Below are 72,089 nucleotides of genomic sequence, written 5' to 3' on the forward strand. Positions count from 1 at the left end.
GGAGGTGGGTGGAGTTAGATATAAAAGAAGGGGAAAGATAGGATTTAGAGTTCAGAGAGTTTCAGGAGGGGAGACAAGGAAGACAGTCAGTCAGGAGAGTCTGAGGACTGGTCTGAGGAGAAGGAGTGCTGCAGCTGCCTCAGTGATCTGAGCCAGCTGGCACGGGAAAGAAGGAGAGAGAAAGAGAGAGAGACATAGAACTGTAACCTGCACTTCCATAAGTAAGAGAAAGACAAGTACGGAACGAAGGAGAAGAGAACAGAGAGGAGTTGTGGGTTGGAAGAGGAACCCTGCCTATAAGTTCTCAGCGCAAGGCTGGGGCCCGGTCCCCAAGGCTGTGTGGACACTTATGGTTCTGCAGCAGACACCGGTGGAGTAGTTGGCTGTAAATGCACTACTCCCATCTAAGACTTGGGACACAACAGCAAACTGCTAGAGAGCCGGGATCCAGGAGGTCCCCGAGCAGGCTACAGCTGTCTGTCATACAAGTGAGGTTCTAGGAACATCTGTAGGAGGCATTCCAGGGTAACTAAGTACTGGAGTGCTTCACCATTACAAGCGCATTGGAGGAGTCGTTCAGAGAGGCACATGTTGGCGGAGTGTTGGCAGGGAGAGTCCTATCTTGCCTGGAGGTTGGCTGGGCCTCTACCCCGGAGGACACAGTACTGAGGAAGGCACCTGTGTGCACTACGAACTGTGAGTAAAGCTTTGAAACTGCAAGCCCTGGTGTCCTCCATTCATTCTTGCATCAGTACCGCTACATCTGAGTACCGACATCCACACTGCTCGTGCCTCTCCTCTAACATCGCATCTACACTGCCCTGGGACTACAGCTCCACCTGTGGGGAGCTACACCATCTTTGCTGCACCATGCCATCAGTCCCAGCGGATCTGCACGCAGCGTTGGCTTAACATCACACTTGCCAAACACCACAGGTGGCGTCACAAACTATTTCATTAACCACTACCACCATTTTATTTGGGCGCCCAGGGCCACGGACCGGGTCGCCGCCACCGAAGCACATCCCCCTGACACCGGCCTGCTACCGAGTACCCCACGGCCCTGGGAGGGCGACCCAGCAGCTCTCCATATCCAGGCCCGGGTACCTTCACCTTTCCTTCAGTCGTAGTGACGTTCCTCGCTGATCTTTTGCTGGGGCTGTCCTAGACCAATCTACCACCAGCGCTTCACCTGCCTGAGGTCGTCGTCCAATTGGTGCCCCGGGGCCTCGTCTGTCCTGCGGTCCGTTGTGTCAGGGCCACCCCCCTGACTGTCTCTTCCTGTTAGTCCCCTGGCCGAGCTCTCCACCGTTGTCAGTCTTCTGTCCTGAGTCTTCTCCTCCTGAGCTCCTCCCGGGACTAGTCTAGCCTGGAACCCTGTCCTGTCCTATTTATCCCCTCTCTCACTGGGAATTTCCCTCCTGGGTTCCTATCTCCCCGCCCCCCATGACTAAGCGGTTTCCTAAGCCCTAAGCTGATGTCAAGTCCTGAACTACACTCCCCCTGCCATCTTGTGGTCAAAAATAGGTATTGCACTCCCTTTTGTATCTTTCCCAGCTGTCTCCCTTCTGTCATTACTACCATCCCTTCTACCTCCAGCCAAGTCCGTCCATCAGGTCACCTTCCCCACACTGGCACCACGGCCACCAACGTTCGAGGTACCCCAGACCAGGTCCACAGGCCCACAAACCGGACTGTGCCCTGGGGTACAACAAACACATGGGGGAGTTGATCTTTGTGATCAAGTCCTCCAACCCTATAGTGCTATGCGGAAGGCGAAAGTGTGGTATAAAAAACTGACTGTGAAAACTGGCTGTGCACATCATACAAATGGCACAGTATAACGCATGCGTGCTATCACGATGTGCAGGCCAGACCAACAACACTTTCCTTCAGTTCCAGGAGGCGGTGATAAAGGCCCTGATTTTTGGAGAGGAGGACAGAGCATGCCCCAACCCCCCTGGAACTCAAGTTTCCCATATGGTACCAGGACAACATGCTATAAAAGGGGGAAACATGTCCTGACAAACCTGGACTGTGTATGAATGAATGCTTCAGAATTCATCACATGTCCGTGTACTAAACACATCCTGACACTCCCCTACAGAACTCACCCACACCAGGCTGACATACACAACACCACACACCCCAACCTGACATACACTACACCACACACAGACCTGACATACAAAACACCACACACACCAACCTGACGTACACTACACCACACCACACACCAACCTAACATACACTACGTCAGGTTGGTGTGTGTGGTGTAGTGTATGTCAGGATAGTGTCTGTGGCGTAGTGTACGTCAGATTGGTGTATGGTGTGGTATAGTATACGTCAGGTTCGTGTGTGTGTTGTAGTGTACGTCAGGTTGTTGTGTGTGTGTGTGTGTGTGTGTGGTGTATACTGCACCACACACACACACCAACCTGACGTACACTACAGCACACCACACACCAACCTGACATACACTACAACACACCATACACCAATCTGACGTACACTACACCACACCACACACCAACCTGACATACACTACACCACACACCAACCTGACGTAGTGTATGTTAGGCTGGTGTGTGGTGTGGTGTAGTGTACGTCAGGTTGATGTGTGTGGTGTAGTAAATACCACACACCAACATGACGTATACTACACTACACACACCAATCTGACATACACTACATACTTTCCATACGCGACATGGTGTCCGCTAACGATTGGAGCTAATTTTCCCTTCAAAAAGTCAAATGGCGCTCCTTCCCTTCCGTGCGCCCAAACAGTGGTTTATGACCACATATGAGGTATCAGTGTACTCAGGAGAAATTGCCCAACAAATTTTAGGATCCATTTTATCCTGTTACCCATGTAAAAATGAATAAATTGAGGTTAAAACAACATTTTTGTTGGAAAAATTAAAATGTCTATTTTTTTCCTTCCACATTGCTTTAGGTCCTGTGAAGCAACTGAAGGGTTAATAATCTTCTTAAATGTAGTTTTGAGCACCTTGAGGGGTGCAGTTTTTGGAATGGTGTAACTTTTGGGTGTTTTCTGTCATATTGAACCCTCAAAATGACTTCAAATGTGAGGTGGTCGCTAAAAAAATGGTTTTGTAAATTTTTTTGTAAAAATGAGAAACCGCTGGTCAACTTTTAACCCTTATAACTTCCTAACAAAAAAAATTTTTTTTCCCAAAATTGTGCTGATGTAAAGTAGACATGTGGGAAATGTTTATTTATTAAACTATTTTGTGTCACATAACTCTCTGGTTTAATAGAATAAAAATTCAAAATTTGAAAATTGTGAAATTTCCAATTTTTTCACAAATAAACGCAAAAACTATTGACCTAAATTTACCACTAACATGAAGCCCAATATGTGACGAAAAAACAATCTCAGAATCGCTAGGATCTGTTGAAGCGTTCCTGAGTTATAACCTCATAAAGGGACACTGGCCAGAACGGCTAAAAATGGCCAGGTCATTAAGGTCAAAATAGGCTGGGACATGAAGGGGTTAAACCTTATATAAGTCAGTTCAGATATGGTGTACCAAGATGGCGTCTGTGTCTTCAGACAACACCTTGGAAGGAATCCTTGGAATGCAGAAGCTGAGATACTGGATACCATATATGGAAGTGAAGCTGAAATGGACCTATCATAGACTGACACTGGCTACTCAGGAGATTGTGTGACACCCATTTCCTGTCTCTTTGTCTTGAGAATAAACTTCAGTTGTGTGCAAGCCTTTGCTGAGAAAGGAGTAGACATCTAACTCTGTGTTCAGTGTGACTCTAAGCGCTCACTTGGCCTATATTGGGTCAGGTGCAAGCAATCATATAGATCTCGCTTTAAGGGATCACCCTCACACTAATCCCAGGAGGTAGGTGGATCCTCCAGGTCGTAAGTTCTATAGAAAAGGGCTTTCACTGCCCAAAGTCATTTGAACAGTTTTGGGTGGAGGAGAATGTTGTGGTCTAGAGGCAAAATGGTGATCATGGTAATACGGCCGGACTACACCACCGATAAAGCAGCCACAGCCGGTGACTGAGAGGAATCTGTGACTTCTCTGCATTCAGTGGTTACTACTCACCTGGGTAGTCATATGTGGGAATCTCCTCTTTACACCACTCATCACCCCTCACATATGTCTCTGTAGTATTAATATGGGTCAGATCTTCACCCTGAAACAAATATTGTAAAAGTCACCGACAGATGGAGAAGTCCCATCTATGATCAGCTCTAATCCTACCATCTCCACCGCTCTCATTACACAAGTATAAAACATATAATACTGGTGGATAAAACAAGACTGAGCACAAGACCTTCACAGCCGTCTACACATCATAGGGGAGATCTCCTGACACCTTCTCTCCATCTACCTGATGATCCTGAGGAGCACTGGGATCTTCTTGTTTACAGTCCTGTGGAAGAAGAGGACGGGGATATCTCTCTGGTGTTGTCCTCTTACTGGATAGATCTGGAGGAAACACATACAGGGACTGAATTCATTCTCTACATACAGATAATTATAGGCTGTGTGTATTTAGTCCTGTCTATTACCTGGAGATGTGAGGGGCTGGGGAACCTCCATTATGACGTTCTTGTACAGGTCTCTGTGTCCTTCTAAATACTCCCACTCCTCCATGGAGAAATAGACAGCGACATCCTGACACCTTATAGGAACCTGACACATACAATGATACCATCATCCCCCGATCCCTTCATAGTGTTACTGTATAATGTCCCAGCATTCCCAGCAGTGTCACCTCTCCAGTCAGCAGCTCAATCATCTTGTAGATGAGTTCTAGGATCTTCTGGTCACTGATGTCCTCATGGATCAGGGGGTGAGGTGGAGGCCCCGTGATTGGGCTCAGGGGTCTTCCCCATCCCTCAGACACAGGGTCCTGACAGCGATCACTGGAGGTCTTCTTCACCACTGTGTAATCCTGGTTATGGAGAGACACATTAATAAATCTCACTACAGACATTTCCAGAGTCCTCACCTCTCCAGTTCTGTCCATCTGTTATTCCCATAGATAAGAATGATGTAATGTGACGTCATCAGAATCTCTCACCTCTCCAGTGAGACGGAAGAGGATCTCTAGGGTGAGGTGTAACATCCTCTCCGCCATCTTGTCTCTGTCCATATCCATCCTTGATGGGTAAATCAGGAAAATTCTCTTCTGTAGAAGATCTTCACTGAGAGGATCCAATATTGTAGAGACCTGAATGAAAAGAAGAAGATCCGATGTAACATCATAAGAATCCTGTGTAATAATACAATGACAGCATGCAATTTGCAGAGTCGGGAGATATGACTCTGCCAAACAGATACATATACATACACACACATATATACAGAATATATCTATATTTATATAATTTCACCATCAAAGAAAGTAAGGACTGCAGCACTCACTGATCCATATTGAAAGTCCGTAGTTTATTTGTAGCAAAAGTTTAAAACTTCATGGCCGGGAGGCGGAAGAAAGGAGTGAGTAAACTCTAACGACGGCCTAACAGCGCTTCCACGGGTCAGCTATATATAACATATATATATCTATTTATATAATCGTCTAACTCTGTCTGTCTGTAACGGAAATCCCGCGTCGCTGATTGGTCGTGGCCGGCAGGCCGCGACCAATCAGCGACAGGCGCAGTGCGCAGGCGCAGTCCGGAATTTGAAGGACACACGCCACCGCTACCGTCGGGAGATCAGCGGCGCTAGGAGTCGGGAGACTCCTCCGGACCTTGGGTACCATAAACCTGTAAAAATAGAATTAAAATAAAAAATAGTGATATACTCACCCTCCGACGGCCCCCGGAGCTCTCCCGCCTCTAACCACGCAGCCGGCATCTTCCGTTCCCAGTAATGATTTGCGTGAAAGACCGCTGATGACGTCGCAATCTCGCAAGCATCGCGCTCTCGAGAGTGACGTCATCTCCGGTAATTCGCGCTAAGCATAACTGGGAACGGAAGATGCCGGGAGCGTGGAGAGGAAAGAAAGAGTCCGGGGACCGTCTGAAGGTGAGAATAACCTTTTTTTAATTTTTTTTAGTCTTTTTTACATGCTATCTTTTACTATTGATGCTGCATAGGCATCATCAATAGTAAAAATCCACACTTGCGGACAAAAAAGAATATTACTCCTTCTTATCCAAAATGAAGCGAACCACAATTATATTAAAAACATGTAACTTTATTAAACAAAACAGAGATAATTGTCTGCTGTTTTTTTCCCCTTTTGGGGTAGGTTATCAGGAAACAATGAATATGTAGCCAATTTTAAATGTCTTTATTTTGTTTAATAAAGTTACATGTTTGTAATATAATTGTGGTTCGCTTCATTTTGGATAAGAAGGAGTAATATTCTTTTTTGCCCGCAAGTGTGGATTCATGTGTTGAAGTGCCTATTTAAATACTTGCAAAAAATTGTGGTTTCAATCAATAGTAAAAAGTTGATCACAATTGTCAAAAACACTATGCTTCACAAGTGTGACCAACCTGTCAATCACATTCCAAGCGATGCTTCAAATCGTTTGGTATGCGCTTGAATTCCGCGCGTGAATAACGAGTGAAAAATGTTTTCTGCGGCAAAACGCATACGAATTTGGCCATATTCAAGAATACCCGATGCGTTATAATTGGGCCACCATCTAGTGTACATATACAGTGGGGAAAAAAAGTATTTAGTCAGTCAGCAATAGTGCAAGTTCCACCACTTAAAAAGATGAGAGGCGTCTGTAATTTACATCATAGGTAGACCTCAACTATGGGAGACAAACTGAGAAAAAAAAATCCAGAAAATCACATTGTCTGTTTTTTTTTTCATTTTATTTGCATATTATGGTGGAAAATAAGTATTTGGTCAGAAACAAAATTTCATCTCAATACTTTGTGATATATCCTTTGTTGGCAATGACAGAGGTCAAACGTTTTCTGTAAGTCTTCACAAGGTTGCCACACACTGTTGTTGGTATGTTGGCCCATTCCTCCATGCAGATCTCCTCTAGAGCAGTGAGGTTTTTGGCTTTTCGCTTGGCAACACGGACTTTCAACTCCCTCCAAAGGTTTTCTATAGGGTTGAGATCTGGAGACTGGCTAGGCCACTCCAGGACCTTGAAATGCTTCTTACGAAGCCACTCCTTCGTTGCCCTGGCGGTGTGCTTTGGATCATTGTCATGTTGAAAGACCCAGCCATGTTTCATCTTCAATGCCCTTGCTGATGGAAGGAGGTTTGCACTCAAAATCTCACGATACATGGCCCCATTCATTCTTTCATGTACCCAGATCAGTCGTCCTGGCCCCTTTGCAGAGAAACAGCCCCAAAGCATGATGTTTCCACCACCATGCTTTACAGTAGGTATGGTGCTTGATGGATGCAACTCAGTATTCTTTTTCCTCCAAACACGACAAGTTGTGTTTCTACCAAACAGTTCCAGTTTGGTTTCATCAGACCATAGGACATTCTCCCAAAACTCCTCTGGATCATCCAAATGCTCTCTAGCAAACTTCAGACGGGCCCAGACATGTACAGGCTTAAGCAGTGGGACACATCTGGCACTGCAGGATCTGAGTCCATGGTGGCGTAGTGTGTTACTTATGGTAGGCCTTGTTACATTGGTCCCAGCTCTCTGCAGTTCATTCACTAGGTCCCCCCGCGTGGTTCTGGGATTTTTGCTCACCGTTCTTGTGATCATTCTGACCCCACGGGGTGGGATTTTGCGTGGAGCACCAGATCGAGGGAGATTATCAGTGGTCTTGTATGTCTTCCATTTTCTAGTTATTGCTCCCACAGTTGATTTCTTCACTCCTAGCTGGTTGGCTATTGCAGATTCAGTCTTCCCAGCCTGGTGCAGGGCTACAATTTTGTTTCTGGTGTCCTTTGACAGCTCTTTGGTCTTCACCATAGTGGAGTTTGGAGTCAGACTCTTTGAGGGTATGCACAGGTGTCTTTTTATACTGATAACAAGTTTAAACAGGTGCCACTACTACAGGTAATGAGTGGAGGAAAGAGGAGACTCTTAAAGAAGAAGTTACAGGTCTGTGAGAGCCAGAAATCTTGATTGCTTGTTTCTGACCAAATACTTATTTTCCACCATAATATGCAAATAAAATGAAAATAAACAGACAATGTGATTTTCTGGATTTTTTTTTCTCAGTTTGTCTCCCATAGTTGAGGTCTACCTATGATGTAAATTACAGACGCCTCTCATCTTTTTAGGTGGTGGAACTTGCACTATTGCTGACTGACTAAATACTTTTTTTCCCCACTGTATATAATCGTCTAATTCTGTCTGTAACGGAAATCCCGCGTCGCTGATTGGTCGCGCCCGGGGACAACACTGAAGGTGGAGGAAAATGGCGCCCGCAGCAGTCCTCCACAGGAACTTCACCAACGATGTGCCCTGCCTTAACTTGAGCAGAGGAGGGCGAAAAAACCCCGGTCAGCAAGGGGCAAGCCTAAGGCAGGACGCAGATGCTGTTCAGAAGGAAATCTCCACACCGCCCGAACACCGGGTAGCGGTGATGTCACCACAAAGGAGGAAGATGGCGCGTGCAGCAGGCAGAGAGGGAACCTTTACCAGCGGTGTGCCCAGGGAAAACAAGGTCAGATGAGGGTCCAGCTCCCCAGGTCTGCAAGGGGCAATCCCAAAGTCGATTCCAGAAGCCTTTCCAAAGCAATTTTCTACACCGCCCGAACATTCATTGCATTATTCTTAAATCTTCATAAATAAACTACATACATATTCTAGAATACCCGATGCGTTAGAATCGGGCCACCATCTAGTGTCATTTAGACACTGTTCATATGTTCAGGTTTTAAATACATTAGATAGGGACTGCTTCAATAAGGGTTACCTTGACGAGGTGGAGCAGCTTGGGATACATTTTTTTGCAAAAAAAGTATTGACTAAATACCCTGTATTTGTTGTCATCTTTTTATCAGCACTTGCTGACTACTGTTATATGTCTTACTGCAAGGTATTTCTGCACATTTGTCATTCTGTGCTTTCTGTTTGTGTTTCACCATCTAGTATAGGATAATTATATATACACACACATTATAGCAGAGTCATATCTCTCGACTCCGCAGATGGCATGCTGTTGTTGTAGGCCCAGACCAGATGGTATGGAGATGAATGAGGGAGACCAAAGTTAAAAAATAGACTTTCCTTCACTTAATAAGAACTTGATGAGAAGTATATACATCAGATGGCAGGCACAACACTTTTGCTGATTTAATAGCAGAATATAGCCGAACATGCACAGCACAAAAGCCGGAGTTTCCCAAGCTGTATGGCAGTGTGGTAAACACTGGTGTAGTGCTTCTGATTGGCGGTAAAATCATCCCCGCCGGTCACAGAGCCGTGGTTCCCACACTGTCAGAACACAGCATGACCACCCAGCTGTGATTGGAGGTAAAAAGTTTATCTCTGGTCACTGGTGTCAGCTCTAATACTGCCATCTCCACCGCTCTCATTACACAAGTATAAAACATATAATACTGGTGGATAAAACAAGACTGAGCACAAGACCTTCACAGCCATCTACACATCATAGGGGAGATCTCCTGACACCTTCTCTCCATCTACCTGATGATCCTGAGGAGCACTGGGATCTTCTTGTTTACAGTCCTGTGGAAGAAGAGGACGGGGACATCTCTCTGGTGTTGTCCTCTTACTGGATAGATCTGGAGGAAACACACACAGGGACTGAATTCATTCTCTACATACAGATAATTATAGGCCGTGTGTATTTAGTCCTGTCTATTACCTGGTGATGTGAGGGGCTGGGGAACCTCCATTATGACGTTCTTGTACAGATCTCTGTGTCCTTCTAAATACTCCCACTCCTCCATGGAGAAATAGACAGCGACATCCTGACACCTTATAGGAACCTGACACATACAATGATACCGTCATCCCCCGATCCCTTCATAGTGTTACTGTATGATGTCGGTCTGTCATTCCAAGGATGTCATTCTAAGGATATCATCTGAAATATGCCTGAAAATGACTCCCTGCTATAGATGCTTCATTATTATTATTGCTATGCTTCACTATTACTATCACTCTGACAATCGATCTGCTTCATCCACAGGTATGTGTTCTGGCTGCAATACCATCATCACCCATCTTTCCTGACCCCCAATCACCCCTGTATCTGTCTGCTATCAATGGTATGTATCCCGGCTGCAATACCATCATCACCCATCTTTCCTGAACCCCAATCACCCCTGTATCTGTCTGCTATCACTGGTATGTGTTCAGGCTGCAATACCATCATCACCCAGCTTTCCTGAACCCCAATCACCCCTGTATCTGTCTGCTATCACTGGTATATATTATGGCTGCAATACTATCTCCCTTTGCATTTCCTCTTGTGACTTTAATTAATCGTCTCCTGTGTCTGCATCCAGTCTCCCTGCTGCTCCTCCCTTTCTGATCACACCTGGGCCCTTTCATGTGCTGTTAAGTTAGTATAAATTCAGACTAAGAGATCTGTCTGACCACGGTCCGTCATTGCAAGGATGTCTTCTAAGGATAACATCTGAAATGAGCCTGAAGTGACAAGAAGGTACGACTAACCGCTGCATTTACATGTACTAAATTTCTTTTGCCTTCTAAATTACTCTCACCATGCTGACATACGCTCTAACAGTTTTGGCTCCACTACTCCTCCCTCGCCTTCGCTATCCGCAAACCCCAGTGCCCGCTAACCAAATAATAATCTCTCCTTCCCTTTTGCCTCCCCACCTGACCTCCACTGCTGACCTGCTCCTCCACCTCAGAGCTCTCCTAATAAAATACAAAACAAGCCACCCACCCTCCTTCTCCCACACGCTCTCCCTCTCTCTGCTTCTCCTCACTGCTGGCGACATATCTCTCAACCCTGGACCCACACAGCCCATACCTCCCATTGTTGCCCCCTTCTATCATTCCCAAACCAACACAAACACCAGAAATCTTTCCCACCTCAAATCCATGCCCTTGACACCCACCACCCTGCTCCCACTCTTTGGCTCACTCTGGCGTGCCAGCTCCGTCTGCAATAAACTCCATGTGATTCATGACCTCTTTACCTCTCGTAATTTTTCCTTCCTTGGCCTCATCGAAACATGGCTGACACCCTCCGACACTGCCTCCCCTGCTGTGCTAGGTTACGGCGGCCTCCACTTCACCTACACTCCTCGCCCTGGCAACAGACATGGCGGAGGAGTGGGCCTTCTCCTTTCTTCCAATTGCACCTTCAACCCAATCCAACCTCTACCCTCCCTTATCCTCCCCTCTTTTGAAGTCCACTCTGTCCGCATCTACTCTCCCTCCAACCTCCAAGTGGCCGTCCTATACCGACCTCCAGGTCCGACCACTGCCTTCATTGACCAATTCTCCACCTGGTTCCTTCACTTTCTCTCTGCTGACATTCCCACCATGATCATGGGTGATTTGAACATCCCCATTGACACCCACCATTCAGCAGCCTCCAAACTCCTGTCCCTTACATCATCTTTTGGACTTACTCTGTGGTCCTCCTCAGCCACCCAGACAGACGGACATACATTAGACATGGTTTTCACCCGCCTCTGCTGTCTTTCTAACTTCACCACCTCCCCTCTATCTGACCACCATCTACGCACTTTCTCATCCCTGTCCTCCTCACCTGTCACCCATGTCCAGCAGCATGCGCACCCCCGCAGAAACCTCACACATCTAGACACTCGCACACTCTCTGACTCTATTCTACCACTGTCCTCCATATCTTCACTCCACGACACAGACACTGCCACTAGTTTCTACAATGCCACTTGCCACTCTTGCATCAGCCATCGACTCGGTCGCCCCTGTCATGCATAGCAGAGTGCGGCGACGAATCAATAGACAACCCTGGCACAATAACACCACTAAAAAGCTTCGGTAAGCATTCAGAATTGCAGAACGGCGCTGGAAGAAAACGCATTCGCAAGACGACTTCACTGCACTCAAACAAGCAACACTTGCATTCAAATCTGCCCTCACCTCTGCTAAACAGGCCTACTTTACATCCCTTGTATCTTCCTTATCCCACAACCCCAAACAGTTGTTCAGTACTTTTAACTCTCTCCTCCACCCACCACTTCCCCCTCCAACCTCTCTCATCTCTGCCGAGGACTTTGCGCACACTTCAAAAACAAGATGGCCCAAACACGGCATGTCTTTATTGCTCAACCACCACAACCCCTTTACACACCAGACCAAAGCCCAAACCCCATAACCTCCCTATGTAACATCACTGAAGGGGAGCTTGCTCATCTCTCCAAATCACACCTCACCACTTGTGCACTTGATCCTATGCCATCCCACCTCCTCCACAACCTCGCCACCACTCTTATTCCATCCCTAAACCACCTCTTCAACCTATCATTTACTTCTGGTACCTTCCCTTCTGCTTTCAAACATGCCACAATCACGCCTATCCTTAAAAAGCCAACCCTAGACCTAACAGCCACGTCCAGCTATCGCCCAATATCGCTGCTCCCATTCGCTTCTAAACTCCTGGAGCAGCACACCCACGCTGAACTTTCCTTCCACCTCTCATCTAACTTGCTCTTTGACAATCTACAATCTGGTTTCCGCCCCCATCATTCCACTGAGACAGCCCTGACCAAAATTACCAATGACCTACTTACAGCCAAATCTACGGGACAACACTCTATACTCCTCCTAACACAATTGACCACTGCCTCCTATTAAACATCCTCTCTCCTCCTTCGGCATCAAAGATCTCGCCCTATCCTGGATTTCCTCATACCTTTCCAACCGCACATTCAGCGTCTCCCACTCCCACACTACCTCCTCATCCCACCCTCTCTCTGTTGGAGTCCCCCAAGGCTCTGTTCTAGGACCCCTACTCTTCTCAATCTATACACTTGGCCAGGGGCAACTCATAAAGTCCCACGGATTCCAGTACCACCTTTATGCCGATGATACTCAGATCTACCTCTCTGGCCCAGACGTCACTTCTCTGCTCTCCAGAATCCCAGAGTGTCTATCAGCCATATCCTCCTTCTTCACCTCTCGCTTACTCAAACTCAATGTAGACAAATCTGAACTCATCATCTTTCCCCCATCTCACAGATCTTCCTTACCCGACCTTTCTATAACAATTGACATCATGCTTTCCCCCCTACCGAAGGTCCGCTGCCTGGGAGTAACCCTTGACTCTGCCGTGTCCTTTAAACCGCACATTCAAGCTCTCTCCACCTCCTGCCGCCTCCAGCTCAACAATATTTCCAGAATCCGTCCCTTCCTCAACCCTCATTCTACTAAAATGCTTGTACATGCCCTCATCTTCTCCCACCTCGACTATTGCAACATCCTTTTCTGTGGCCTCCCTGCTAACATCCTTGCACCTCTCCAGTCCATCCTCAACTCTGCCGCCTGATTAATTCATCTCTCTCCTTGCTACTCCTCCGCTTCTCCCCTCTGCAAATCTCTTCACTGGCTCCCATTCCCTCAGTGTATCCAATTTAAATTACTAATACTGACCTACAAGGCCATCTATAACCTGTCTCCCCCATGTGTCTCTGAACTAATCTCCCCATACCTTCCCTCATGTAATTTCTGGTCCTCCCAAGACCTCCTTCTCTCCTCCACACTTATTCGCTCCTCACCCAACCGCCTCCAAGACTTCTCCCGAAGTGCCCCTATTCTCTGGAATTCTTTGCCCCAACACGTCCGGCTATCAACCACACTCGGATCCTTCAGACGGAACCTGAAAACCCACCTCTTCAAAAAAGCCTACAGCCTGCAATGACTCCATTACCTCCTCACCACTACCGGAGATATCACCTCAACCAACACCGGAACTGCTGCAACCCCCCCAACCTACTGTCTCCTTCCCCACCATCCTGTAGCATGTAAGCCCGAAAGGGCAGGGTCCTTTCTACCCTCTGTATCAGTCTGTCATTGTTAGTTTGTTTACTGTCAATGATATCTGTAACTCTATGTAACCCCTTCTCATGTACAGCACCATGGAACCAATGGTGCTTTATAAATAAATAGTAATAATGTCCCAGCAGTCCCAGCAGTGTCACCTCTCCAGTTAGCAGCTCAATCATCTTGTAGATGAGTTCTAGGATCTTCTGGTCATTGATGTCCTCATGGATCAGGGGGTGAGGTGGAGGCCCCGTGATTGGGCTCAGGGGTCTTCCCCATCCCTCAGACACAGGGTCCTGACAGCGATCACTAGAGGTCTTCTTCACCACTGTGTAATCCTGGTTATGGAGAGAAACATTAATAAATCTAACTACAGACATTCCCAGAGTCCTCACCTCTCCAGTTCTGTCCATCTGTTATTCCCATAGATAAGAATGATGTAATGTGACATCATCAGAATCTCTCACCTCTCCAGTGAGACGGAAGAGGATCTCTAGGGCGAGGTGTAACATCCTCTCCGCCATCTTGTCTCTGTCTATATCCATCCTTGATGGGTAAATCAGGAAAATTCTCTTCTGTGGAAGATCTTCACTGAGAGGATCCGATACTGTAGAGACCTGAATGAGAAGAAGATGATCCGATGTAACATCATAAGAATCCTGTGTAATAATACAATTACTGGAGATAATAAGGGAAACATATGAGGAGATTTATTATCTTACAGGGTTTAGTTTTCTTCCCTGACATCTACTAATAAAACCTATATATTTAGGCCACAGACAACAAGCAGTTTCCTCCTCGGAGTCGGCAGCTGAACACGTTCCTCATAGACTCATCTTCCATAACGCTAATTCTCGTCTCATTACCGACACTGGAATCGGCATTAACAATACTGCAGGAGATATTCATTACACGCGACATGAGAAATAACTCCTTCATGATGAGGACGACATCTTCATCTTCTACTACGGCTCTAGAGACAGATTTGGCCAGAGTCGGTCACTGCCTCCATCCCCACCGGCCGTCTATATGAAGGTTTCCCGTCTTCCCCGCACTGTAATCTTCTATCACGTTAGATCTCAGCTCTGAGTCACACACAGAAGTTTGAGGCTTTTAGAAAGATTTTTTGTTTCCACAAACACAACGGACAGAAATGATCTGATCCCAAAGTCTCCATGTACAGTGATTTATGGGGATTATTTCTGGCCTTAGGCTTTCCTATATTACAAGAAAAACTCCAGAAAAAGCCGATATTAAAATGTTTCTAAAGAAAATTGGCTCCAACAATTCTTGTAAGAAGAAAAAAATAAGAAAAAAGCAGAAGACACATTTTATAATTTTTAACATGTTGAACATTTATTAAAAAGAAATGAATCTTTTTGATCCCCAGAACATAGATGTACACCGCAGGGACGGCACAGATGAGGCTGCAACAAAATCCCTGACAGTTTAACCACTTGCTGCTGTGAAAAGCAAACATGATATCTAAGAAGGTGTGACAGAGTTTGGCTGAATGCCCCCCGCCCCCAAGTACTCGATAGTATGGGGCGGCTTAGTTACTGCGATACTTACATGCCTAATAATGGTGTCTGGGCTGCAATATATGAAGGTCTATTAGGCCGGACCAGAGGCAGCATCCAATAAGTTACCTTATAACGCCCCATACACATTAAAGTTCCATTAAAGCACTGATTTCGGGGGGGGTTTGGCCGACCATATAATGTATTTGGGGGCCTCCCGACTGATGATGTCAGGGCAGAGAAGGATCTGACATCCTGAATTTCAGAGGATAATCCGTTAGAGGAGTCTGGAGGCGACTCTCTCATACAGACCACAGGAAAGCTGGAATATTTGTGTGTATGGGGGAGTCGGGAGAGATCGCCGTCTGCCAAATGACCGTTCAGCCAACTCTGATCTCATGTGTATGGGGCCGTTAGTATTACACTGACAGGCAGTGATGATACACGGCACTACAGTAGTACAGGGCATCACCGGAGCCATCAGAGGCTTGTATGTTGTGTGATCGCACTGATCAGAGGGGTTTAAAAAGGTTTAAAGTGGAAAAAAATTACAGTTTCAGCAACAATAAATATCCATCACTATATGGAAAGCAGAGTCACTGCACAATGTTAGTTACATCACGTCCATAACTACTTTATTATACTCTATTATCCTGTACACGGTGGAGTAGATAGAAATCACAGATCCCACAGCAATAGCTGGAATTGGCCCCTCCAACGCAAAGAAAAAAGAACAATCTATCTCTACCTATATACACTGTTCAAAAAAATAAAGGAAACGCTTAAAAAACAGAATATAACTCCAAGCAGATCAAACTTCTGTGAAATCAAACTGTCCACTTAGGAAGCAACACTGATTGACAATCAATTTCAAATGCTGTTGTGCAAATGGAATAGACGACAGATGGAAATTATGGGCAATTATCAAGACACCCTCAATAAAGGAGTGGTTCTGCAGGTGGGGACCACAGACCACATCTCAGTACCAATGCTTTCTGGCTGATGTTTTGGTCACTTTTGAATGTTGGTTGTGATTTCATACTCATGGTAACATGAGACGGACTCTACAACCCACACAAGTGGCTCAGGTAGTGCAGCTCATCCAGGATGGCACATCAATGCGAGCTGTGGCAAGAAGGTTTACTGTGTCTGTCAGCGTAGTGTCCAGAGGCTGGAGGCGCTACCAGGAGACAGGCCAGTACACCAGGAGATGTGGAGGGAGCCGTATGAAGGCATCAACCCAGCAGCAGGACCGCTACCTCCACCTTTGTGCAAGGAGGAACAGGAGGAGCACTGCCAGAGCCCTGCAAAATGATCTTCAGCAGGCCACAAATGTGCATGTGTCTGCACAAATGGTTAGAAACTGACTCCATGAGGATGGTCTGAGAGCCCGACGTCCACAGATGCGGGTTGTGCTCGCAGCCCAACACCGTACAGGACGCTTGGCATTTGGCACAGAACACCAAGATTGGGAAATTCACCAATGGCGCCCTGTGCTCTTCACAGATAAAAGCAGGTTCACACTGAGCACATGTGACAGACGTGACAGAGTCTGGAGACGCCGTGGAGAGCGATCTGCTGCCTGCAACATCCTTCAGCATGACCGGTTTGGCAGTGGTCAGTAATGGTGCGGGGTGGCATTTCTTTGGAGGCCGCACGATGTTGGGCTGTGAGCACAACCCCCATGGAGACACAATTGTGCCTTTACCTGGAGATAAATTCCCAGTGGGGGCAATTTCCAAAATGCAATAACTAAAGGCTATGTGCACACGTAGTTTTTTGGGTGTGCAGATTTTGTAGAGAAAAGCGCAGGTAAATCCGCAGGACAAAAGTCCTTCGGTTTTACACCTCATAATGGATGAGGTGTAAAACTGCAGCGTTTCTGCACCAAACAAATGACATGCTGCGGATTGTAAACCGCAGCAAAACCGCGCGGAAAAATCCGCAGCATGTGCACAGCATTTTTTAATTTCCATAGGAAATAAAGGTACTGTAGAAAGCAGCAGAATCCGCACCATGTGCACATACCCTAAGTGAGGAATTCAGCTCTTTTCACACTTAAGGGATCTGTATATGGAGTCTACAAACTACAGTGGGGAAATAAGGATTTGTTACGCTGCCGATTTTGGGGCTAAAGTCACATTTTTGTGAGGAAAAAAAGTACAATTGTCATTTTTTCCTTCCACATTGCTGAAATTCCCGTCACACTGTCCGAATTCAGATATTGTCCTGTCAGAAAGGAGAATACAGAGAGTGAAAGGGTTAATAGGACTCACAGGAGGAACCGGCCCAGAAAGCAGAAGATCCAGGAGTGTCCCACACATATATGACTGCTCTGTGCACACAGGACCTGTGATGAGGTCACAGGAGGGGAGGAGCCAGGGGTCACATGATCAGGGGCCTCAGTGTGTGCAGGACTCAGTGTGCTGGAGCGCTCCCGATAATCAGCTGCGTGTGTCGCTCTGTGTGATAGTCACAGCACCTGCATGGAGGGCGACACATGCAGCTGATTATCGGGAGCGCTCCAGGGATCCGGGGTCCCGATGCAGCTATTCGGTAAGTGATATTAGCCAATAACAACTTCTCCGACGATATTCGCTCATCTCTAGTAATAACAGCTCAAAGAAATTCACCGAACTTTTCATTAAGTTTAATAGTAAGACTCTATTAAATATTGAGCATCAGCGGGATGAAGCATTGACAGCGGCATGTAAAAGTGTGGGCGCCCCGGGTCAAAATGACCGTTATTGTGAGCAGTAGTAAGATGAAGATGAAATGATCTCTAAAAGGCCGAACCTCTAAGATGACACATGGCCTTTGTATTAGGGAAAAATAATTATAAACAAATAAATATATATAGAGACTTTTTTACAATTTCTTAATTGCAAAAAGGAAAAAGGGGCGATGCAAAACTTTGGGCACCCTTGGAGATTTGTGTACTGAGATAATTTTGACCGAGATTTCACACCTTAATTAGCTTGTTAGGGTTATGGTGAGATCACATGGTGACCAGGAGCTACAGTCTGAGGAAAGGGCTAAACAGCCTTCACTAGACCCCTGTACAGCTGTATAATGAGGCCCAGGCTTTATAGTGAAGGGACAGGAGTGAGGGCCTGTGCCCAGGATCTACAGTCTGAGGAAAGGGCTAAAAAGCCTTCACTAGACCCCTGTACAGTTGTATAATGAGGCCCAGGCTTTATAGTGAAGGGACAGGAGTGAGGGCCTGTGCCCAGGAGCTACAGTCTGAGGAAAGGGCTAAAAAGCCTTCACTAGACCCCTGTACAGCTGTATAATGAGGCCCAGGCTTTATAGTGAAGGGACAGGAGTGAGGGACTGTTCCCAGGTGCTACAGTCTGAGGAAAGGGCTAAAAAGCCTTCACTAGACCCCTGTACAGCTGTATAATGAGGCCCAGGCTTTATAGTGAAGGGACAGGAGTGAAGGCCTGTTCCCAGGAGCTACAGTCTGAGGAAAGGGCTAAAAAGCCTTCACTAGACCCCTGTACAGCTGTATAATGAGGCCCAGGCTTTATAGTGAAGGGACAGGAGTGAGGGACTGTTCCCAGGAGCTACAGACTGAGGAAAGGGCTAAAAAGCCTTCACTAGACCCCTGTACAGCTGTATAATGAGGCCCAGGCTTTATAGTGAAGTGACAGGAGTGAGGGCCTGTGCCCAGGAGCTACAGTCTGAGGAAAGGGCTAAAAAGCCTTCACTAGACCCCTGTACAGCTGTATAATGAGGCCCAGGCTTTATAGTGAAGGGACAGGAGTGAGGGCCTGTGCCCAGGAGCTACAGACTGAGGAAAGAGCTAAAAAGCCTTCACTAGACCCCTGTACAGCTGTATAATGAGGCCCAGGCTTTATAGTGAAGGGACAGGAGTGAGGGTCTGTGCCCAGGAGCTACAGTCTGAGGAAAGGGCTAAAAAGCCTTCACTAGACCCCTGTACAGCTGTATAATGAGGCCCAGGCTTTATAGTGAAGGGACAGGAGTGAGGGCCTGTTCCCAGGAGCTACAGTCTGAGGAAAGGGCTAAAAAGCCTTCACTAGACCCCTGTACAGCTGTATAATGAGGCCCAGGCTTTATAGTGAAGGGACAGGAGTGAGGGCCTGTTCCCAGGAGCTACAGACTGAGGAAAGAGCTAAAAAGCCTTCACTAGACCCCTGTACAGCTGTATAATGAGGCCCAGGCTTTATAGTGAAGGGACAGGAGTGAGGGTCTGTGCCCAGGAGCTACAGTCTGAGGAAAGGGCTAAAAAGCCTTCACTAGACCCCTGTACAGCTGTATAATGAGGCCCAGGCTTTATAGTGAAGGGACAGGAGTGAGGGCCTGTTCCCAGGAGCTACAGTCTGAGGAAAGGGCTAAAAAGCCTTCACTAGACCCCTGTACAGCTGTATAATGAGGCCCAGGCTTTATAGTGAAGGGACAGGAGTGAGGGCCTGTTCCCAGGAGCTACAGACTGAGGAAAGAGCTAAAAAGCCTTCACTAGACCCCTGTACAGCTGTATAATGAGGCCCAGGCTTTATAGTGAAGGGACAGGAGTGAGGGCCTGTTCCCAGGAGCTACAGTCTGAGGAAAGGGCTAAAAAGCCTTCACTAGACCCCTGTACAGCTGTATAATGAGGCCCAGGCTTTATAGTGAAGGGACAGGAGTGAGGGCCTGTTCCCAGGAGCTACAGACTGAGGAAAGAGCTAAAAAGCCTTCACTAGACCCCTGTACAGCTGTATAATGAGGCCCAGGCTTTATAGTGAAGGGACAGGAGTGAGGGCCTGTGCCCAGGAGCTACAGTCTGAGGAAAGGGCAAAAAAGCCTTCACTAGACCCCTGTACAGCTGTATAATGAGGCTCAGGCTTTGTAGTGAAGGGACAGGAGGGAGAAAAGTGGGGAAAGGAGCCAGAAGAGCCGGACTGCCCATCACTAACCTGCAGAGCCGCACTCCACATATATGGCTGCTCTGTGCACAGGACCTGTGATGAGGTCACAGGAGGGGAGGAGTCAGGGGTCACATGATCTCCGGAGTGCAGACCTCCATGGAGCCTTCTCCTCAGTCAGTGACATTCCCGCCATTATTCGCCCCTCACTACTGGCACAATTACTCCGCGCCGCCTTCTCTACACAGTGTTATGTGTGGAATGTAACGTGTGATTTCTCTGGAGGGAAATAGACCCCACACAGGAGGGAATTCTCACCGGTTACCGGCCGTCTACTATATGGCGGCATATGATTGTGCTATCGACTTCACACCAGGAGCTAAAATGCCCAAATCTCTAATGTAACCGCTATAAGAGAAGATATAACAAATTTCCCCTAAACTCACACAGCGGAGGAGGCCTCACTTGGAGCAATGTGACTCGCGCACAGAAAATCTATTCCCGGTTCTGTGATAAGTTATCGGCCGACAGGAAGAAGAAAGGTCTGAATTACAGCCCAGACTGGAGGAGAAACTGCAGGAGTCAGAATTGGCCAATCAGCGCTCTTCACCCCTATACTTATCTACACAAATACAAGATATGAAATGACAATTAGACGCCATTCTCACCACCAGAACGGAGAGGCGCTAACTTGGAGTAAAGCCGCGTTTTATCACCATGCCAATAAGCCTAATAAGATGCCGCTCGTAGGCTCAGAATGAGAGAGTCACTGCATATAATCTCCTCTATAAAAGACCCTAAGGGTCAGATCTCAGCCCACCCCGATGTCATGTATAGCACTTATAATGAATACCCCCAGAGTTTGTATTCGCCCCACAATCACCCCCCTCACTACTGGAGTCATTCCTTCACACACTACATCTACCTAACCTGACTGAGTCCGAGGCACAACAACTCCATTTACACATCTCTGAGGAGGAAATAGTTTCACCAATCAAAAAACTAAAAGATGAAAGGCCCCGGGGCCGGATGGTCTTACAGCAATATATTATAAAAAATGCAGCGATGTGCTGACACCACATATAAAAACCTCTGTAATTCACTACTAAATGGCTCACAGCTGCCCCCTGAGCTCTACGTGGCGCATGTAACCGTAATCCCTAATCCTAAGAAAGATCATCTCACAACAAATTATAGACCTATATCCCTCTTATACATTGACTTCAAAATCTTTACATCCATTGTGACTAACAGGATCAATAAAATCCTCCCTCACCTCATCCATCGGGGTCAGGTTGGTTTTATACCAACGCGACAGGCCCCAGATAATATTAGGAGAGGGTTAAATATTATTCATACAACTAACCTACAGCGAAAGTGACTTCTCCTGCTTGCATTAGATACTGAGAGGGCTTTCGATTCGGCGTCCTGGACGTATCTCTTTACGGTTCTATCGGAAGTCGGATTCTCCCCTAAACTTATAAAGTGCCTCCAATTGTTATATGATAGCCCTATCGCTTCTGTAAAACTCCTGTCACCACATCCCCCTCCAATTAATATTCAGAGGGTACCAGGCAGGGCTGTCCTCTATCTCCGGATCTTTTTGCACTTACAATGGAACCCATTGTGGAAGCAATAAGGAGAGATCAGAATATCCTGGGCCCTGAGAATATGGGAGACCAATATAAAGTCAGTCTCTTTGCGGATGATCTCCTGCTAACATTAATAAGTCCCCACACTACACTCCCTCACTTGTTTTCCCTCCTTCACGAATTTGAGAAGATCTCAGGGTTAAAGATTAACATTGATAAATCCGAAGCATTATTTGTAAATTTTCCTAAGACAGAGCAAACTACCGTATATACTCGAGTATAAGTCGATCTGAGTATAAGTCGACCCCCCTAATTTTGCCACAAAAAACTGGGAGAACTTATTGACTCGAGTATAAGTCTAGGGTGGGAAATGCTCCATAGATTATTCCCCCATATGCTGCCCCCATTAGAAGCTCCATATTGTTCCCCCATATACTGCCCCCATAAGCAGCTCCATAGATTGTTCCCCCATATACTGCCCCCATTAGAAGCTCCATAGATTGTTTCCCCATGTGCTGCCCCCATTAGAAGCTCCTTAAAATTATTCCCCCATGTGCTGCCGCTGCTGCTGCATGTAAAAATAAAAAAATGACATACAGTCATGGCCAAAAGTATTGACACCCCTGCAATTCTGTCAGATAATACTCAGTTTCTTCCTGAAAATGATTGCAAACACAAATTCTTTGGTATTATTATCTTCATTTAATTTGTCTTAAATGAAAAAACGCAAAAGAGAATGAAGCAAAAAGCAAAACATTGATCATTTCACACAAAACTCCAAAAATGGGCCGGACAAAAGTATTGGCACCCTCAGCCTAATACTTGGTTGCACAACCTTTAGCCAAAATAACTGCGACCAAACGCTTCCGGTAACCATCAATGAGTTTCTTACAATGCTCTGCTGGAATTTTAGACCATTCTTCTTTGGCAAACTGCTCCAGGTCCCTGATATTTGAAGGGTGCCTTCTCCAAACTGCCATTTTTAGATCTCTCCACAGGTGTTCTATGGGATTCAGGTCTGGACTCATTGCTGGCCACCTTAGAAGTCTCCAGTGCTTTCTCTCAAACCATTTTCTAGTGCTTTTTGAAGTGTGTTTTGGGTTATTGTCCTGCTGGAAGACCCATGACCTCTGAGGGAGACCCAGCTTTCTCACACTGGGCCCTAAATTATGCTGCAAAATTTGTTGGTAATCTTCAGACTTCATAATGCCATGCACACTGTCAAGCAGTCCAATGCCAGAGGCAGCAAAGCAACCCCAAAACATCAGGGAAACTCCGCCATGTTTGACTGTAGGGACCATGTACTTTTCTTTGAATGCCTCTTTTTTCTCCTGTAAACTCTATGTTGATGCTTTTGCCCTAAAGCTCTACTTTTGTCTCATCTGACCAGAGAACATTCTTCCAAAATGTTTTAGGCTTTTTCAGGTAAGTTTTGGCAAACTCCAGCCTGGCTTTTTTATGTCTCGGGGTAAGAAGTGGAGTCTTCCTGGGTCTCCTACCATACAGTCCCTTTTCATTCAGATGCCGACGGATAGTACGGGTCGCACTCTGCGGGATAATGATGAATGTTTATTGACACTGAATTACATGTCACGTCGGAGATGTGAAGGAGAGTGTGTCAAATGGCTGACTACGGCCGTTTCACACTACTCGAGCGCTTCCACGGGTCCTGGAAGCGCTCGAGTAGCGTGAAACGGCCGTAGTCAGCCATTTGACACACTCTCCTTCACATCTCCGACGTGACATGTAATTCAGTGTCAATAAACATTCATCATTATCCCGCAGAGTGCGACCTTTTTCTCTTGGAAACTACATTCGTCTTGCTACGAGGTCAAGCACCTGGGAGTCCTGGATGTGAGCTCTCCGCCTGCTGCCAGCCACGGACCTTAGCACGGTAACAGCGGTGCCGTCCGCTTTCTTGCATTGACTTCGACGGATAGTACGGGCTGACACTGTTGTACCCTTGGACTGCAGGGCAGCTTGAACTTATTTGGATGTTAGTGGAGTTTCTTTATCTAACATCCGCACAATCTTGCGTTGAAATCTCTTGTCAATTTTTCTTTTCTGTCCACATCTAGGGAGGTTAGCCACAGTGCCATGGGCTTTAAACTTCTTGATGACACTGCGCACGGTAGACACAGGAACATTCAGGTCTTTGGAGATGGACTTGTAGCCTTGAGATTGCTCATGCTTCCTCACAATTTGGTTTCTCAAGTCCTCAGACAGTTCTTTGGTCTTCTTTCTTTTCTCCATGCTCAATGTGGTACACACAAGGACACAGGACAGAGGTTGAGTCAACTTTAATCCATGTCAACTGGCTGCAAGTGTGATTTAGTTATTGCCAACACCTGTTAGGTGCCACAGGTAAGTTACAGGTGCTGTTAATTACACAAATTAGAGAAGCATCACATGATTTTTCGAACAGTGCCAATACTTTTGTCCACCCTCTTTGTTATGTTTGGTGTGGAATTATATCCAATTTGGCTTTAGGACAATTCTTTTTGTGTTTTTTCATTTAAGAAAAATTAAATGAAGATAATAATACCAAAGAATTTGTGTTTGCAATCATTTTCAGGAAGAAACTGAGTATTATCTGACAGAATTGCAGGGGTGTCAATACTTTTGGCCATGACTGTACTCACCTCTCCGTCGCTGGGTGTCAGATTCTCACCTGTCCTGCGTCCATGGCTGCTCACCGCTATCTGCCACGTCATTGGTCAGTGACGTTCAGACTGCAGGGGGCGCGCACTAACCACGTCACCGCGCCCTCTGCTGTCTGAAGTCACTGACCGATGACAGACACAGACAGCAGCAAGCAGCCATGGACGCAGGACAGGTGAGTATCGCTATACTTACCCGTCCTGACGCTGTGTCTTGAGCCCCCAGCTTCTCCGGGCTCTCTCTTCCTGCCTTCAGCGGTCACGTGGTACTGCTCATTAAAACTCATGAATATGCGCATATTCATGAGTTTTAATGAGCGGCACCACGTGACCGCTGAAGGCAGGAAGAGAGAGCACGGGGAGAAGCTGGGGGCTCAAGACACAGCGTCAGGACGGGTAAGTATGACCTGACACCCCCGCCCCCCATCCCCCTCCGACCACCTTTGTATATGACTCGAATATAAGACGAGAGGGGGACTTTCAGCCCAATTTTTTGGGCTGAAAATCTCGACTTATATTCGAGTATATACGGTAATATAGCCTCCCATTTTGGGTTTATACACAAAGGACATTATCTAACATATCTGGGTATCAACTTAACAGCCAACAGGTCACCTCTGTTTCGGTGGAATTACACTCCACTGATCCAAAACTTCCAGAGGGACCTGGATAGATGGGCTTCCTCAAAGTTATCCTGGCTCGGCAGAACACATGCATTAAAAATGGTGTCACTGCCTCGCTTCTTATATCTATTTAGGTCCCTCCCAATTATGGTACCAGCCAGAACGTTCACTCATTTACACTCTATGATGTCTAAGTTTCATTGGCTCGGAAAACAACCCAGAATTGTGCAAAAACGTATGTTCCGTCACAGAAAAGAAGGGGGTTTATCCCTCCCTAATTTTACACTTTATTACAAGTCGGCACAGATTGCTCCATTAATAAGTGCGTGTTCATATCCCAATAGTCTGAGATGGGTTATTCTGGAATCATTTCTCTCCAAACCATTCTCTTTATCAGGCCTAATGTGGACCACAGACCGACTTCCACGGGGGTTAATGAATGTGGCTCCTTTTACAGTCCACTCGTTGCTTCTTTGGAGGAAAGTCCGGTTTAAATATAACTTACAATCAAGCCCTTCTCCCCTGACAGCTATATTACAAAACCCCATGCTCCCGCCAGGCCTTGAGCCTCAAATTTTTTCTTGGTGGAAGCTGAAAGGTTTTCATATACTTAAACATTTGTGATCCCCATTTAATATCTTACTTGACAGAGAGGAATTTGTTCAAAAATTTGAACCAGATCTTCCACTTTGCAAAGCAGATCCTCCCGAGCGGTACTACTCTCAGGGCAACGAGTTTTGAAAATAAATGTCTAAATGACCCTTTGGGCAGGGGAACGATCTCATTGATCTACTATGCTATAAATTCTCCACAAAATGATAAAAAATTGAAGTATATGTTACAGTGGGAGGAGGATCTGGGGTTTGAACAGTCAATTGATGAATGGTATCGTAGCTGTGACACCCTATCAGAAGGTAGTCACCAGACTTCCCTTGTGGAGACCTCCTTAAAACTATTGTACAGAATCTATTATGTACCGGAAAAAGTTCACAGCATTTTTCCTAAAATCTCGGGAGACTGTTTTAGGGGCTGTGGAATATCTGGTGACATGAGACATATTTGGTGGTCTTGTATGGTGGTTTCTGGGCTTTGGGAGAAGGTGAAGTGTCTGATAGCACAGATGTATGGTGGACCGGTTGTTCTGGAACCTTCTACCCTTTTACTGGGAACCAGGCCTTCCCAGCTTCCAGAAAGCTTTCAGAAGCTAGTAAACTACTTATGTACGGCCACTAAAATCCACATTGCGGCAAAGTGGAAGTCGTCCTCACTGTCAATATCTATGGTGAAAGAGAAGATGAACGACATTATGTTATTCTCATTTGTGGCCCCAGCGTTTCTTGTAGAATAAATCCCTTTCTCACACAGTCCTGTAGTAATGACTTTGCTCTCACGTTTTGTAGGAGGGTTCGTCTGACTCCATCTTATGTTATCAGTATAAGTGCGAGAGATGAGAGACCGACGACCGCAGTTTTACCGTGTGTGTCCGGCGTCAGTTCTACAGTGTGAGAGATGCAGTGTCTGTGACCGAAGCTGGGGGTATACGGGTGTATACAGCATACACAGAGGGGTCTGTGACCGAAGCTGGGGGTATACGGGTGTATACAGCGTACACAGGGGTCTGCGATCAAAGCTGGGGGTATACGGGTGTATACAGAGTACACAGGGATCTGCGACCAAAGCTGGGGGTATACGGATGTATACAGCATACACAGGGGACTGCAACCAAACCTGGGGGTATAAGGGTGTATACAGTGTACACAGGGGTCTGCAACCAAAACTGGGGATATACGGGTGTATACAGTGAACACAGGGGGCTGTGACCGAATCTGGGGTATACGGTGTATACAGCGTACACAGAGGGGTCTGTGACCAAAGCTGGGGGTATATGGGTGTATACAGCATACACAGAAGGGTCTGTGACCGAAGCTGGGGGTATACGGGTGTATAGAGCATACACACAGGGTTCTGAGACTGAAGATGGGGGTATACAGGTGTATACAGTGTGAGAGACGCGGGGTCTGTGACTGAAGCTGGGGGTATACAGGTGAATACAGTATACACAGGGGTCTACGACTGAACCTGCGGGTATACGGGTGTATACAGTGTACACAGGGGTCTGCGACCAAAACTGGGGATAAACAGGTGTATACAGTGAACACGGGTCTGTGACCGAAGCTGGGGGTATACGGGTGTATACAGCGTAAAGAGAGGGGTCAGTGACCGAAGCTGGGGGGTATACGGGTGTATACAGAATACACACAGGGTTCTGAGACTGAAGCTGGGGGTATACAGGTGTAAATAGTGTGAGAGACGCGGGGTCTGTGACTGAAGCTAGGTGTATACAGTATACACAGGGGTCTGCAACTGAAGCTGAGGGTATATGGGTGTATAAAGAGCACACTGAGGGGTCTGCGGACGAAGCTGAGGGAATACAGGTGTATACAGCGTACACTGAGGGGTCTGCGACTGAAGCTGGGGGTATACGGGTGTATACAGTGTGCAAAGAGGCGTCTGCAACCGAAGCTGGGGGTATATGGATGTATACAGCATACAAAGGGGTCTGCGCCCGAAGATGGGGGTAAATGGGTGTATACAGCGTACACTGTGGGGTCTGAGACCGAAGCTGGGGGTATACAGCGTACACAGAGGGGTCTGTGACTGAAGATGGGGGTATACAGAGTACACAGAGGGGTTCACACAAACACGGCTTCGCTCCGTACACCTCGTACACACACAGCTCCACTCCGTACACCTCGTACACATATGGCTCCGCTCCGTACACCTCGGACACACACGGCTTTGCTCAGTATACCTCGTACACACACGGCTCCGCTCCGTACACCTCGTACATACACGACTCCGCTCAGTACACCTCCTACACACGCGGCTCCACTCCGTACACCTCCTACACACACGGCTCCTCTCCATACACCTTGTACACATGGCTCCGCTCCGTACACCTCCTTCACACGTGGCTCCACTCCGTACACCTCGTACACACGGCTCCGCTCCGTACACCTTGAACACACAGCTCCGTACACCTCGTACACAAACGGCTCCGCTCCGTACACCTCGTACACACACGGCTCCGCTCCGTACACCTCGTACACACACAGCTCCACTCCGTACACCTCGTACACATATGGCTCCGCTCCGTACACCTCGGACACACACGGCTTTGCTCAGTATACCTCGTACACACACGGCTCCGCTACGTACACCTCGTACATACACGACTCCGCTCAGTACACCTCCTACACACGCGGCTCCACTCCGTACACCTCCTACACACACGGCTCCTCTCCATACACCTTGTACACATGGCTCCGCTCCGTACACCTCCTTCACACGTGGCTCCACTCCGTACACCTCGTACACACGGCTCCGCTCCGTACACCTTGAACACACAGCTCCGTACACCTCGTACACAAACGGCTCCGCTCCGTACACCTCGTACACACACGGCTCCGCTCCGTACACCTCGTACACACACGGCTCCGCTCCGTACACCTCGTACACACACGGCTCCGCTCCGTACACCTCGTACACACACGGCTCCGCTCCGTACACCTCGTACACACACGGCTCCGCTCCGTACACCTTGTACACACACGGCTCCGCTCCGTACACCTCGTACACACACGGCTCCGCTCCGTACACCTCGTACACACGCGGCTCTGCTACATCCACCCTGTAAACCCCTCCTGACCCCACACAGAAACTTCCCCTCATCCAGCACCATGACAACCAGCACAGCAGAGTCCTGCACACACTGAGGCCCCTGATCATGTGACCCCTGACTCCTCCCCTCGTGTGACCTCATCACAGGTCCTGTGTGCACAGAGCAGCTGTAGAAATCTCCGGCCTCGGGGGTCTCACCAGACTTCGCTCTTTTCTTGCAGGGGCCGCAGTGGATTTCATCCTGGATCCATAGAGCTGAATAGAGGAGCGATGTTCCTTCACTCTGATGGGAATTGATGGTGACGTTGATGAGTCTATGAGGAACGTGTTCAGCTGCCGACTCCGAGGAGGAAACTGCTTGTTGTCTGTGGCCTAAATATATAGGTTTTATTAGTAGATGAAAGGGAAGAAAACTAAACCCTGTAAGATAATAAATCTCCTCATATGTTTCCCTTATTATCTCCAGTAATTGTATTATTACACAGGATTCTTATGGTGTTACATCGGATCATCTTCTTCTCATTCAGGTCTCTACAATATCGGATCCTCTCAGTGAAGATCTTCTACAGAAGAGAATTTTCCTGATTTACCCATCAAGGATGGATATGGACAGAGACAAGATGGCGGAGAGGATGTTACACCTCACCCTAGAGATCCTCTTCCGTCTCACTGGAGAGGTGAGAGATTCTGATGACGTCACATTACATCATTCTTATCTATGGGAATAACAGATGGACAGAACTGGAGAGGTGAGGACTCTGGGAATGTCTGTAGTGAGATTTATTAATGTGTCTCTCCATAACCAGGATTACACAGTGGTGAAGAAGACCTCTAGTGATCGCTGTCAGGACCCTGTGTCTGAGGGATGGGGAAGACCCCTGAGCCCAATCACGGGGCCTCCACCTCACCCCCTGATCCATGAGGACATCAATGACCAGAAGATCCTAGAACTCATCTACAAGATGATTGAGCTGCTGACTGGAGAGGTGACACTGCTGGGAATGCTGGGACATTATACAGTAACACTATGAAGGGATCGGGGGATGACGGTATCATTGTGTGTGTCAGGTTCCTATAAGGTGTCAGGATGTCGCTGTCTATTTCTCCATGGAGGAGTGGGAGTATTTAGAAGGACACAGAGATCTGTACAAGAACGTCATAATGGAGGTTCCCCAGCCCCTCACATCTCCAGGTAATAGACAGGACTAAATATACACGGCCTATAATTATCTGTATGTAGAGAATGAATTCAGTCCCTGTATGTGTTTCCCCCAGATCTATCCAGTAAGAGGACAACACCAGAGAGATGTCCCCGTCCTCTTCTTCCACAGGACTGTAACCAAGAAGATCCCAGTGCTCCTCAGGATCATCAGGTAGATGGAGAGAAGGTGTCAGGAGATCTCCCCTATGATGTGTAGACGGCTGTGAAGGTCTTGTGCTCAGTCTTGTTTTATCCACCAGTATTATATGTTTTATACTTGTGTAATGAGAGCGGTGGAGATGGCAGGATTAGAGCTGATCATAGATGGGACTTCTCCATCTGTCTGTGACTTTTACAATATTTGTTTCAGGGTGAAGATCTGACCCATATTAATACTACAGAGACATATGTGAGAGATGATGAGCGGTGTAAAGAGGAGATTCCCACATATGACTACCCAGGTGAGTAGTAACCACTGAATGCAGAGAAGTCACAGATTCCTCTCAGTCACCGGCTGTGGCTGCTTTATCGGTGGTGTAGTCCGGCCGTATTACCATGATCACCATTTTCCCTCTAGACCACAACATTCTCCTCCACCCAAAACTGTTCTAATGACTTTGGGCAGTGAAAGCCCTTTTCTATAGAACTTACAACCAATTACATTGTTTCTGATCCTAAGGAATTCAGATTACTGCACAATCTCTCCTGAAATGGGGAGCAATATTATTTTCTCTAATCTTCTGCTCAGGATCCATAGTAGCTCCTATGGTCCACCATAAATGAGGGCAACTCTGGTTTACTGTTTAATCTGTATTTGTAGTTTTCAGTTAATGAGATTCTCGTGCTCTGGGGCGGGGCTGTGGGCGGGGCTGTGGATGGGACTGTGGGCGGGGCTTTATGTGGTGCACTGATTACATATTCCTCTGTATTGGCTTATGACCGGTCGCTGATCCCTCACTGACCTGCCCCCCATTATTACATAATGCATATAATAGCATTGATATTATTGGTGATAATGCCTATAATATTGTGGCCATTGTGAGGCTTAGAAAAAAATTTCATCCTGCAAAATTTCAACTTATCCAGATGTGTATTGATCACCTTGAACCCTCAAGTGCTTCACAGAAGTTAATTATGTAGAGCCGTGAAAATAAAAAATCATATTTTTTTCACAAAAAATGATCGCTTCTCTCTCACCCATGACAGCACCATGGAGAGAGGGGATCCGCCCATCAGGGACAGAAACCTACAGATAAAAAGGGCGGTACCTCTCCTCCGCCCCTGGTTGGGTTCCTGTCCCTGACGGGTGACCTACAGAACCGCAGCAGCTTAACTAATAGGAGATCCAGGGCTGTCCCGTCCGGGGGCTCACAGCGGGGAAGCCCCTGTCATGGCGGGTCGGTTCCTGAAGCCGCCACCGCTGCAGCCGACGGGCTCGACAGGGTGAGCGGGGGGGAGAGGACTGAGCCGCCGCTCTGGAAAGGATTCTGGGGCTGGTGGGGACCCGGGACACACACGGGCAGCGCCATGGTACAGAGGTGTACCAATATGGTGCTGCCCCGGAAATGGATAAATGTCTTCTGAGTCAGCGCACTGCGCACTCCCCGGGGCAGACAGCGGTGCAGTCTGGTAGAGGAGGTGACGTCACGCGCCGCGAAATTCGAAAATGAAAGTGCTGGAATTGCTCCTGGCTGGAGGCGTCCTGTAAGTATGGAAGACAGCGACCAGCAAAGGGAGCAGCAGCTCAAGCAGCAGCCTAAGCAGCAGCCCAGGCAACAGCAACACCAGCATCACCGGCAAAAAGAGCAGGACAGGAGTGATGGCCGATCCAGTCGCCACTCCACGCAACGCAGCAGGTCGGCTGCAAGGAGCAAGTCACCATCCTTGGATCAGCCCGTACGGGACCTGAATCCACCTCCCGAACCGGTACCTGCAGCCGCGCATATCTGGTGAGTGACCTTCGAGAATGTTCACCATTGTAATAGACTTCTTTTCCCTTATCAGGGAAAAAAGAAGGGGAAACAAAGAACAGGGAATGCCCCACTTATAGCAGAGCCCTGCGAATCCTGCATACAGGAAGTTCTTTGTGAGGAAACCCCGGATTTCGCCTCGGACCTAAGACCTGTAATCAGATCAGAGGTTCAGAGTGCCCTTTTATCCCTGAAACAAGGGGAAAAAGTTAAAAGGAAGGACGCTGGAGTGGGTTCCCAGTCAGAAGTCTCGACGTCAGGGGAGGTTACCTCACATACCTCAGTCACCGGCTCATCATCCTCAGACGAGGAAACGGGAGGCCATCATTGTTTTCCCCCAGAGGAGGTAAACACGCTAGTTAAGGCAATAAGATCTACCATGGGGGTGGCAGTCCCTCGCCCTGATAGGTCAGTCCAGGACATAATGTCCGGGCGACTGGGCCAAAAGAAACAGAGTGTTCCCGATAAACGAGAACGTACAGGGCCTTTAAAAAAGAAAAGGGAAAAACCAGAGTGGAAAAACTCCACTGTCCCTTCCCTTAAGAGGAAATATCCCTTTGATGAAGAGGCGTCCACATCTTGGGACAAAGCCCCGACACTAGACGTAGCTGTCGCCAAGGCCTCAAAAAAGTTTTGCACTCCCCTTTGAGGACACTTTTAGGGTACTCTGAAGGACCCCTTAGAGAAAATGGCCGATACCTTCCTCAAGGGCGCTTGTGAATCAGCTGGGGGAAATCTGAAGCCAGTTATTGTGGCAATATGTACCTCCAGAGCCCTTATGGTATGGGTGGATCAACTAAAGAGACAGTTAAGGGAAGGTACACCCAGAGAGAAGATTCTGGAATCTATTCCAGTAAATAAGGGGAGCGGTGGCATTCTTGGCGGACTCATCAGCTGACTTGGTGAGATTATCATCTAAAGCAGCAGCCATGTCAAACGCAGCCCAAAGAACGTTGTTGCTCAAATGTTGGCCAGGGGATTTACAAACTAAAATGAACCTAGGTCGATCCCCTGCAAAGGGAAGTTCCTATTCGGGGAGACGATAGATGACATCCTCCAAAAGGCAGGGGATAAAAGAAGGGATTCCCAAATCTGGGTCCTACAGTGTTTGAGGTCCTTTCGTAACAGAAAGTTCTTTCAGAGCAGAAATAGGATGACAGAAGGAGAGATATGGGGTTTCTCTTCGGTAACTCGTCCTGAGACAAGAAACCCTCTTGGTGACAGTTGCCCAAGGTGGGGGGGGGAGTCTAAACCTTTTTCTCCCAGCTTGGAGGGAAATCTCGAACAGCCCTTGGTTGGTAAGTCTGATTGGCTCGGGCCTAAGGATAGACTCTCTCTCTCCCACTGTAATGTAATGTCTGCAAAATATGATGTTTTCTGTTGGAACCTTCTAGAAGTCTCCCATTTTCTTATCAGGACATTGCAGCCTGCCATGTAGCTGCAAATCCCCCCTTTCTCTTCCCCCACACACACACACACCAGTGTCTTCATGGGCACAGCTCTGTGAAACCTGAAGCTGTCCATTTCCTGTGAGCAAGGAATGTTAATTAAGCTAGTGGAAAAGATGTTCCTTTGTTCTCTGATCTGTGGCTGAATGAAACTATGGGTGATATTAAAGAGACTGTACCGTAAAAACCATACGCAGCAGAGATATAAAACCCACATTTCTGCGAAGGGCACAAAGCCAGCTGTCTAAACCCCTAAGTTTCACGATTCTCGGACTTCTAGAAAATGAGATATGGATTCCTTCTAAACGGTGTGTCTGAAATACTGCATATTTGGTCTTGAATTATTGTAATCAACAAACTACAAAGAATGATACCATGTGCGTGTTTGTGCGAACTTCCTCCTGCGAGATACAGTTATATTAAGTTTTGTAGTTTGATTCTAAATCCAAGAGTAGGGGGCAGACCCTCTCCAGACTGCCCCTTCCGTGATGTCACACAGCAGAGGCTATAAGGCATTCCCTTGGCAAAACCAGTTCAGAGCAGCTGAAGTCCTCATGCCAGAGAGACGTGCCGATGAGTGGCGACGTTTGGTTACGTGCCCCTCCCCCTCCAGCCACATAGGATGCCTAAAGATTCATAAGCAACCGTGAGTGTACTTTCTGTTTTCATCCACTTTTGTTTTATACTTGTATCTGTACATATGTAATGTCTCAACTTTATAGCAACTTTCATCTATATAATCACTGCCCTCATTTTGGGGAATAAATGATATAATAATTCAGTCTGTCTTCATGCTCTTAGAAATGAACTATACGCCTTATTTAGATAATCGCTACTAATTTGGGGTTTGTCACGGACCCTCTTAATTAACTCTGTGATTAAGTAAAGCGTGGCTGGTGGCAGCGTAATGTGCGCGGCTGCCGAGACTAGCTGGCAGTACAGAAGGGTCTTATATTGCTGAATGAGGGGCTGCGGCCACAGCATTGATAATTCCTTACTGCAGTAGTCTAGAGGTCAGTGCACAACAAGCAGCCCATCCGGCGGCTAATTATCCTAGGTCCAGTTCCCTGACTGACCTGAGGGTAAGGGGGGCGCCGGAGAGCTGCAAGTTCCAAAGTGGAACTGAGAAAGTGGGATATACATAAATATTCGCAGTTCTTGGAAGGTTGTTAGCAGAGGTGGGGGCATCCAAAATAACCCCCCCTGTGGTAAATTGTTAGAGCAAGGTTAGTTTGCTGCATTTTGTTCACATGGTGCCAGTGGTGGGATAACTAAGATAAGCCCCCACTGTGCCTGTGATAGCCATGTGCCGGCAGTGTGTCGCGTCCCTCCGTCCACTGATACACCCGTGTCAGTGGTGAGATTGTGACATATTGGTGACACAGGGTCTGCTGTCCGTCACGTTTTGGTGGCAGCGGGACCCCTGTTCGTCATATTTGGTGGCAGCTGTGGGCTGTTCATCACACACCTCAAAAATACGTGGTAACTCCATACTCCATAAGATCTATATGAGAACAAAAAACTCTCGGAAATGAGGTCCTAAGTTTACTAAAGAAAGGAGGAAATGGAGTCAACCACCAAAATCCTGTTCCCACACTGCCTTATGACAGTATTAGAGCTCAGCGACGCATACTATGACGTCCCCATCCACAAAGACTACCGAAAATACCTCAAACTGCCGGTCTCTATAAATGGCGAGATGAGTTTCAATACAGGGCCCTTCCGTTCGGAATATCTATAGCCCACGAGTTTTCACGAAACTAGTGGCAGAAATGATGGCCCACCTAAGGCAGCAGGACATATTAATAATTCCATGTTTGGACGACTTTTTAATAGCAAGCGACTCGGCTCAAAATGCAAGGAACAGAGGGACAGAGTGATGAACACTCTACAGAACCTCGGCTGGCTTCTAATCCTGGAAAAAATCAAGGTTGCAGCCCAGCAAAATTCAGGAGTTCCTAGGACTAACACTGGAATCAAACACCCAAGAGTGTTACCTCCCGGACCACAAAAAGAGAGAATTGCTCAAATGATAGCAAAGGCGATTCAGAACCCTTCCATGACACTAACAAAAGCAATGTCACTACTAGGCTCTCTCCTCTCTCTCCGCCTGCCTGCCGGCGGTCCAGTGGGCTCAGCTACATAGGAGAGATCTCCAATGGGATGTATTAGCCAACCAGTTAGCATTAGGAGGTCACTTAGAGGGTCGCATTACCCTAGATTCCAAAACTTCATTCCCTAGCCTGTTGGGGAAACACAGACAACCTATCCAAATGGATTCCGTGGGTAATAAAAATCACATATAATTACCGCGGATGCCAGTCCCATGGGATGGGGAGCACACATGAACAGCAGGGTGGCTCAGGGGGAATTGGGAGGCCAGGAATTAGAAGCCTCCTCAAACCAAAAGGAACTCTGGGCAGTAGGCTATGCCTTAACACACTTCCTATCCATGCTGCAAGGTCATCATGTCCGCATATTTTCGGACAATCAAGTGACAGTGGCCTATATAAATCACCAGGGGGGGATCCAGGTCCCGAGCCCTAATGAACACGTCCTCCAAAATCCTCACCCTAGCCGAGATAAACCTACTATCTCTTCCTGCACTGCACATACAGGGAACAGAGAACCAGACAGCAAACTTTCTGAGTTGCACTCAATTGCGCCAGGGAGAATGAGCCTTTAAACGGTCCATTTTCGGCAGATTGTGGAAATGTGGGGAATCCCAGACATAGATCTGTTTGCCGACTACAAAAATAAAAAAGTGGAAGAAAAGGGGGAATCCTCGGGCCCTGGACGCCTTGATGCTCCCGTGGACACAGAACCTAACGTATGCCTTTCCCCTGATCATTCTCATTCTGGCTGTCATAAGGAAAGTCAGAGAGGATGGGTCGAGAATGATACTGATACCCCCCTTCTGGCCAAAAAGAACTTGGTTTTCCTGGCTGAGAATGCTCTCGATAACTGACCCCTGGATCTTACCAGATCTCCCGGACCTACTGTCTCAGAGACCAAGGTTACACCCTCGGGCAGTGAACCTCCATTTTACAGCATGGAATTTGAAAGGGCACTGCTGAGGAAAAGGGGGTTCTCCGAAAGCCTAGTTTCTACACTACAAAAGAGTAGGCAACCGACCACGACGAGCCTATGGGAGAACTTTGAGGAAATTTCTGTCCACCTCCGGGACAAGGGTTCAGGATGGGGTCCAGATTGACAGAATTGTTGAATTTCTGCAGAGGGGCTTAGAGCAGAGACTGGCGGTTAACACACTGAAAATACAGATAGCAGCCATAGGTGCCCTTTATAACCAGGATATGGCAGGCAGCCCCGGGGTAACATGGTTTATTAGGGCCGCAACCAGGTCCAGGCCAATAGTCAGCCTGAAATTACCATTGTGGGACCTGAATCTCGCACTATCCGCACTAACAGGTCCCCCGTTTGAACCTATCCAGTCAGTACCCCTAAATATCTTATCATTAAAAACTGTGCTTCAGGTGGCGCTATCGTCGACTCGCAGGGTGAGCGATATTCAAGCTTTATCAGCGGCGCCACCGTTTACTAAAATACTAGACGACAGAGTCATCTTAAAGCCTGACCCGGCATATCTATCTAAAGTAGCATCACATTTTCATAGGTCCCAGGAGGCAGTCCTTCCTTCCTTCTGCCCAAACCCTAGGAATAGGGGAAAGGAAAGATTTCATACCCTAGATGTAAAGAGGTGCCTAGTTCAGTACTTAGAGGCCACCAAAGAATGTAGGAAGGAAGGCTCTCTCTTTGTGTGTTTCCAGGGACCTCGGAAGGGACTCAAAGCATCTAAGAGTACCCTGGCAAGGTGAATAAGGGATGCGATTGCCAGGGCATATTCATCAAGTGGAAATACCATCCCGGAAGGGTTGAGAGCTCATTCCACAAGAGCGATGGTGACCTCATGGGCTGGAAGATCGGAGGTATCTATAGAACAGATCTGTAAGGCGGCCACCTGGTCATCACCTTCTACCTTTTTCAGACACTATCGTTTAGATCTAGCCTCTACGTCTGACCTGACCTTTGGGAGAAGGGTCCTTCAGGCTGTGGTCCCTCCCTAAGCTACAAATCTCTGAAATTCTCTCCGTGGTGCTGTCATGGGTGAGAGGGAATAGCTTAGTTACTCACCGATAACGGTGTTTCTCGGAACCCATGACAACACCCGCTTATTCCCCCCCTTCATGTGTGCGGTGAGCACGTTTTACTGTTCGTAGATTGGTTTTCATTTAGACACGGTGCTTCTTGATAATATGCAACATTACAATGTTATGTATATTCTTTTGTTGTTAACTAACCTGGAGACCCTCTGATGCTCTGTAACCAACTGGGGGCGGAGGAGAGGTGCCGCCCTTTTTATCTGTAGGTTCCTGTACCTGATGGGCGGATCCCCTCTCTCCATGGTGCTATCATGGGTTCCGAGAAACACCGTTATCGGTGAGTAACTAAGCTATTCACCCTCATTTTTTTTCCAAAGGGTAACAGGAGAAATTGGATGCCAAAAGTTGTTGAGCAATTTCTCCTGAGTACGCCCATACCCCATATGTGGAAGAATACTACTGTTTGGCCGCATGACAGAGCTTGGAAGGGAAGTAGCGCCATATTGGAGATCAGATTTTGCTGGAATTGTTTGTGGGTGACATGTCACATTGTCAGAGCCCCTGAGTTGCCAGGACAGCATAAGCCCCCAAAAGTGACTACATTTTTCCAAATACTTCCCTGAATGAATTCTTCTAGTGGTACAGTGAGCATACTGACACCACAGCTGTTCCATAGAAGATTATACCATTGGGCAGTGAAGAAAAAATAATAACTGTATTTTTCGGACTATAAGATGCACCCAAAATTTTCAAAAGGAAAATAGGGGAAAAAATGTGCCAAATGGGGGTCCATCTTACAGTCCGAATTCAGCTTATCGGGGGGATCAGCACAGGTGCAAGAGTGGTCACAGAGGTTGTTTGGTGGCCCAGGCCTCCGGAAAATCCCATCCCAGGCTGGTGTGGCAGCGGTGCTCTGTGCTGGGGTGGCAGCGCTCTGTGCTGGGGCGGCGGCAGTGCTCTGTGCTGGGGCGGCGGCAGCGCTCTGTGCTAGGGAGGCGGCAGTGTTTTGTGCTGGGGCGGCAGCGCATTGTGCTGGTGTGGCTGCAGCGCTCTATGCTGGGGCGGCGGTGCTCTGTGCTGCGTGGGGGGCTATGCCGCCATTTTGTCAAAGCCGGAGGCCCCTGCAGCTCCATTGCTGCAATGCGGTGGCAGAGATCTGAATCCGAGCATGCGCCGCCCACGGCGGCCATTTTTCCGGAGACCACCGCATCCCAGCAATGGAACTGCGGGGGTCTCCAGGCTTTGACAAAATGCCAGCGGAGCTCTCCACGCAGCACAAAGCACCACCGCACTTTAGAATAAACCCTAACAGTAACTCTAACTTTAGCCTAACAGTAACCCTAACAGTAACCCTAACTCTAGCCTCAACACTAAACCTAACTCTAGCACTAACTCTAACATGCCTTATCTGTTTCTTTTTACTTTATAGCACAATCGCTGACTGACACAGCTGTTTGCAGCAGCACTTGTAACACTGTTTCTTCTCTAATCTCTCACTGACAGGAGATCTGAGGCAGATTGCCCAGAAAAGTTTGCTGCTACAACAAACTTATCTAGTGATTTGTCTCATTGGCTGGTGTGACACTGACGTCATAAGGACCTGAACCAATCAGGTCTCAATGAGGTCGGGGGTCACAGGAAGCGCTGTGTGCCAGAATCCCCCAGTTATAAGGTACATGGGGGGCCCGATGAGCACAAAACCGCTGACAAGCGTCGGCGGTGCACAAAGTCCTGCTAGCGCCGACGTTTATCTACTCTTGGTGGTCACAAAGCGGTTAAGTTAAGGGTACCATAATTCCTGTCCAGGCCTATTTCATGAGTTAAAAAAAAAAAAAAAACTGGAGTCTGAACTGAGAAGGTAAGTTAATGTGTATGCACAATGTAAGTGCATATTAACACATGACCATTAACCAGAGAAAACAAAAAGCAAAAAACACAAATATCCTAAAATAAAAAATAAATTTCATGAGTTTTACTTTTTTTTTAAATACTGTGGAAGCATGGTTAAAAAGCTATGGTGTAACTACAAAGTTATGGGCCCCTATGCGAACTTTCAAATGGGGTCCCCCCACCCCGGGCTGCCACTAGGAGTTTCGGGGACCCCATACTGGCAAAATTTTCGGGGCCCCCTTGAGACCAGCCCAGGCTCCATCCCCCGAACTGTCCACAGCCTCATCGCTCCCATAATTCCACCCCCACATAGAGAATGAAAGGAGCAGAGGGCAGATGTCTGACTTGCTATACCATAGAATATAATGCCGCCCCTCATATTATATAACACAGCCTCCCCCATAGAATATAATGTACCCCCCATGGTATATAACACAGCAGCATAGTACATAGCACAGCATCACTGTTAGCGTGAGTGGTCTGGAGCAGGAAACCCCGGGAGTGGACCCTCTGGACCGTGGCACCGAGGGACCCCGGGCGAGCTGCCAGGTGGAACCGACCCCTATACAGGGACCGTTAGGAGCAGGCCCAGGGGTTCGAGTACCACGGTAGCTGGTACCAAGAGGGGCGGCTCAGGATGGATCGGAGTAAGACTGAGACTGGAGTAGGACGGCAGGAACACTGAAGGCAGGACTGGAGTAGGACGACAGGAACACTGGAGGCAGGACTGGAGTAGGACGGCAGGAGCACTGGAGGCAGGACTGGAGTAGGACGGCAGGAACACTGGAGACAGGACTGGAGTAGGTCGGCAGGAACACTGAAGGCAGGACTGGAGTAGGACGGCAGGAACACTGGAGACAGGACTGGAGCAGGAACACAGAAGACAACTGCGGAAGAGAACAAGGAACACGGGAAGCAGGACTGAGAAGCTGCTGCGGGGAGCAGCCGAGAACGGAACTGCAGGAGCAGAGCGTACACGATGTAGCGAGGCCAGAGTGCTGGAAACACAATGATCAGGCGCCTCCCTCAGGGGGAAGCAGCCTGATATGGCCCCGTCTGGTCCACCATTAGTCCAAAGGTGCTTCCGGGTCAGGGCACAGCCGGAGCATAAGAAGCAGGAAGGAGGCGCGGCCGCGGCCTATGGTGCATGCGCATAGCATGCAGGGACGGCATCGGTCGCGAGCCCGTCTCAGGTGACCGCTGCGGCCGTCGGGTGGAGAGAGGCTGCGGCATGGGAGCAGAGGCCAACTGCGGCGTGGGAGCGGAGGCCGGGTGAGTATGGCGGAGTGATGTAACCATCACATAGTATATAGCACAGCATCACATGGTATACGGCACATTACCGCATGGTATACAGCACAGCACCCCCCTCATTCTATACAACACAGCACCCCCATGGTATACAGCGTAGCATGGTATACAGCCCCCCATGGTATATAGCATCGCATGGTATACAGCACAGCACCACATGGTATACAGCACAGCAACCCACCATGGTATACAGCACCCCCTGTTGTGAATTCGCTTTCTGGCCTCCCTCTGGTTATTACTGAAGGTAGTGGAGCTGGTCAGATTGACAGAGGGATTGTGAGTTCTCTTTCTGGGCTCCCTCTTGTGGTTACTGGAGGTAATGGAGCTTGTTGTGAGTTCATTTTCCCCTTCACTACTGAGGCCCGATGAACTCCCTCTTCTGGTAAGGAAAGGTAGTGAGCCTGATTATCAGGCACCTGAGCCTAATGATGATGACTGGCTGAGTGGAGTTACGGACTGGATATAAGGCTGCCTACGCCCTTCTGCCCTGCGGGTGATTTCTCTGTGGGATCCTTGGAGACCAGTCTGAATTCCTGCTCTTCTAAAGCTAAGTTTTTCTGCTCTGCTTTTTGCATTTGTGCTTTGACTTTGTTTGCTTTGTTTTTCTGGATTTCTGCCATTCCCTGCTGGGGTGAGCTGAATTCCTTTAGCTCTGTCTTCTGAAAATACCTGAGTGCTGATATAGTTTTTGAAGCCTAGCTGCTTCAGGGTCTTTTTCCATATCAGCTGTTGGCTTATGTCTTTGATAGGGTTTTGGCAGATTGCAGACAGCAACCTTCCTTTCCTGTCCTATTCGCATTAAGCATGGGGATGAATGGAAGACGGCGTTTAATACTCCGGAGGGACATTTTGAGTACCTGGTGATGCCTTTTGGGCTCACTAATGCCCCTTCTGTCTTACAGTGCTTCATGAACGATATTTTCCGAGATTTTGTCGATAAATTTTTGATTATCTATCTGGATGATATTTTGATCTTCTCCAAGGATTGGGATTCTCATGTGGAACATATTCGGACTGTGTTCCGGATCTTGAGGGAGAATTCCCTGTATGTCAAAGGATCTAAATGCCTTTTTGGAGTACAGAGGATTTCTTTTTTGGGATTTATTTTGTCTCCGTCAACTATTGAAATGGACCCGGCCAAGGTACAGGCCATTTACGATTGGGTTCAGCCCACTTCTTTGAAGGCCCTCCAGAAGTTTTTGGGTTTTGCTAATTTTTATCGGAAATTTATAGCAAAATTTTCTAGTATTGCCAAGCCATTGACTGATTTGACTAAGAAGGGTGCTGATGTGTTAAATTGGTCTCCGGAGGCTGTTTCTTCCTTTCAGGAGCTGAAGCGAAGATTCACTTCCGCCCCGGTTTTGCGGCAACCTGATGACCCTGCTCGTGAGAGCTTACAATCTACAATGAGGTGAGGGAGATACAAAGTACAGGTGTGTATTTACATTTGTATTTTTACAATGAAGGTCCAGCCATTTTGAGGGAGTGAAGGATGGATAGAGATAGTGAATGGGCTACACACGCACACTTACACATAGAATGACTTTGATTAGTGAATGTGATAGGCCACTGTGAACAAATGTGTTTTGAGGGAGCGCCTAAAGCTATGCAAATTGTGGTTAGTCCTAATTTCTTGGGGTAGAGCATTCCAGAAGATAGGAGCAGCATGGAGAAGTCTTGGAGTCGGGAGTGGGAGGTACAGATTAGTGCAGAGGTAAGTCGAAAGTTTGCAGAGCGCAGCGATCGGCTATGCCGATAGACAGAAATGAGGGAGGAGATGTGGGGGGGTGCCGCACTGTGGAGAGCTTTGTGGGTGAGAACAAGTACTTTGAATTGGATCCTATAATGAATGGGCAGCCAGTGTAATGACTGACGAAGAGCGGACACGTCCAAGTACCGATTAGCCAGATGGACGACCCTGGCAGCTGCATTAAGAATGGACTGGAGAGGGGATAGTCAAGTGACAGGGAGGTGTTGTGAGTTCATTTTTCCCTTCACCAGTGAGGTCTGATGAACTCCCTCTTCTGGCGAAGGAAGGTAGTGAGGCTGATTACCAAACAGCTGATGACTGGGTCACAGGAACTGATGACTGGATATAAGGCAGCCGACGCCCTGCTGCATTGCTGGTGATTTTCCTGCTGGATTCTTGGAGACCAGTCTGATTTCTGCTTCTCAAAGCTAAGTTTTGCTCTGCCTTTTGTACTCTTTAGTTCTGGTTTTGTTTGCCTTGTTTTATGGAGTTCAGCCATCCCCGGCCGGGGGTGAGCTGAATTCCATTTTTGTCTCTGATCTGTTGATCTCTGGCTCTGTCTTCAGAATTTACCTGAGTACTGATATAGTCTTTTTGAAGCCTAGCGGCTTCAGGGCCTGTTTTTCCTCCTTCGGTGACTCATCCATTACAGAATCACCAGCCATACCGCAGATCCTAGGGTACTCAATAGCAGGAAAGAATTGTAAGAAAAAAAAAAGGTGTCAGAATTTCTTTGTGTATATTTTTTCCTCTATCTCTGAGGCCGTAGGGGGAATTTTTTTTTTTTCTCTCAATGGAGGTGAAGCAATTGTCTGATCGTGTGGAGCAGCTCGCTGCGGAAGTGCGGGGAATTTCCGCCTATCTTACTCATTCACATGCTGCTGGACCAAAGATCCCTACTCCTGATGTGTTTTTTGGGGATCGGTCTAAATTTTTGAATTTCAAGAATAATTGTAAATTATTTTTTGCCTTGAAGCCTAACTCGTCGGGGAGCTCCGCGCAGCGGATTAAAATTGTCATGTCTTTGCTGCGCGGCGATCCCCAGGATTGGGCGTTTTCTTTGAAACCTGATGATCCTATTCTAAATAATGTGGATGCATTTTTTCAAGCCTTGGGGTTGTTGTATGATGAACCTAATGCTATTGATCAGGCTGAAAAGGCCCTGTTGGCATTGAGCCAAGGTCGGGATTCTGCAGAGTTGTACTGTCAAAAATTCCGAAAGTGGGTGGTCCTTACTACCTGGAATGATGATGCCTTGGCAGCTCTCTTTCGGAAAGGTTTGTCAGAAACCGTAAAAGATACTATGATGGGATTTCCTGTTCCCTCAGGTCTTGACGATTCTATGTCATTAGCCATTCAGGTTGATCGGCGTTTGCGTGAACGTAAGACCGCACGAGAGGTGTTGCCACCTGTTGAACAAATGTCTGAACCTATGCAATGTGATAGAGTTTTGTCTAGGGAGCAACATCAGGAGTTCAGAAGGCGTAATAAGCTGTGTTTTTTTTTTTGTGGAGATGCCTCGCATATTATTTCTGTCTGCCCTAAACGAGAGAAACGTTGTGCTCACACGTTTTCTGTGGTTGGTGTTCAACCTAAGTTTCTTCTGGCAATTACTCTGATCTGCTCCCTGTCCACATTTTCCGCTAAGGCTTTTGTGGATTCGGGAGCAGCTCTGAACCTGATGGACTTGGATTTTGCTAAACGTTGTGGATTTCCTATGACGCCTTTGCGGATGCCTATCCCTTTGAGGGGTAATGATGCGACTCCTTTGGCGAAAAATAAACCTCAGTTTTGGACCCAGGTGGTAATGCGGGTCGCCCCAGACCATCAAGAAAATTGCAGATTTTTGGTGTTGCATAATTTGCATGATACCATTGTTCTGGGGTTTCCCTGGTTGCAAATCCATAATCCAGTTTTGGATTGGAAATCTGTGTCTGTGGTGAGTTGGGGTTGTCGGTGTGCCCTTAGTGATGCTCCTGTTTTCTCCACCTCTCCCCAGTCGCATGATGTTCCTGACTATTTGGCTGACTTTTATGATGTATTTAGTGAGAATGAGTCTGCGTCTTTGCCTCCTCATAGGAGTTATGACTGTGCAATTGAGCTGAGCCCGGGGTGCAAATTTCCCAAGGGTTGGCTCTTTAATTTATCTGTACCCGAACACGAGGCTATGCGATCCTATATTAAGGAGGCGTTGGAGAAGGGTCATATTAGACCATCCTCGTCACCCTTAGGTGCCGGTTTTTTTTTCGTGGCTAAAAAAGATGGTTCATTAAGGCCTTGTATTGACTATCGTTCCCTCAACAAAATTACTGTTAAATATCAGTATCCGTTACCCCTGATTTCTGATCTATTCTCCAGAGTTAAAGGTGCTTGCTGGTTTACCAAGCTTGACCTCAGGGGGGCGTATAATCTTATTCACATTAAGCATGGGGATGAATGGAAGACGGCGTTTAATACTCCGAAGGGACATTTTGAGTACTTGGTGATGCCTTTTGGGCTCACTAATGCCCCTTCTGTCTTCCAGTCCTTCATGAACGATATTTTCCGAGACTTTGTGGATAAATTTTTGATTATCTATCTGGATGATATTTTGATCTTTTCCAAGGATTGGGACTCTCATGTGGACCATGTTCGGACTGTGTTCCGGATTTTGAGGGAGAATTCCCTGTATGTCAAGGGATCGAAATGCCTTTTTGGGGTACAGAGGATTTCATTTTTGGGATTCATTTTGTCTCCGTCAACTATTGAAATGAACCCGGCCAAGGTACAGGCCATTTATGATTGGGTTCAGCCCACTTCTTTGAAGGCCCTCCAGAAGTTTTTGGGTTTTGCTAATTTTTATCGGAAATTTATAGCTAATTTTCTAGTATTGCCAAGCCATTGACTGATTTGACTAAGAAGGGTGCTGATGTGCTGAATTGGTCTCCGGAGGCTGTTTTTTCCTTTCAGGAGCTGAAGCGAAGATTCACTTCTGCTCCCGTTCTGCGGCAACCTGATGTCTCACTCCCGTTTCAGGTAGAGGTGGACGCCTCTGAGATTGATGCAGTAGCTGTTTTGTCCCAAAAAGATCCTGTGACATCTAAAATTAATCCCTGTGCTTTCTTTTCCCGAAAGTTCTCCCCATCCGAACGTAACTATGATGTGGGGAATCGGGAACTGTTGGCCATGAAATGGGCATTTGAGGAGTGGAGACATTGGTTGGAGGGAGCTTGACACCAGGTTGTGGTCCTTACTGACAACAAGAATTTGATTTACCTGGAGTCGGCCAAACGCTTGAATCCTAGACAGGCTAGGTGGGCCTTGTTTTTCACACGTTTTGATTTTGTGGTCTCTTTTCTTCCTGGCACTAAGAATGTCAAGGCAGACACCCTCTCTAGGAGTTTCTTTGCTGATTCTCCTGTTGTGACCAAGCCTGCTACCATCTTAGGCGAGGGGGTAGTTCTTTCTGCCATCTCGCCCGATTTGAGACGTGCTCTGGAAGAGTTCCAGGAGGACAAACCTGAGCGTTGTCCCAGTGGAAAGTTGTATGTTCCTGACCAGTGGAGGAAGAAGGTGATGTCTGAAGTTCATTGCTCTGCATTGGCTGGTCATCCAGGTATTTTTGGTACTAGAGATCTGGTGAGTCAGTCTTTTTGGTGGCCCGCCTTGTCTCGTGATGTCTGGAATTTTGTGCAGTCCTGTGGGACTTGCTCCCGGTCTAAACCTTGTTCTCGCTCTAGTGGGTTGTTGATGCCTTTGCCGGTGCCCAAGAGGCCATGGACCCATATTTCAATGGATTTTATCTCTGATATGCCTGTCTCTCAGAGAATGACCGTTATTTGGGTGATTTGTGATAGATTCTCTAAGATGGTCAACACCTCGGCAGGTGGAGCCTTCTGCCTGCCCAGGTGTTGACACTGTGGTGGAGAGAATGCATCGGATCTGGGACCAAGTGGTGGATAAGTTGTCTCTCTCCCAGGAAAAGGCCCAGCGGTTTTCCAACCGGCATAGTACCATTGGTCCCCAGTTTAAGGTGGCTGATATGGTTTGGTTGTCATAAAAAAATATCGCTATGAAGGTGGCTTCTCCTAAGTTTAAAGCCTAGATTTATTGGACCTTACAAGATTTTGGAGATTATTAATCCGTCTCTTTTCGGTTGGCTCTTCCTGTCACGTTTAAGATTCATAATGTGTTCCATAAGTCCTTGTTGAAGAGGTTTGTTGAACCAGTAGTTCCTGGGGTGGCACCTCCTGACCCTGTATTGGTTGAAGGTAACATGGAGTATGAGGTAGAGAAGATACTGGATTCCCGTCTGGCTAGACGGAGACTCCAGTATTTGGTTAAGTGGAAGGGTTATGGTCAGGAGGATAATTCCTGGGTCTCTGCCTCTGATATTCATGCCGAAAGATTGGTGCGTGCCTTTCATCGGGCTCACCCTGATCGCCCTGGTGGCATGGATGAGGGTTCGGTGACCCCTCCTCAAGGGGGAGGTACTGTTGTGAGTTCATTTTTCCCTTCACCAGTGAGGTCTGATGAACTCCCTCTTCTGGCGAAGGAAGGTAGTGAGGCTGATTACCAAACAGCTGAGCAGGTAGATGATGACTGGGTCACAGGAACTGATGACTGGATATAAGGCAGCCGACGCCCTGCTGCCTTGCTGGTGATTTTCCTGCTGGAATCTTGGAGACCAGTCTGATTTCTGCTTCTCAAAGCTAAGTTTTGTCTCTGCCTTTTGTACTCCTTAGTTCTGGTTTTGTTTGCCTTGTTTTATGGAGTTCAGAGATCCCCGGCCGGGGGTGAGCTGAATTCCATTTTTGTCTCTGATCTGTTGATCTCTGGCTCTGTCTTCAGAATTTACCTGAGTGCTGATATAGTCTTTTTGAAGCCTAGCGGCTTCAGGGCCTGTTTTTCCTCCTTCGGTGACTCATCCATAACAGGGAGGCCAATTAATAGAGCATTGCAGTAATCCAGGCGGGAGTGGATCATTGCTACAGTGAGGGTTTTTGTTGCTTCCATGTTGAGAAAAGGGCGGATTCTAGAGATGTTCTTTAGGTGTAAGCTGCAAGAGCGGGCAAGAGATTGTATATGGGATGTGAAGGAGAGATTGGTGTCAAACATAACACCCAGACAGCGTGCCTGATGCCGGGGTGTTATTGTGGTACCACCCACAGAGAGGGAAATGTCAGATTTAGGGAGGTTAGTAGACGGCGGGAGCAGAAGAAGTTCAGTTTTGGAGAAGTTGAGTTTCAGATAGAGAGTGGACATGATATTGGAGACTGTGGACAGACAGTCACTGGCGTTCTGTAGTACAGCGGGGGTAAGGTCGGGAGAAGACGTATATAGTTGTGTGTCATCAGCATAAAGATGTTACTGAAAGCCAAATCTGCTGATGGTCTGTCCAATTGGGGCTGTGTAGAGAGAGAAAAGAAGGGGGCCAAGGACTGAGCCCTGAGGTACCCCGACAGCAAGAGGAAGAGGAGATGACGTGGAGCCAGAGAACAAAACACTGAAGGAGCGGTCAGAGAGATAGGAAGAGAACCAGGAGAGAGCAGTGTCCTTAATGCCTAGTGACTGGAGCCTAGAGAGTAGGAGATGGTGGTCAACAGTATCGAAAGCTGCAGATAGGTCAAGAAGAATGAGTAGAGAGTGGTCACCGTTACGTTTTGCTGTCAGAAGGTCATTGGTCACTTTGATGAGTGCAGTTTCAGTCGAATGTAGGCGGCGGAAGCCGGTCTGTGAAGGGGAGTGAGTGGAGAGGTAACAGGTAAGGCGGGAGTAAACTAAGAGTTCCAAAAGTTTAGAGATGAAGGGGAGATTGGAGACTGGTCTGTAGTTGTTGGTGCAGGATGGGTTGAGAGCGGGTTTCTTTAGTAATGGAGTAACAATGGCGTGTTTGAAGGAGGATGGGAAAATGCCCGAGGAGAGGGAGAGATTAAAGATTGTAGTTAGGTGGGTTGTGACGACTGGAGAGAGAGACTGGAGGAGATGTGAGGGAATGGAGTCAGTAGTGCATGTAGTCGGACGAGAAGAAGAGAGGAGTCTGGAGACTTCTTCTTCTGTGATGGGATCAAATGTGGAAAGTGAGCCAGGGGAGATGCAGGAAGGGATGGGAGTCACAGCACTTGGTGGTTGAGAGATTTCCTTACGGATATTATCTATTTTTTCTGTCAAGTGGGAGGCCAGGGCATCAGCACAAATGTCTGTGATAGGGGCTTGTGCTTTTGGCCTGAGGAGAGAGTGAAAAGTGTCAAAAAGTTTCTTGGGGTTGTTGGCTAGTGAGGAGATCAGGGTGGTGAAGTAGGTCTGTTTGGCGAGGTGAAGGGCAGCATTATAGGTTCTTACATAAATTTGAAGTGGATGAAGTCTTCAGGTGTGCGGGTTTTTCTCCATAGGCATTCAGCACTCCTAGAGCATTGCTGGAGAAGTTGAGTTTGCGATGTGAGCCAGGGCTGTTTTACTCTGTGCTTGGAGGTTCTGAGGGTGAGGGCAGCTACTTGGTCAAGGGTGCTTCTAAGAGTGTCATTGTAGTGATGAACAGCCAGATTAGGACAGGATAAAGAGGAGATTGGGGACAGTGATGAGTGTAGGGAATCTGAAAGTGTCTGAGGGTTAATGGCTTGTAGATTTCTGACTGTGTGGTAGGTAGGAGTAAGCTGGGGTGGGCGAGGATTTGTGAGCGTGAAGGAGAGAATGTTGTGGTCAGAGAGTGGAAGCGGTGAGTTATTTAGGTGGGAGATTGAACAGAGCTGACCGAAGACCAGATCCAGGGTGTTACCGTCCTTGTGTGTCTCAGAGGTTGAAAGCTGCGAGAGGCCTAGAGAGGTGGTTAGTGATAGAAGCTGGGATGCAGATGTGGAGGTAGGGCTGTTAATGGGGATGTTGAAATTTCCCAGGATGAGGGTTGGAAGTTCTGAGGACATGAAGTGTATAGCACAGCACCCCCCATGGTATACAGTCCCCTATGGTATACAGCATAGCACCCCGCCATGGTATACAGCAGAGCATAGTATACAGCACAGCACCCCCCATGGTATACAGCACGGCATGGTATACAGCACGGCACCCCCCATGGTATACAGCACAGCACCCCCCATGGTATACAGCACAGCACCCCGCCTTGGTATACAGCACCCCCATGGTATACAGCACCCCCATGGTGTACAGTACAGCACCCCCCATGGTATACAGCACGGCATGGTATACAGCACGGCACCCCCCATGGTATACAGCACGGCACCCCCCATGGTATACAGCACTGCATGGTATACAGCCCTGCATGGTATACAGCACAGCACCCCCCATGGTATACAGCCCCCCCGAGAATGGCCCCACAGTCCTGGCTGTACTGTTGCATAAACTAAAAGAAAAACTCTCCTCACCTTCTAATCGTGCTTCCGCTGCTCCCAGCTCCTGTCTCCTGCTCTGCCTGATAAACAGTTAGTGCGCATGTGTCAGAGGCAGACAGGGGAATGATGGGAGAGGGAGCGTCGGCTGAAGCTCTCCTCCATCATTGCTTTGAACTGTACCGGCATCATAGACGCCGGTACAGTTCAATGCGGCGGGGGGGTCGGTGCTGACATGGTGCCTCTCTGACCCCCCTCCCGCCCAGCCTGCCCCGCCGCTGGGGCCCAATGCGGGCCTCCTCTGCTCATTGGGCTCCATACGCCAGTCAGGGCATTAATGCCCTGACTGGGGGCCCAGACCCCTAAGCGCTCGGGCCCCGTCGCAGCTGCGACCCCTGTGACCGCGGGGGTCATTTTTTATTTATTACTACTTTTGTCAGATTCAAGATATTTCTGTCACCATTGTGGGTTTTTCTATCATCAAACGAGGGGTACCAGCAATTTAGACCACAGGAGGAGTGAATATTTTGATTCCACAGCCACTTTCCGGAAATTAACACGCAGTGGATGTTGGAGAGTGAAAATTACACATTTGCCATTTTGATACCCAGCACATAATGCCCAGATTGTGCTCCAGGAGACACACACCAAAAATTAAGTGGATTCTTCTCACTACAATATTGCTAAATACAGGGATCCTAAATGTTGTTTGCGCACACTGCAAGACTCCGGAGTGAGAGCGGATTTTGCTGGATTGGTTTATAGAAACTCTGTTGCTTTTCAACAGCCTTTGAGCCACTAATAGTGTGGGAACCTCTGTTTTTCCAATGACAGATGATGGACCTGAGTGGGGACTTGTTTTTGTGAGATGAGAATTGGTATTATTTTTGCTTACATAACATTGATTGGTTTCTTTCTATTTGATATTTGGGAGGCAGAATGAACGGACAGTTGAACACCGCACACTACTGGTTCATCCAACAAGGTTTTCTATTAGACTGTGAATTGTCATTGTCTTGGTAAATAATTAAAGTTTTTTACATAGCTTGCCATTTTTATGGACAGTTTAAGTAGAAATGTTCAAGAATATAAAACTCAAGGATATTTTATTAAAAAAATTGTTTTTTTATCTTAGCAGATGACTGTACCAGGAGATCAGAGGGACAGCTGACATCTTCAACTATTAAATCTGATGATCTTGAGATCCTACAAGATACAACTGAAGTGATTACCATTACTCCAGATATATCATCATCCATTCACAGCAAAGATCTGTCATCTGATCCTATGAAACAGGTCCCATCTTCTGATTCATTACCGACTACTAAGGAAAATCAAAGTCACAAAAGAGACATTAAAAAGCAAACTGCTCCTAAAGCAAAGAAGTCATTTTCATGTTCAGAATGTGGGAAATGTTTTAACAACAAATCACATTTTGTTACACACCGGAGAACTCACACAGGGGAGAAGCCTTTTTCATGTTCAGAATGTGGGAAATGTTTTAACAACAAATCACATTTTGTTACACACCGGAGAACTCACACAGGGGAGAAGCCTTTTTCATGTTCAGAATGTGGGAAATGTTTTAACCAGAAAGGGAATCTTGATAAACACCATAGAACTCACACAGGGGAGAAGCCTTTTTCATGTTCAGAATGTGGGAAATGTTTTACACGTAAATCACTGCTTGTTACTCACCATAGAACTCACACAGGGGAGAAGCCTTTTTCATGTTCAGAATGTGGGAAATGTTTTGCACATAAATCACTGCTTGTTACTCACCATAGAACTCACACAGGGGAGAAGCCTTTTTCATGTTCAGAATGTGGGAAATGTTTTGCACATAAATCACTGCTTGTTACTCACCATAGAACTCACACAGGGGAGAAGCCTTTTTCATGTTCAGAATGTGGGAAACGTTTTAACAACAAATCACATTGTGTTGCACACCAAAGAATACACACAGGAGAGAAGCCTTTTTCATGTTCAGAATGTGGGATATGTTTTAACCTGAAAAGAAATCTTGTTAAGCACCAAAGAACTCACACTGGAGAGAAGCAATATTCATGTTCAGAATGTGGGAAATCTTTTGCAGATAAATCACTGCTTGTTACTCACCATAGAAGTCACACAGGGGAGAAGCCTTTTTCATGTTCAGAATGTGGGAAATGTTTTAATCTTAACTCAAATTTGGTTAGGCACCAGAGAACTCACACAAGGGAGAAGCCTTTTTCCTGTTCAGAATGTGGGAAATGATTTGACCGGAAAGAGCATCTTGTTAGACATCACAGCAGTCACACAGAGGAAAAGCTTTTTTCATTTTCTTAATGTGGGAAATATTTTACTTGAAAATCAACTGTTAATAAACATCAGAGACATCACATAGGGGAGAAGCCTTTTTTATGTTCATAATGTTGGATCTTCTTAAAGGGGTTGTCTCTTGTCATTCCTCATGTTTACTGATGAAAGGAAAAAATAAACTTTATTAATTCCAAATGTAAAACTATACCCATAATTCACTCCCTGAAGGTTAGTCAGTAGGTGACTAATAGGTTGAGGGTATATAGGATGAGGTGACATATACACACTCACTCTCCAAGCCTCTCATTTCTACGGGTTTCATCATCCTCACCAAAGACGACTCATCAGGAGACAATTTAATATTGACCTATATTCAAGTGAGACTAGACAAAAAAAACTAAAATCATGTTATCCGAAACAGTCAGAAAACTAGCCACATATTGGCAGACCCCAGACCTCAAGCTATATACTTTGTAAGTTTATAAGCCACTCCAGTGTCAGGAATAGATAGTATGTGAAAATACAGTATAATTCTTGTGTTTTTATCCTATAGGGACCGACCTAGTTTGGTATTGTAACTGCTGTTAATTAGTGGTGCAAACAAATTGTCCTAGACCAGTGATGGCGTACCTATGGCATGCAGAGCCCTCTCTGCTGGCACGTGGTATCACCTCATCTACAAGTGTCCTCGCTCCAGATCTGTAGCTTCCTGCCTCACATGGCAGTCAGCAGCGCTGCTGGATAACATCATCATTCAGCTCCGCAGCCGCTGTGCCAGTGAGAGGAAGCTTCCGGCGAGTTCGCGGAGAGGTGAGAGGTGTGTGTGTGTAATGATGTGAGTGATGGAGAAGGAAATGATGGGGAGAAGGCAATGATGGGAGTGATGGAGAAGGCAATGATGGGAGTGATGGGGGTGATAGCAATGATGGAAGTGATGGAGAAAGCAATAATGTGAGTGATGGAGAAGGCAATGATGGGGGAGAGGGCAAAGATGGGGTGGTAGTGAAGAGGGCAAGGATGGGAGTTATGGAGAAGGCAATGATGCGGGTGATGGGGGAGAAGGCAATGATGGGGAGAGGGCAATGATGTGAGTGATGGAGAGGGCAATGATTGGGTGGTGAGGAGGAAATGATGGAGGTGGAATGGGCAATTTCTACATGAAGGAGATCATGATGGGGAAATTTCTACATGAAGGGGATCAGGATGGGGCACATTATTAAAAGAATGGGGCATATTACTCAAAGAAGGGGACAATGATGGGGCATATTACTACAAGAAGGGGACAATGAAGGGGAATATTTCAGGGTAGAATCTGCTTGTTATTGTTAGGTTCTTTAGAAGGACGTAGATCTGGGGATTTATTCTGACAGAATTTTATAGGCTGAACTGGATGGACTAATGTTTTTTTTTTGGCGTTACTAACTATGTTACTAAGTTATTCCATGCTAATATCTATCTAATCTGCATTTTTGTCCCTAAAGATCAATCCAGCCGCTGTGTCTGGAAAGGGCAGTGTGAGTGGCTCAGTGTCAGTGTGCGACAAGCACGCATGAGCTTGAAGCCCCCCTGCTGAACAGAAGAGAAGACTGCAAAGGTAAGTTTCAAATCAATGAATTGTTTACATAATAGAATTGATCATCAAGGTTTAGGGATGACAAGCGCTGTACAGGGAAGAGAGTTTGCAGCTTTTCCTTCTATACCAGGAAAGATCTTTGAACAAATTATTAAACAACATGTATGTCAATACCTGGATAAGAATGAAGTGATTAAACAGAGTCAGCATGGGTTTGTAACTAATAAGTCATGTCAGACTAACTTAATTTCCTTCTATGACGGAATCACTGATTGGGTGGATCAAGGAAATGCTGTAGATATAGTATATCTTGACTTCAGCAAAGCATTTGACAAAGTCTCTCATACAATCCTTATTGAAAAAATGACTAAGTATGGAATGGACAAGGCAACTGTTAGGTGGATTCATAACTGGCTTAGTGATCGGACCCAAAGAGTGGTCATAAATGGCTCCACATCCGGTTGGAAGAATGTCTCAAGTGGGGTAACACAGGGCTCTGTCCTGGGCCCTGTATTGTTCAACATCTTTATCAATGATTTAGATGAAGGAATTGAGGGTAAACTGATTAAATTTGCTGATGACACAAAGCTAGGAGGGATAGCTAATACTAGAGAAGAGAGAGAGAGGATTCAAAAAGATATAAATAAACTGGAGAAGTGGGCAGCAATTAACAGAATGGTTTTTAACAGGGAGAAATGCAAAGTACTTCATCTGGGCAATAAAAATGAAAAAAGCATATACAGAATGGGAGGAATAGGGCTAAGTGACAGCACATGTGAAAAAGACTTGGGTATACTAATAGATCACAGACTGAATATGAGTCAACAGTGTGATGCAGCAGCAAAAAAGGCAAATGCAATTCTAGGATGTATTAACAGAAGCATACAGTCTAGATCACGTGAAGTCATTATTGCCCTCTACTCCTCTTTGGTCAGACCTCATCTGGAATATTGTGTCCAGTTTTGGGCACCACATTTTAAAAAAGACATCAACAAACTGGAGCAAGTTCAGAAAAGAGCGACTGGAATGGTGACCGGTCTGCAAACCCTGTCTTATGAGGAAAGGTTGCAGGATTTGGGAATGTTTAGTTTGCAAAAGAGAAGACTGAGAGGAGACTTAATAGCTGTCTACAAATATCTAAAGGGCTGTCACATTGTACAAGGATCAACTTTATTCTCATTTGCACAAGGCAAGACTAGAAGCAATGGGATGAAACTGAATGGGAGGAGACACAGATTAGATATTAGAAAAAACTTTTTGACAGAGTGATCAATGAGTGGAACAGGCTGCCACGAGAAGTGGTGAGTTCTCCTTCAATGGAAGTCTTCAAACAGAGGCTGGACAGACATCTGACTGGGATGATTTAGCAAATCCTGCTTTGAGCAGGGGGTTGGACCAGATGGCCCAGGAGGTCCCTTCCAACTCTACGATTCTATGATTCTTATCAGAGAAAATGAACTTCTGTATCGGGTTACCAATGCTGATTCCCTAGATAAGCCCTGGACTTATAGCAAACAGCTGATTGTTCCTCAGAAATACAGAATTCCCCTATTACACCTTGTTCATGACATTCCTACTGCTGGCCATCAAGGCAAAACACGCACTGAGAGACGATTGACTCAATCTTTCTATTGGCCTGGGATTTCCCAAGCCGTAGCGCATTTCTGCCGAACTTGCGACATTTGTCAGAGTAGAGGGCGACCCGGAGATCACCCAAAGGCACCCCTGCAACCGCTCCCTATAATAGAAGAACCCTTTCAAAGAGTAGCTGTCGATATCATTGGACCTCTGGCTAAACCAAGTAAATCTGGAAAGCAGTACATTCTCACTGTTGTGGACTATGCCACCCGATATCCAGAAGCTGTGGCCTTGTCAAGTATTTCTGCAGCCAAGGTGGCCGAGGCCCTGGTTACCATTTTCACCAGAGTAGGATTCCCCAGTGAGATCTTGTCAGACCAAGGATCCCAGTTCATGTCAGAGCTGGTCCAGTGTCTGTAGCGCACCTGTGGAGTACGAGCGATCCGAACGACCCCGTATCATCCCCAAACAAATGGACTTTGTGAACGATTCAATGGCACTCTGAAGAATATGCTGCGGGCCTTCACTGACAGAGATTCAGACTGGGAGAAGTACCTACCCCATCTCTTGTTTACCTATCGGGAAGTTCCCCAGGAGTCCCCCGGGTTTTCCCCCTTTGAACTACTCTATGGAAGAAAGGTCCGAGGACCCTTAACCCTGCTAAAAGAATATTGGGAGGGACAAGTTGAAGATACAGGAGCCCCTGTTGTCCCTTATGTCCTAAAGCTGCGAGAAACCCTGGCTCAACTCACTAGTTTAGCCCAGAGTCATGTGCGTATGGCTCAAACCAGACAGAAGACATGGTATGACCGTAAAGCACGCTATCGGGAGTTTGTAGACGGACAACAGGTCTTAATGATTGTTCCCTATTGGCAGAATAAACTGCAGACAACATGGGAGGGTCCCTTCCGGGTTCACAGAAAACTAAATGATACCAATTATCTTCTTGCTTAGATGATCAGGGGCTAAGACAAAAGACTGTCCATGTGAATATGATTAAGGAGTACCATGACCGGAACTTTCCAATGATAGCAAGCTGTCGGCTAGCTTCAGAAGACGGTCAAGAGGATGAGGACTCCCTACCTGATCTCGTGGAAGCAGAAAAAAGCCAGTAGAAAAAAATATATAAAGTGCTCTCAGTGAGAGAAACAAAATTCCTATTTCAAAATTCCTATAACAAGATTCCTATTTTGTTTCTCTCACTGAGAGCACTTTATATATTTTTTTCTACTGGCTAACACGGTACCAAACCACTTTTTTCGTTTTACTAAATGGAGGATACCAGAATGTACCGTAAATCTATGGAACTGAAAGATCGTCTGAAGAAACTGGCACAACTGGATAGCGACATCTTCTTTTTAACAAGATGCAAGAAGGAGCACTTAATACCCAAAGGACTAAGCTTAAAGAATCCCATTCGGAATACCTACAATACTCATTACTCACAACACCTCTGCTATAGGACTTCGGAGAGACTACGGAACCACCTTATTCATGTTTTCTACAGCACCAAGAAAACGGTCCAAATGGAAATACAAACTTTAAGGAGTACAATTGCTGGTGACATACAGCAGAAAATGCAGCTTTTCTATACAACACTGCAGTCGTACCTAATATACAACAAGAAAAAGAAACTCCACAGACTTCGACTGAAAGCAGGATTACATTCCAGCACCAGTCAAGACCCTCCTAAACACTACAGCATGGGGCAAAACCACCAGAAGGACACAGGTACAGTCAGCTGTGTTATTAATCTGTCATCTTACAAACCCACTAATCTAGAACAATGTACTTTCCAGAGGTCTCACATTCTGTCCTACAAAACCTCTAGACAAAACAGAACTTTGTAGTGACATGGAACAATACTTCAGGAGACTTAGACTGAAGGAGTTCTTCTCTGTCAAAGAGGACTTGGGGCTTCTGGGCAGCCAAACTCAAGTCAAACTAGAGAATAAGAAAAACTCTGACTGGACTCCTCCCTCTGGCCGCAACACCATTTTGGACCAATATATTGACTCATTTAGACATTCGATGCAGTCCACGATATTGGATAAAAAAGCAAAGGAAACATCTAATATAAGTTTGCAGGAGAAAAAGGCGATTCACGGCCTTAAGAACAACAGGGAGATCACTATTAAGCCTGCGGATAAAGATGGTGCCATAGTTCTCCTTAATACAACCGACTACATCAAAGAGGCTCACAGACAACTGATGGATATACAGTACTACACCAAACTGGATGATGACCCAACTCCAAAATATCTGAGGGAGTTGAAAAGAGTCATCAAAGGTCTATGTACAGACCCCATAAACCTTCTGGACTTAATACCCGAGAATCCAAGGATGTGAACTTTCTATATGCTTCCCAAGATTCATAAGCCAGGCAACCCAGGGAGGCCAATCATCTCAGGGGTGGGAACACTAACTGAAAAATTCTCAGGGTGGATTGAAAACATCCTCAAGCCGCTGGTAAGGAAGACAGCCAGCTATATACAGGACACTACAGACCTGCTTAATAAGCTATCCATGATAGGTCCCCTCCCCGACAGCACCATCTTAGCCACCATGGACGTCGAATCCTTATATTCCAACATCCCACACGAAGATGGACTAGCGGCCTGCCGAATGTTTCTTGAGGCCAATGGGATCCCCTCCAAGTCTGTAATAGCACTTACCAGATTCATCCTCACACACAACGTTTTCTCTTTCGGTGAGGAGCTATACCTACAACGCACCGGCACCGCTATGGGAAGTAAAATGGCACCCCAGTACGCTAATCTCTTCATGGCTAAACTGGAAAATGACTTTTTAGCATCCTGCTCCATCAAACCCTTTGCCTATTTCCGTTACATTGATGACATATTAATAATCTGGACTGAGCCTGAACAAGAACTTCTAAATTTCCATGACAAATTCAACAAATTTCATCCAACCATAAACTTGACTTTAGACCATTCAAAAACAAAAATCAACTTCCTAGACACCACCATAAAAATCCAAAATGGTTCATTCCAAACATCAGTATATCGGAAACCAATTGACCGTCCCACATACCTCAAATGGGACAGCTTCCATCCTAAACACATTAAGAAATCCATTGTCTACAGCCAGGCCCTCAGATATAACCATATCTGTTCCAGTCCCAAGGACAGGGATGAACACCTAACCCAGCTTAAAATGTCATTTTTAAATCAAGGTTACCATCCCACCTCCATTGATGGTCAGATCGTTAGGGTCACAAGGATCCCTAGAAGTCAAGTACTTCAATACAGAAAAAAAGAGGAAAATCACAGCTTGAAATACTCAGAAAAATGGCTAAGAAACTTCACCATATCCTACACAAGGATGACCGGTTAAAAACACTATTAAAAGACCCCCCCTTGCTATGTTACAGAAAACCTCCCAATCTAAGAAACATCATTATCCGAAGTTCAATGCCCTCAGATTCACCAAGAGGAACATTTCCTTGCAATGGGAGAAGATGCAAAACCTGCATTCATATAGAGACCAAAGACAAAATCCAAATTCCCAACACACAGCAGGACTATAAGATCCCAGGGACATTCACATGTTCCTCTTCCAATGTGGTGTATTTAATTCTATGCAATATATGTCCTGTGGGTGGCCTCTATGTTGGAGAAACAGGACAGAGACTGAGAGCAAGGATGAGGTCTCATCGTCATACAATTACAGACAAAAAAACCCATTTACCTGTGGCCAAACATTTCTGTGGTCCAGGACACAACATAGGCAATATGAAAGTTGTCATTTTAAAAGGCAATTTTAAATCACAGAAACACAGGAGAGTGTGGGAGCATAAATTCATTACTATCTTTGATTCTATTCACACAGGACTCAATTTGTCAGAAGGTTTTATGACCCATTACCATATCTGAGCTATCTCCTCCAAGTAGCGCTTTGATCTTCAGAACTTTTCATACTACCTATCTGATCTTACCTAATTAAGGATTCTCTCTCCAAGCTCATTGTTTGTTTATTGAAATGTTGTGCTTTAACCCCTTTCTGACATCCGACGTACTATCCCGTCCATGGGCCCCGGGCCCCTATGCCCATGGACGGGATAGTACGTCTACCGCGATCAGCGGCGCCCACGTGGTGAGCGCCGCTGATCACGGCCGGGTGTCAGCTGATACCCGGCACAATGTGTCAGGGGCAGTCACGGACCGCCCCCGACATGTTAACCCCTTGCACACCGCGATCAAACATGATCGCGGTGTACCGGGGGTTAAAGGGAAGCATCGGCAGGGAGGGGGCTCCCTCCATGCTTCCCTGAGCCCCCCACGGCAGCGCAATGTGCAGCGCTGCTGCGTGGGGCTCCTTTGCTCCAGGCCCCCGAATCCAAGATGGCGATGGGGGCCTTCGGGGGCCTGCAGGAAGCTGGCTTCCTCAGTGCCTGCAAAGCGCAGGCATGAGGAAGCCTTCTGCACTGCCTGTGACAGATTGCTGATCTGTCACAGTGATCTGTGATGTGACAGATCAGCGATCTGTCACAGGACAGTGATGTCTCACCTGGGACTATTTAATAAAGCTAAAAAAAAAATAAAAAAAGTGTTAAAATAATTAAAAAAAAATCGCCAAATAAATTAGAAAAAAAAAAAAAATATTCCCCCAATAAATCCATTTTTTGGAAATAAATAAAAAAACAATAAAAGTACACATATTAGGTATCGCCGCGTCCGTAACGACCCGCCATATAAAACTGTCCCATTAGTTAACCCCTTTAGTGAACCCCTTAAAAATAAAAATAAAAAACGAAGCAAAAAATGATTTATTATCATACTGCCAAACAAAAAGTGTAATAACGCATGATCAAAAAGACGCATATAAATATCCATGGTACCGCTGAAAACGTCATCTTGTCCCGCAAAAAACAAGCTGCCACACAGCATCATCAGCGAAAAAATAAAAAAGTTATAGCTCGCAGAATAAAGCGATGCAAAAATAATTATTTTTTATATAAAATAGTTTTCATTGCATAAAACCGACAAAACATAAAAAAAGACCTAAATGAGGTAGCGCTGTAACCGTACTGACCCAAAGAATAAAACTGCTTCATCAATTTTACCGCACGCGGAACGGTGTAAACGCACCCCCCCAAAAGAAATTCATGAAACGCTGGTTTTTGTTCATTCTGCGTCCCAAAAATCGGAATAAAAAGCGATCAAAAAATGTCACGTGCCCGAAATTGGTACCAATAAAAACATCAACTCGTCCCGCAAAAAATAAGACCTCACATGACTCGGTGGGTCAAAATACGGAAAAATTATAGCTCTCAATATGTGGTGATGCAAAAACTATTTTTACAATAAAAAGCGTCTTTTAGCGTGCGACAGCTGCCAAATATAAAAACCGCCATAAATAGTAAATCAAACCCCCCGTTATCACCCCCTTAGTTAGGGAAAAATAATAAAATAAAAAAAATGTATTTATTTCCATTTTTCCATTAGGGTTAGGGCTAGGGTTAGGGTTTAGGTAGGGTTAGGGATAGGGTTAGGGTTAGGGCTAGGGCTAGGGCTAGGGTTAGGGTTAGGGCTGAGATTAGGGTTAGGGGTGTGTTGGGGTTCGGGTTGGAGTTAGAATTGGGGGTTTCCACTGTTTGGGCACATCAGGGGCTCTCCAAATGCATCATGGCGTCTGATCTCAATTCCAGCCAATTCTGAGTTGAAAAAGTCAAATGGTGCTCCTTCCCTTCCAAGCTCTGCCATGCGCCCAAACAGTGTTTTACCCTCACATGTAGGGTATCAGCCTACTCAGGACAAATTGCAAAACAATTTTTGGGGTCCAATTTCTCCTGTTACCCTTAGGAAAATAAAAAATTGGGGGCAAAAATATCATTTTTGTGGAAAAAAATGATTTTTTTATTTTCACGTCCGAGCGTTATAAACTTCTGTGAAGCACTTGGGGGTTCAAAGTGATCACCACACATCTAGATAAGTTCCGTGGGGGTCTAGTGTCCAAAATGGGGTCACTTGTGGGGAGTTTCAATAGTTTAGGTACATCAGGGGCTCTCCAAATGCACATGACACCCGCAGACCATTCCATCAAAGTCTGCATTCCAAAACGTCACTGCTTCCCTTCCGAGCCTCGACATGTATCCATACAGTAGTTTTCTCCCACATATGGGGTGTCAGCGTACTCAGGACAAATTGGACAACAACTTTTGGGGTCCAATTTCTCCTGTTACCCTTGGGAAAATGAAAAAATTGGGGACTAATTGATCATGTTTGTGGAAAAAATACGATTTTTTTATTTTCATGCCCGGGCATTATAAACTTCTGTGAAGCCCTTGGGGGTTCAAAGTGCTCACCTCACATCTAGATAAGTTCCTTAGGGGGTCTCGTTTCCAAAATGGGGTCATTTGTGGGGGGTTTCCACTTTAGGTACATTAGGGGCTCTCCAAAGGCAACATGACACCCGCAGACCATTCCATCAAAGTCTGCATTCCAAAACGTCACTACTTCCCTTCCGAGCCCTGACGTGTGTCCATACAGTAGTTTTCTCCCACATATGGGGTGTCCAGCGTACTCAGGACAAATTGGACAACAACTTTTGGGATCCAATTTCTCCTGTTACCCTTGGGAAAAATGAAAAAATTGGGAACTAATTGATCATGTTTGTGGAAAAAATACGATTTTTTTATTTTCATGCCCGGGCATTATAAACTTCTGTGAAGCCCTTGGGGGTTCAAAGTGCTCACCACACATCTAGATAAGTTCCTTAGGGGGTCTCGTTTCCAAAATGGGGTCATTTGTGGGGGTTTTCACTGTTTAAGTACATTAGGGGCTCTCCAAAGGCAACATGACACCCGCAGACCATTCCATCAAAGTCTGCATTCCAAAACATCACTACTTCCCTTCCGAGCCCTGACGTGTGTCCATACAGTAGTTTTATCCCACATATGGGGTGTCAACGTACTCAGGACAAATTGGAAAACAACTTTTAGGGTTCAATTTCTCCTGTTACCCTTGGGAAAATAAAAAAAATTGGGGACTATTTGATCATGTTTGTGGAAAAAATACGAATTTTTTATTTTCACGCCCGGGCGTTATAAACTTCTGTGAAGCACTGGGGGGTTCAAAGTGCTCACCACACATCTAGATAAGTTCCTTGGGGGATCTAGTTTACAAAATGGTGTCATTTGTGGGGGTTTCCACTGTTTAGGTACATTAGGGGCTCTCCAAAGGCAACATGACACCCGCAGACCATTCCATCAAAGTCTGCATTCCAAAACGTCACTACTTCCCTTCCGAGCCCTGACGTGTGTCCATACAGTAGTTTTATCCCACATATGGGGTATCAGCATACTCAGGACAAATTGGACAACAACTTTTGGGGTCCAATTTCTCCTGGTACCCTTGGGAAAATAAAAAAATGGTGACTAAAGGATCATGTTTGTGGAAAAAATACGAATTTTTTATTTTCACGCCCGGGCGTTATAAACTTCTGTGAAGCACTGGGGGGTTCAAAGTGCTCACCACACATCTAGATAAGTTCCTTGGGGGGTCTAGTTTACAAAATGGTGTCATTTGTGGGGGGGTTCCACTGTTTAGGTACATCAGGGGTTTTCCAATCACGACATGGTGTCCGATCTCAATTCCAGCCAAAAACGTCAAATGGCGCTGCTTCCCTTCCGAGCTCTGCCATGCGCCCAAATAGTGGTTTACCCCCACATGTGGGGTATCAGCGTACTCAGGACAAATTGCACAATAACTTTTAGGGTCCTGTTACCCTTGGGAAGATAAAAATTGGGGTGAAAAGATCATTTTTGTGGAAAAAATATGATTTTTTAATTGTACCGCTGTACGTTATAAACTTCTGTAAAGCCCTTGTGGGTTCAAAGTTCTCACCACATATCTAGATAAGTTCTTTGGGGGGTCTAGTTTCCAAAATGGGGTCACTTGTAGGGGGTTTCCACTGTTTAGGTACATCAGGGACTCTCCAAACGTGACATGGCGTCCAATCTGAATTCCAGCCAATTTTGCATTGAAAAAGTCAAACGGCGCTCCTTCCATTCTGAGCTCTGCCATGCGCCGAAACAGTCGTTCCCCCCACATATCAGGTATCAGCGTACTCAGGACAAATTGCACAATAACTTTTGCAGTCCAATTTCTCCTGTAAGGCCGGTTTCACATTAGCGCATTTTCAGCGCGCGCACGGCCGGGGGTAGCTCCGCCCCCGAGCCGGCTCTCTGCCCGGCGTGCCCGCCCCTTCCTTGTAGCGCCGCCTCCTAGCGGACAGCGGCGCCTGCGATCGGCGCACCCTATCTTTAGCATAGGGTGCGCCGATCGTGCGCAGGCCGTGCGCTAGTTGCGCTTTGACCTGCGCTGCGCACTTTTGACGGTGCGCCGTGCGCGCCAAAATCCGAAAAGTTTGATTTTGGCGCGCACGGCGCACCGTCAAAAGTGCGCAGCGCAGGTCAAAGCGCAACTAGCGCACGGCCTGCGCACGATCGGCGCACCCTATGCTAAAGATAGGGTGCGCCGATCGCAGGCGCCACTGTCCGCTAGGAGGCGGCGCTAAAAGGAAGGGGCGGGCACGCCGGGCAGAGAGCCGGATCGGGGGCGGAGCTACCCCCGGCCGTGCGCGCGCTGAAAAAGCGCTAGTGTGAAACCGGCCTTACCCTTGGTAAAATAAAAAAAATTGAACCTGAAGTATTTTTTTTATGAAAACAAGTTAATGTTCATTTTTTTTTAAATATTCAAAAAAATTCCTGTGACGCACCTAAAGGGTTAATAAACTTCTTGAATGTGGTTTTGAGCACCTTAAGGGGTGCAGTTTTTAGAATGGTGTCACTTTTGGGTATTTTCTATCATATAGACCCCTCAAAGTGGCTTCAAATGTGATGTGGTCCTAAAAATAAAATGGTGTTGTAAAAATGAGAAATCGCTGGTCAACTTTTAACCCTTATAACTTCCTAACAAAAAAAAATTTTGGTTCCAAAATTGTGCTGATGTAAAGTAAACATGTGGGAAATGTTAGTTATCAAGTTTTTTGGGTGCCATATCTCTGTGATTTAAGGGCATAAAAATTCAAAGTTGGAAAATTGCAAAATTTTCAAAATTTTCGCCAAATTTCCGTTTTTCTCACAAATAAACGCAAGTTATTTGAATGAAATTTTACCACTAACATGAAGTACAATATGTCATGAGAAAACAATGTCAGAATCACCGGGATCCATGGAAGCGTTCCAGAGTTATGACCTCATAAAGGTACAGTGGTCAGAATTGTAAAAATTGGCCTGGTCATGAACATGCAAACCACCCTTGGGGGTGAAGGGGTTAAACTGTATATAAATAAGGTTTCTTCAAATATTTTGTCATATCAGCCTGATGAAGGGACATAAGCAGTCCAGGAAGCTTGCTTTGTAACAACATTCACTATTATTTGTTAGCCATTAAAAGGTATCATACCCACAAGATTCCTATTTTGTTTCTCTCACTGAGAGCACTTTATATACTTTTTTCTACTGGCTAACACGGTACCAAACCACTTTTTTCGTTTTTCCTGGAATAAAAATCGTTCCTCTTTTTCTAAAAAAACAGAGATACAACATGGCTCATAAAAAGAAAAATAACTATGAAGGATGGACCACGGATTCGGACTCAAGTGTTGCAGACGATCGAGAGGACTCAAGCATGCTTACTTTTCCTTCTACCTCTAATAATACGCCCCCTTTAGGAAAAAAACAAGACGAGGCCGGAAAATTACAAAATCAAGGAAAGAAACGCAAGCAAGTATCATGGAGGAAATAACACCTCCAAGGACAATCTATGTATAATAAACCTTTCAAAGCGCCAATTATCCAGTGAACATACTGAAGTTCTATCTAAAGGCTTAAATTTTTGTATTCCAGAAAAATTTGATTATGTCGATTTTAGGATTGAATTGTTTAAAAGTATAAGAAAGCTACATCTTAAAAAATCTTTTTCCAGTGTTTCAGCTGCAGTTTCTGTTCCTATACATGAAGGTGAGAAAACTCCAACTATTGGTCCTTTAGGCTTTATGCTAAATTCAGATATCTGTCCCAGACAATTTTTAGGTGATGTTGAAATGTTAATGAGTATAACTGAACCGGATTTCTCCCTGGAATCAGTTAATTCCAATGAAGAAATACCAATACCTTTTAAAGGAGGAATAAAATCAAATTTCATGCCTCCTATATCTCCTGGGAACAGTATCGATCTTTTCCATGATATGGTCATCAAGGATGTAGAAGCTTTACTCTATCCCATGTCAGAAAAAAATTTGAAAGCATCTGAGATGAAAGCTTTGCAAGAAATGAAGGGATGGAGTGATACTGTGTTCAGGAGATCTGATAAAGGAGGGAATTTGGTTCTTTTGGATAAGACATACTATATACAAGATGCCGTAAATCACTTGAATGATAGTAATACCTACTGTATGCTAAATGACAACCCTTTGCATAAATATAAGGACAAATTAAGATCTCTTTTAAGAAAGTATGTTCAATTGGGGATATTATCAAAAAAGAGAGCAGAAAAACTCTTTCCAGAATACCCAGAAATTCCCTATTGGTATAGTGTGCCAAAAGTGCACAAGTCTTTAAAAGAGCCTCCGGGTCGCCCTATAATTTCAGGGAAAAACTCTTTGACTGAACCACTTTCACAATACTTAGACTGGCTACTAAAACCTTTACTAAAAGCTGTGATATCCTTTGTAAAAGACTCAGGAGATTTATTGAAAAAATTGAAAGATTTTCATTGGCAACCACATTTCGCCCTTGCATCTATTGATGTTGAGAGTCTATATAGCCGCATCCCCCATGATAAAGGCATAGCAGCAATAAAGGAGATTTTACACAAACAAATCACAGGATTTTATTTCCTTTATTATCGAGTCACTCGATTGTCATTGTGATTGGCATTGTGTGTCAATTATGTTTTGACACATAATGCCTTCAAATTTATGGATAAGTGGTATATACAAAGGTGGGCACAGCAATGGGCACGCCAGTCTCTTGTGTCATACAAAGGGTGGGCACAGCAATGGGCACGCCAGTCTCTTGTGTCATACAAAGGGTGGGCACAGCAATGGGCACGCCAGTCTCTTGTGTCATACAAAGAGTGGGCACAGCAATGGGCACGCCAGTCTCTTGTGTCATACAAAGAGTGGGCACAGAAATGGGCATGCCAGTCTCTTGTGTCATACAAAGGGTGGGCTCAGCAATGGGCACGCCAGTCTCTTGTGTCATACAAAGAGTGGGCACAGCAATGGGCACGCCAGTCTCTTGTGTCATACAAAGGGTGGGCACAGCAATGGGCACGCCAGTCTCTTGTGTCATACAAAGGGTGGGCACAGCAATGGGCATGCCAGTCTCTTGTGTCATACAAAGGGTGGGCACAGCAATGGGCACGCCAGTCTCTTGTGTCATACAAAGAGTGGGCACAGCAATGGGCACGCCAGTCTCTTGTGTCATACAAAGGGTGGGCACAGCAATGGGTACGCCAGTCTCTTGTGTCATACAAAGGGTGGGCACAGCAATGGGCATGCCAGTCTCTTGTGTCATACAAAGGGTGGGCACAGCAATGGGCATGCCAGTCTCTTGTGTCATACAAAGGGTGGGCACAGCAATGGGCACGCCAGTCTCTAGTGTCGTACAAAGGGTGGGCACAGCAATGGGCACGCCAGTCTCTTGTGTCATACAAAGGGTGGGCACAGCAATGGGCATGCCAGTCTCTTGTGTCATACAAAGGGTGGGCACAGCAATGGGCACGCCAGTCTCTTGTGTTTATGCAAATTTATTCCTAGCACGGTTTGAAGAGTTTTATATAAAAACAGCCCTAAATCCACACTTAAGACATTTACAAGCATATTTTCGCTTTGTGGATGATATTTTTATTATCTGGGGCGGTTCTCAGGAAGAATTTGCAGATTTTGTAAAATACCTGAACAATGTGAACAGTGACAACATGCGCTTCACATTTTCATTTGGGGGAAACACAATAGATTTTCTTGATGTCAAATTTAAAATAAAAAATGGCTCTTTAAAAACAGAAGTGTTTAGAAAAGAAACCGCAACAAATAATTACTTACATTATAAGAGCGCTCGCCCATTACACACTAAAAAGGGACTTCCATATAGTCAAATGCTAAGAGTAAGAAAACTGAATAATGATGAAACCATTTTTAATGAACAAATTTCTGAGCTGAAACAACGTTTTTTGCAAAGGGGATATCCTATGACTTTATTAAATGAAGCATATGAAAGGGTAAAAACATTTTCTCAGATGGATTTATTAAAGGAAAGGACTAAAAATTAAATAGTGTAGTCAAACCTACAAAAAAAATAATTTTTGTTTCAAACATAGTGCAATGGATAGAGCAATCCATGCAGCAGTGAGAAAACACTGGCATCTTATTGATGCAGAAAAAACCTTACACACAGATGGTAAATTAGTTCCTCAATTTGCATACAAAAGGGCCATTATATAGGGGATTTATTAGTACATCATAGACTTCATCCCCCTCAAAAAAATTGGCTACGAGATTTATCAATAAAAGGAAATTATAAATGTGGTCACTGCAGATACTGTCATCTTCACCTGACAGGGAATTCTATACATTTCGGCTCTATGGAACATAAGGTACAAAACTACATTTCTTGCCAAACTAAATTCGTGGTTTGTATTATTTTTTGTCCATGTGGTTATTTTTATATTGGAAAAACTATAAGACCACTTACGATACGCTTTGGTGAACACTATAGATCTATTACATCAGGAAAGGGCTCACTGCGACTAATTAAGCATATTCAAGATGTGCAGAAAGCTAACCCAGAAATTTTGAGTTTTGCAGGGATTGAAAAGGTCAATTTTCCACCTCAAGGAGGTAACCATGACAAAGCTTTATTGCAACAAGAAGCAAAATGGATCCTGAAAACGAACGCACAAGGTCCTTTGGGACTAAATGACCGTATCGGTCTATCAGTATTTTTATAAAAAATGTCATATAAAAAACTGTATGTAAAGTTATTTAGATTATAATGTTCCTATGATATTGTAAAAATATAGATTATCTTGTAAATCGATATGGAAAGATTTATTCTTTACTAGTATCTTGCACTCTGTATATTGTATAACTATATATTTTTTTGTAAATGTTTGTTTCACAACTTGTTATGTATGTTAATTAGTAAGGTCTATGATCCTATATAGGGAATGACCTTTAGTTAATCCCCTCACCTGGACCCGTAGAAGCGAGTAATCACGAAACGACCGTTGTCCGGCACCTCCCTCCCCTAGCATTCCTCCACGTCCTGCATGTCCACACATTTGATGGAAATTATGTGAAATAAAGACTCACAGTTTTTCAGCTACATTGGTGAGTGCTGCATATTTATTCTTTTTTTGCTTCCCCTGTAGTCTGCCTGTCCGATGTTCTACTGAAAATTTAAAATTTTGCAGGGACAGGAACCACCTGGTGACTCGGGCATTCCTCTCCTTAGCTTGACTCATCCACGTAAGAGGGGAATGATCTGTCATCAACCGAAATGTTCTCCCCAGCAAATAGTAGCACAATGACTCCAGTGCCCACTTGATAGCCAGTCACTCTCTCTCCACAATACTGTACCTGGTTTCAGCTGGGGTAAGCTTCCGGCTTAGGAAACTAACGGGATGCTCTTCCTACTGGGACAGGATGGCCCCGAGCCCTATCTCAGAGGCATCCGTCTGCACAACAAACTCTTTTTTGAAATTTGGAGTGATCAGGACTGGTGTACCACACAGTACCCCTTTTAACTTTGTAAAGGCTTCCTCTAACTGATCATTCCAGTGGACCATCACTGATTTCCTCTCTTTTAAGCAGTCTGTTAAAGGCGCTGACAGGGTTGCAAAGTTGGGAATGAACCGCCTGTAATATCCCACCAAACCTAAAAAGGCTTTTACCTGTTTTGTTGTGAGGGGATGGGGCCAGTTCTGAATTGCCTCCACTTTGTTTACTTGAGGCTTGAGAACTCCTCTCCCAATGGCGTAACCCAAGTACCGAGCTTCCTCCAACCCTATGGAACACTTCTTTGGGTTGGCAGTTAGCCCTGCTTGTCGCAGAGAGTCTAAGTCACTTTCCCAGTCTGTGCTGTACACAATAATATCGTCTAGATAGGCTGAGGCATAACAGCGATGGGGACGGAGAACAATATCCATTAATCGCTGGAACATTGCTGGTGCGCCATGCAATCCAAAGGGTAACACCTTATACTGGAACAGCCCCTCAGGTGTTACAAAAGCCATTTTTTCCTTCACCGCCTCTGTTAGGAGTACCTGCCAATAACCATTTGTGAGGTCCAGAGTTGTAAAATACCGTGCCTGCCCAAATCGCTCTATCAACTCGTCAACCCAAGGCATAGGGTAGGTGTCAAACTTTGAAATGTCATTAAGTTTTCTAACATCATTACAGAATCTTAGCAACCCATCAGGCTTCGGTATTAGGACTATTGGGCTGGCCCACTCACTTTGGGACTCTTCTATGACCCCTAACTGTACCATAGTTTTTACCTCTTCCGAGATGGCTTGTCGCCGGGCCTCAGGCACCCGATATGGCTTTAGTCGGACTTTGGCCTGTGGCTCCGTGACAATGTCATGTTGGATTAGGGAGGTGCGTCCGTGGAGCTCCGAAGAGACATCTGTATTTAGGCTAATGAACTCCCGGACCTCCTGAACTTGTCTAGGAGACAAAGTGTCTGCAATTTTGACTGCGGGTTGGGCTTCTCCTGCCTCGCCCCGAGGTGATGGAGCCTTCTCCATCTGAAACGCAGGCAGCAGACTATCCCCACCAAGGTTTTCTCTATCTTTCCATGGTTTAAGCAAATTTACATGGTAAACCTGTTCTGACTTTCTCCGTCCTGGCTGGTGTACCTTGTAGTCTACTGGCCCCACCCTTTCCATGATCTGTCATGTGGACCAGTACTGTGTGACGCGACCAGCAGGCCGGTAACTAGAACAACAGGACGCGGCACGTGATACTGTCCTGTGTGACACGACTCGCAGGCCGCTAACTAAAACAACAAGACAAAGGGAAGGGAAACAGCTACAATGGTGGGCCCTGCGATAGGGAAAGGGGACGTGGAGACCTCCTGCACTCCCCTGAGTCAGTGTCCCTAACGCTCCTAACGTTCCCTATGCCGGCTCCACACCGGGCGCTGATCAGGAACCAGTCGCCCTAGCACACCCTACACCTATCCCTTGCTAGGGAGCTGGGTGGCACAGGCACTGGCCCCACTGCTGTACTAATACACACTAAGGAAAAACACAAACAGGGAAACACCACTTAGCTTTACTCTGTTGCAATTGCTCCTGGCAACAGAGTCCACCACCAGCATGCAGTTCTCCTCCTGAGTTGCTGCCACCAAGCTCTGTCAGAGCTACAAGGAAATCCCCTATGACTCCTTTCACACCAGGCTAAGACAGTGCTGCAAGGAACGCTCTCCAGCTCCTTCCTCCACCAAGGATGGTTGAAATGAACACTATCACCAACAATGATTGCAACACCTGTGACTCTTTTATAGAGAGCCAGCAATCACACCTGCATTATAATCATGTGCACTTAACTAAAGAAACTAGAGTGCAATGATGCTCACCACCACTGGTGGCAAACTTAGAACAAACAACACCACAGTGTAATAATCCTAATTGCCACCGGGGGCAAAAAACAACCTTAAGCACAGCTTAGGGAATAAAAAAAGGTTACCTGTGCTTTTTATATGTCGTGATCCAGCATGGATCATGACAATCTCGTAGGGTCCCTGCCTTGCAAGAAATTTGCTATCTACGGTAGGCACAAGTACCAACGCCCAATCCCCAGGGCTAAAGGTTCTTACCCAAGCCCCCCGGTTATAGACCTAACTCTGTGACTGTTGTGCTGCCTCTATATGTTCCCGGACTAAGGGTAGGACTGTCTCCATTCTTTCTTGCATTTTTTCAACATGTTCTATCACACTTTTTTGGCGGTTAGGTTGGTTCTCCCAGGCCTCTTTGGCTATATCGAGTAAGCCCCGTGGATGTCTGCCCTACAATTGTTCAAAGGGCGAGAACCCCGTAGATGCCTGAGGCACCTCCTGCACTGCAAACAACAATTCTGGCAATAAGAGATCCCAGTCCTTCCCATCTTTGGAAACTGCTTTTTTTAACATGTTCTTCAGCGTCTTATTGACTCTTTCTACCAGACCATTTGTTTGGGGATGATAGACCGATGTGCGCAACTGTTTAACATTTCGCAAACGGCAGAGTTCCTTCATAATTTTTTAAATGAAGGGGGTTCCCTGGTCTGTTAAAATTTCTTGAGGAATTCCCACCCTCGAAAATATACCCATGAGTTCCTTTGCTATAAGCTTAGCTGATGTGTGGCACAGAGGAATGGCCTCAGGATATCGGGTAGCATAATCTAGAATTACCAAGATGTGTTGGTGTCCCCTTAACGACTTATTGAAAGGCCCGACCAGATCCATTGCCACTCTTTCGAAGGGTACCTCTATGATTGGTAAAGGCACAAAGGGACTCCGAAAGTGAGGCTGGGGACTGGTTACCTGGCACACTGGACAGGAATTACAATACCGTTTAACTTCTTCATGGACCCCTAGCCAGTAGAACTGCTGCAGAATTCGGTCTAGGGTTTTCTTTTGGCCCAAATGCCCCCAAGATATGTGCATGCGCAAAGTCCATTACCAGCCTACGATATGCCTGAGGTACCAGTAACTGTTCTACCATTTCCCCACGTATTTTCT

At 46.2% G+C, this 72,089-nt stretch overlaps 3 protein-coding genes across 3 annotated transcripts; 2 read left to right on the top strand and 1 right to left on the bottom strand.

Moving 5' to 3' along the window:
* Window positions 1–4,728: 4,728 nt before the first annotated feature.
* Window positions 4,729–11,472, bottom strand: LOC141082378 (oocyte zinc finger protein XlCOF29-like). The gene is made up of 3 exons (XM_073566317.1): window positions 11,443–11,472; window positions 5,083–5,232; window positions 4,729–4,953 (listed from the first exon to the last, which is right to left on the bottom strand). The coding sequence occupies exons 1-3, from the start codon at window positions 11,470–11,472 to the stop codon at window positions 4,729–4,731; spliced, it is 405 nt and encodes a 134-aa protein (XP_073422418.1).
* A 17,558-nt stretch (window positions 11,473–29,030) lies between these two features.
* LOC141082379 (oocyte zinc finger protein XlCOF29-like) lies at window positions 29,031–29,899 on the top strand. Its single transcript, XM_073566318.1, has 3 exons — window positions 29,031–29,290; window positions 29,396–29,545; window positions 29,675–29,899. The coding sequence occupies exons 2-3, from the start codon at window positions 29,468–29,470 to the stop codon at window positions 29,897–29,899; spliced, it is 303 nt and encodes a 100-aa protein (XP_073422419.1). The 5' UTR covers window positions 29,031–29,290; window positions 29,396–29,467.
* A 542-nt stretch (window positions 29,900–30,441) lies between these two features.
* Window positions 30,442–52,384, top strand: LOC141082243 (uncharacterized). Its single transcript, XM_073566182.1, has 2 exons — window positions 30,442–30,530; window positions 51,017–52,384. Exon 2 carries the CDS (start codon window positions 51,169–51,171, stop codon window positions 52,135–52,137), a length of 969 nt encoding a protein of 322 aa, XP_073422283.1. The 5' UTR covers window positions 30,442–30,530; window positions 51,017–51,168; the 3' UTR covers window positions 52,138–52,384.
* Window positions 52,385–72,089: the final 19,705 nt, after the last annotated feature.

The sequence above is a fragment of the Dendrobates tinctorius genome, unplaced genomic scaffold (assembly GCF_039654945.1).
Source record: "Dendrobates tinctorius isolate UK_male_01 unplaced genomic scaffold, ASM3965494v1 ptg000017l, whole genome shotgun sequence".
Lineage (NCBI taxonomy): Eukaryota > Metazoa > Chordata > Amphibia > Anura > Dendrobatidae > Dendrobates > Dendrobates tinctorius.

What these genes read in the sequence shown, in the direction of transcription:
- LOC141082378 (XM_073566317.1), bottom strand. Translation starts at nt 11,472, where the DNA reads ATGGGGATGTTCAAATCACCCATGATCATG. An exon ending in TCAAATCACCCATGATCATG is followed by an intron (nt 5,233 to 11,442) that starts GTGGGAATGTCA and finishes CTTTTCATTCAG; the next exon opens with GTCTCTACAATATTGGATCC. An exon ending in TCTTCCGTCTCACTGGAGAG is followed by an intron (nt 4,954 to 5,082) that starts GTGAGAGATTCT and finishes CTCCATAACCAG; the next exon opens with GATTACACAGTGGTGAAGAA.
- LOC141082243 (XM_073566182.1), top strand. Translation starts at nt 51,169, where the DNA reads ATGAAACAGGTCCCATCTTCTGATTCATTACCGACTACTAAGGAAAAT.
- LOC141082379 (XM_073566318.1), top strand. Translation starts at nt 29,468, where the DNA reads ATGGATATGGACAGAGACAAGATGGCGGAGAGGATGTTACACCTCACC. An exon ending in TCTTCCGTCTCACTGGAGAG is followed by an intron (nt 29,546 to 29,674) that starts GTGAGAGATTCT and finishes CTCCATAACCAG; the next exon opens with GATTACACAGTGGTGAAGAA.